General features: G+C 48.4%; 1 protein-coding gene across 1 annotated transcript; it reads right to left on the reverse strand.

Moving 5' to 3' along the window:
• Nucleotides 1–8,887: 8,887 nt before the first annotated feature.
• Nucleotides 8,888–25,242, reverse strand: LOC121274974 (putative uncharacterized protein DDB_G0271982; the record flags this gene model as incomplete). Its single annotated transcript, XM_041182353.1, has 4 exons — nucleotides 8,888–8,982; nucleotides 10,026–10,169; nucleotides 22,212–22,256; nucleotides 25,192–25,242. Coding segments are annotated over 4 exons (335 nt in total), but the record flags the coding sequence as incomplete, so codon positions are not given.
• Between the last annotated feature and the right edge of the window lie 40,472 nt (nucleotides 25,243–65,714).

The raw sequence follows: 65,714 nt of genomic DNA on the forward strand, positions 1-65,714 counted from the left end.
CTCGCTTTCTCCCACTCTCTCGCTTCCTGTCTCTCTCTATCTCTGCCTCTCCCATTCTATTGCTCTCCCTTTCTCTGCCTCTCCCTTTCTCTATCTCTCTCTCGCTTTCTGTGTCTCTCGCGCTTTTTCTGTCTCTCGTTTTCTCTCTCTCTCCCTTTATCTGTTTCTCTCGCTTTCTCTCTCGCCCTTTCTCTTACTCTCCTCTTCTCTTCCGCTCCCTTGCTCTGCCTCTCGATTTCTCTGCCTCTCTTGCTTTCGCTGCCTCTCACGCTTTCTCTGTCACTCTCGCATTCTCCTCTCTCTCGCTTTCTCTGCCTCTCTTACGCATTCTCTGTCTCTCTCGCTTTCTCTCTCCCTTTTGCTTTTTACTCTCTCACTTTCTCTGTCTCTCTCGCTTTCTCTGTACTCTCGCTTTCTCTGTCTCTCTCGCTTTCTCTGTCTCTCTCGCTTTCTCTGCCTCTCTCGCTTTCTCTGTCTCTCACTATTCCTGTCTCTCGCGCTTTCTCTGTCTCCCTCACTTTCTCTGTCTCTCACTTTTCCTGTCTCTCTCGCTTTCTCTGTGTCTCGCTTTCTCTGCCTCTCGCTTTCTCTGTCTCTCCCGCTTTCTCTGTCTCTCTCGCTTTCTCTGTCTCTCTCGCTTTCTCTGTCTCTCGCTTTTCCTTTCTCTCTCACTTTGTTTCTCTCGCTTTCTCTGTCTCTCACTTTCTCTTTCTTGCGCTTTTCAATCTCTCTCGCTTTCTCTGTCTCTCTCACTTTCTCTGTCTCTCTCACTTTCTCTGCCTCTCTAGCTTTCTCTATTTCTTGCTTTATCTATCTCTCTCGCTCTCTCTGTCTCTCTCGCTTTTGTTGTCTCTCCCACTTTCTCTGTCTCTCCCGATTCCTCTGTCTCTCTCGCTTTCTCTGTCTCTCGCTTTTCCTGTCTCTCTCGCTTTCTCTGTCTCTCTCGCTTTCTTTGTCTCTCCCGCTTTCTTTGTCTCTCTCGCTTTCTCTGTCTCTCGCTTTTCCTGTCTCTCTCGCTTTCTCTGTCTCTCTCGCTTTCTTTGTCTCTCCCGCTTTCTCTGTCTCTCTCGCTTTCTCTGTCTCTCGCTTTTCCTGTCTCTCTCGCTTTCTCTGTCTCTCTCGCTTTCTTTGTCTCTCCCGCTTTCTTTGTCTCTCTCCCTTTCTCTGCCTCTCTTTCTTTCTCTGCCTCTCTTGCATTCTCTGCCTCTCTCACATTCTTTGCCTCTCTCGCATTCTCTGCCTCCCTCGCTTTCTCTGCCTCTCTCTTTATCTGCCTCTCGCTATATCTGCCTCTCGCTTTATCTGCCTCTCGTTTTCTCTCTCTCTCGCTTTCTGTGCCTCTCTCGCTTTCTCTGCCTCTTTTGCTTTCTCTGTCACTCTCGCTTTTTCTGTCTCTCTCGCTCACTCTGTCTCTCTCGCTTTCTCCGTCTCTCTCGCTTTCACTGTCTCTCCCGCTTCCTCTGTCTCTCTCGCTTTCTGTGTCTCTCTCGCTTTCTCTGCCTCTCTCGATTTCTTGTTTCTCTCACTTTCTCCCACTCTCTCGCTTCCTGTCTCTCTCTATCCCTGCCTCTCCCATTCTATTGCTCTCCCTTTCTCTGCCTCTCCCTTTCTCTATCTCTCTCTCGCTTTCTGTGTCTCTCTCGCTTTCTCTGTCTCTCGCTTTCTCTTTCTCTCGCTTTCTATCTCTCTCGCTTTCTCTCTCTCTCTTTTTCTCTCTCTCCCTTTATCTGTTTCTCTCGCTTTCTCTCTCTCCCTTTCTCTTACTCTCCTCTTCTCTTCCGCTCCCTTGCTCTGCCTCTCGATTTCTCTGCCTCTCTTGCTTTCGCTGCCTCTCACGCTTTCTCTGTCACTCTCGCTTTCTCCTCTCTCTCGCTTTCTCTGCCTCTCTTACGCATTCTCTGTCTCTCTCGCTTTCTCTCTCCCTTTTGCTTTTTTCTCTCTCACTTTCTCTGTCTCTCTCGCTTTCTCTGTACTCTTGCTTTCTCTGTCTCTCTCACTTTCTCTGTCTCTCTCGCTTTCTCTGTCTCTCTCACTTTCTCTGCCTCTCTCGCTTTCTCTGTCTCTCACCATTCCTGTCTCTCGCGCTTTCTCTGTCTCTCTCACTTTCTCTGTCTCTCACTTTTCCTGTCTCTCTCGCTTTCTTTGTGTCTCGCTTTCTCTGCCTCTCGCTTTCTCTGTCTCTCCCGCTTTCTCTGTCTCTCTCGCTTTCTCTGTCTCTCTCGCTTTCTCTGTCTCTCGCTTTTCCTTTCTCTCTCACTTTGTTTCTCTCGCTTTCTCTGTCTCTCACTTTCTCTTTCTCTCGCTTTTCAATCTCTCTCGCATTCTCTGCCCCTCTCGCTTTCTCTGTCTCTCTTGCTTTTTCTGTTTCTCTCGCTTTCACTGCATCTCGCTTTCTCTATCTCTCGCATTCTCTCTCTCTCGCTTTCTTTGTCTCTCACTTGTCCTGTCTCTCTCGCTTTCTCTGTGTCTCTCGCTGTCTCTGTCTCTCACATTTCCTGTCTCTCTTGCTTTCTCTTTCTCTCTCGCTTTCTCTCTCTCTCGCTTTCTCTGTCTCTCCCGCTTTCTCTGTCTCTCACTTTTCCTGTCTCTCTCGCTTTCTCTGTCTCTCTCACTTTCTCTCTCTCTCGCTTTCTTTGTCTCTCCTGCTTTCTCTGACTCTCTCGCTTTCTCTGTCTCTCGCTTGTCCCGTCTCTCTCAATTTTTCTATCTCTCTCGCATTCTCTGTCTCTCACTTTTTCTGTCTCTCTCGCTCTCTGTTTCTCTCGCTTTCTCTCCCTCTCCTGCTTCCTCTCTCTATCTCGCTTTCTCTGTCTCTCTCACTTTCTCTGCCTCTCTCTCTTCCTCTGTCTATCTGGCTTTCTCTGTCTCTCTCAATATCTCTACCTCTCTCGCTTTCTCTGTTTATTTTGCTTTCTCTCTCTCTCTCGCTTTCTGTCTCTCTCTAACTCTGCCTCTCCCATTCTATTGCTCTCCCTGTCTCTGCCTCTCCCTTTCTCTATCTCTCTCTCGCTTTCTGTGTCTCTCGCGCTTTCTCTGTTTCTCGCTTTCTCTGTCTCTCGCTTTCTCTCTCTCCCTTTATCTTATTCTCCCGGTCTCTTCTGCTCCCTTGCTCTGCCTCCTGCTTTTTCTGTCTCTCTCGCTGTCTCTGTCTCTCTCGCTTTCTCGCCTCTCTCGCTTTCTCTGTCTCTCTCGCTTTCTCTGCCTCTCTCGCTTTCTCTGTCTGTCTCGCTTTCTCTGTCTCACTCGCTTTCTCTGCCTCTCTCGCTTTCTCTGTTTCCATCGCTTTCTCTCTCTCTCTCGCTTCCTGTCTCTCTCTATCTCTGTCTCTCCAGTTCTATTGCTCTCCCTTTCTTTGCCTCTCCCTTTCTCTATCTCTCTCACGCTTTCTGTGTCTCTCGCACTTTCTCTGTCTCTCACTTTCTCCGTTTCTCGCTTTCTCTCTCGTTTTCTCTCTCTCTTGTTTTATCTGTTTCTCTCGCTTTCTCTCTCTCCCTTTCTCTTACTCTCCCTTTCCCTTCTGCTCCCTTGCTCTACCTCTCGCTTTCTCTGCCTCTCTCGCTTTCTCTGTCTCTCTCATTTTTTCTGCCTCTCTCACTTTCTATGCCTCTCGCTTTTTCTCTGGCTCGCTTTCCCTCCTTGCATTTCTTTCTCTAGCTTCCTCTGCCTCTCTCGCTTTCTCTGCCTCTCTTTCACATTCTCTGTCTCTCTCGCTTTCTCTCTCTCTTTTGCTTTTTTCTCTCTCACTTTCTCTGTCTATCTCGCTTTCTCTGTACTCTCGCTTTCTCTGTCTCTCGCTATTCCTGTCTCTCTCACTTTCTCTGTCTCTCTCGCTTTCTCTGCCTCTCTCGCTTTCTCTGTCTCTCGCTATTCCTGTCTCTCTCACTTTCTCTGTCTCTCGCTTTTCCTGTCTCTCTCGCTTTCTCTGTCTCTCTCGCTTTCTTTGTCTCTCCCGCTTTCTTTGTCTCTCTCGCTTTCTCTGTCTCTCGCTTTTCCTGTCTCTCTCGCTTTCTCTGATTCTCTCGCTATCTTTGTCTCTCCCGCTTTCTCTGTCTCTCTCGCTTTCTCTGTCTCTCGCTTTTCCTGTCTCTCTCGCTTTCTCTGTCTCTCTCGATTTCTTTGTCTCTCCCGCTTTCTTTGTCTCTCTCGCTTTCTCTGTCTCTCGCTATTCCTGTCTCTCGCGCTTTCTCTGTCTCTCTCGCTTTCTCTGTCTTTCGATTGTCCTCTCTCTCTCGCTTTCTCTGCCTCTTGCTTTCTCTGTCTCTCCCGCTTTCTTTGTCTCTCTCGCTTTCTCTGTCTCTCGCTTGTCCTCTCTCTCTCGCTTTCTCTGTCTCTCTTGCTTTCTGTGTCTCTCTCGCTTTCTCTGCCTCTCTTTCTTTCTCTGCCTCTCTTGCATTCTCTGCCTCTCTCAAATTCTTTGCCTCTCTCGCATTCTCTGCCTCCCTCGCTTTCTCTGCCTCTCGCTTTATCTGCCTCTCGCTATATCTGCCTCTCGCTTTATCTGCCTCTCGTTTTCTCTCTCTCTTGCTTTCTGTGCCTCTCTCGCTTTCTCTGCCTCTCTTGCTTTCTCTGTCTCTATCGCTTTCTCTCCCTCTCTTGCATTCTCTATCTCACGCTTTTTCTATCTCTCTCACATTCTCTGTCACTCTAGCTTTTTCTGTCTCTCTCGCTCACTCTGTCTCTCTCGCTTTCTCTGTCTCTCTCGCTTTCACTGTCTCTCCCGCTTCCTCTGTCTCTCTCGCTTTCTGTGTCTCTCTCGCTTTCTCTGCCTCTCTCGATTTCTTGTTTCTCTCGCTTTCTCCCACTCTCTCGCTTCCTGTCTCTCTCTATCTCTGCCTCTCCCATTCTATTGCTCTCCCTTTCTCTGCCTCTCCCTTTCTCTATCTCTCTCTCGCTTTCTGTGTCTCTCGCGCTTTCTCTGTCTCTCGTTTTCTCTCTCTCTCCCTTTATCTGTTTCTCTCGCTTTCTCTCTCGCCCTTTCTCTTACTCTCCTCTTCTCTTCCGCTCCCTTGCTCTGCCTCTCGATTTCTCTGCCTCTCTTGCTTTCGCTGCCTCTCACGCTTTCTCTGTCACTCTCGCTTTCTCCTCTCTCTCGTTTTCTCTGCCTCTCTTACGCATTCTCTGTCTCTCTCGCTTTCTCTCTCACTTTTGCTTTTTTCTCTCTCACTTTCTCTGTCTCTCTCGCTTTCTCTGTACTCTCGCTTTCTCTGTCTCTCTCGCTTTCTCTGTCTCTCTCACTTTTTCTGTCTCTCTCGCTTTCTCTGTCTCTCTCGCTTTCTCTGCCTCTCTCGCTTTCTCTGTCTCTCACTATTCCTGTCTCTCGCGCTTTCTCTGTCTCTCTCACTTTCTCTGTCTCTCACTTTTCCTGTCTCTCTCGCTTTCTTTGTGTCTCGCTTTCTCTGCCTCTCGCTTTCTCTGTCTCTCTCGCTTTCTCTGTCTCTCGCTTTTCCTTTCTCTCTCACTTTGTTTCTCTCGCTTTCTCTGTCTCTCATTTTCTCTTTCTCTCGCTTTTCAATCTCTCTCGCATTCTCTGCCCCTCTCGCTTTCTCTGTCTCTCTTGCTTTTTCTGTTTCTCTCGCTTTCTCTGCATCTCGCTTTCTCTATCTCTCGCATTCTCTCTCTCACGCGTTCTTTGTCTCTCACTTTTCCTGTCTCTCTCGCTTTCTCTGTGTCTCTCGCTGTCTCTGTCTCTCACTTTTCCTGTCTCTCTTGCTTTCTCTGTCTCTCTCGCTTTCTCTCTCTCTCGCTTTCTCTGTCTCTCCCGCTTTCTCTGTCTCTCACTTTTCCTGTCTCTCTCGCTTTCTCTCCCTCTCCCGCTACCTCTCTCTATCTCGCTTTCTCTGTCTCTCTCGCTTTCTCTGCCTCTCTCACTTTCTCTCTCTCTCGCTTTCTTTGTCTCTCCCGCTTTCTCTGTCTCTCTCGCTTGCTCTGTCTCTCAATTGTCCCGTCTCTCTCAATTTTTCTATCTCTCTCGCATTCGCTGTCTCTCCCACTTTCTCTGTCTCTCTCGCTTTCTCTGTCTCTCTCGCTTTCTCTCCCTCTCCCGCTTCCTCTCTCTATCTCGCTTTCTCTGTCTCTCTCGCTTTCTCTGCCTCTCTCGCTTTCTCTGTATCTCTCGCTTTCTCTCTCTCTCTCGCTTTCTGTCTCTCTCTAAAACTGCCTCTCCCGTTCTATTGCTCCCCCTTTCTCTGCCTCTCCCTTTCTCTGTCTCTCTCGCTTTCTCTGTCTTTCTCGCTTTCTCTGACTCTCTCGCTTTCTCTGCCACTCTCGCTCTCTCTATCTCGCTTTCTCTGCCTCTCTCGCTTTCTCTGTCTCTCTCATTTTCTCCGTCTCTCTCACTTTCTCTGCCTCTCTCGCTTTCTCGATTTCTTGCTTTGCTATCTCTCTCGCTCTCTCTCGCTTTTGATGTCTCACCCGCTTTCTCTGTCTCTGTGGCTATATCTGTCTACATAGCTTTCTCTGTCTCTCTCGCTTTCTCTCCCTCTCTCGCTTTCACTGTCTCTCCCGCTTCCTCTGTCTCTCTCGCTTTCTGTGTCTCTCTCGCTTTCTCTGCCTCTCTCGATTTCTTGTTTCTCTCGCTTTCTCCCACTCTCTCGCTTCCTGTCTCTCTCTATCTCTGCCTCTCCCATTCTATTGCTCTCCCTTTCTCTGCCTCTCCCTTTCTCTATCTCTCTCTCGCTTTCTGTGTCTCTCGCGCTTTCTCTGTCTCTCGTTTTCTCTCTCTCTCCCTTTATCTGTTTCTCTCGCTTTCTCTCTCGCCCTTTCTCTTACTCTCCTCTTCTCTTCTGCTCCCTTGCTCTGCCTCTCGATTTCTCTGCCTCTCTTGCTTTCGCTGCCTCTCACGCTTTCTCTGTCACTCTCGCTTTCTCCTCTCTCTCGTTTTCTCTGCCTCTCTTACGCATTCTCTGTCTCTCTCGCTTTCTCTCTCACTTTTGCTTTTTTCTCTCTCACTTTCTCTGTCTCTCTCGCTTTCTCTGTACTCTCGCTTTCTCTGTCTCTCTCGCTTTCTCTGTCTCTCTCACTTTTTCTGTCTCTCTCGCTTTCTCTGTCTCTCTCGCTTTCTCTGCCTCTCTCGCTTTCTCTGTCTCTCACTATTCCTGTCTCTCGCGCTTTCTCTGTCTCTCTCACTTTCTCTGTCTCTCACTTTTCCTGTCTCTCTCGCTTTCTTTGTGTCTCGCTTTCTCTGCCTCTCGCTTTCTCTGTCTCTCCCGCTTTCTCTGTCTCTCTCGCTTTCTCTGTCTCTCTCGCTTTCTCTGTCTCTCGCTTTTCCTTTCTCTCTCACTTTGTTTCTCTCGCTTTCTCTGTCTCTCATTTTCTCTTTCTCTCGCTTTTCAATCTCTCTCGCATTCTCTGCCCCTCTCGCTTTCTCTGTCTCTCTTGCTTTTTCTGTTTCTCTCGCTTTCTCTGCATCTCGCTTTCTCTATCTCTCGCATTCTCTCTCTCACGCGTTCTTTGTCTCTCACTTTTCCTGTCTCTCTCGCTTTCTCTGTGTCTCTCGCTGTCTCTGTCTCTCACTTTTCCTGTCTCTCTTGCTTTCTCTGTCTCTCTCGCTTTCTCTCTCTCTCGCTTTCTCTGTCTCTCCCGCTTTCTCTGTCTCTCACTTTTCCTGTCTCTCTCGCTTTCTCTCCCTCTCCCGCTACCTCTCTCTATCTCGCTTTCTCTGTCTCTCTCGCTTTCTCTGCCTCTCTCACTTTCTCTCTCTCTCGCTTTCTTTGTCTCTCCCGCTTTCTCTGTCTCTCTCGCTTGCTCTGTCTCTCAATTGTCCCGTCTCTCTCAATTTTTCTATCTCTCTCGCATTCGCTGTCTCTCCCACTTTCTCTGTCTCTCTCGCTTTCTCTGTCTCTCTCGCTTTCTCTCCCTCTCCCGCTTCCTCTCTCTATCTCGCTTTCTCTGTCTCTCTCGCTTTCTCTGCCTCTCTCGCTTTCTCTGTATCTCTCGCTTTCTCTCTCTCTCTCGCTTTCTGTCTCTCTCTAAAACTGCCTCTCCCGTTCTATTGCTCCCCCTTTCTCTGCCTCTCCCTTTCTCTGTCTCTCTCGCTTTCTCTGTCTTTCTCGCTTTCTCTGACTCTCTCGCTTTCTCTGCCACTCTCGCTCTCTCTATCTCGCTTTCTCTGCCTCTCTCGCTTTCTCTGTCTCTCTCATTTTCTCCGTCTCTCTCACTTTCTCTGCCTCTCTCGCTTTCTCGATTTCTTGCTTTGCTATCTCTCTCGCTCTCTCTCGCTTTTGATGTCTCACCCGCTTTCTCTGTCTCTGTGGCTAGATCTGTCTACATAGCTTTCTCTGTCTCTCTCGCTTTCTCTCCCTCTCTCGCTTTCTCCGTCTCACTCGCATTCTCTGTCACTCTCGCTTTATCCATTTCTCTCGATTTCTTTCTCTCTCTCGCTTTCTCTCTCTAGCTATCTCTGCCTATCCCGTTCTCTTGCTCTCCCTTTCTCTGCCTCTCTCTTTCTCTGTCTCTCTCGCTTTCTCTGCATCTCTTGCTTTCTTTCTCTCTCACTTTATCTGTTTCTCTCGCTTTCTCTCTCTCCCTTTTTCTTTCTCTCCCGTTCTCTTCCTCTCCCTTCCTCTGCCTCTCGCTTTCTCTGTCTCTCTCGCTTTCTCTGTCTCTCTCTCTTTCTCTACATCTCCGTTTCACTGTCTGTCTCTTTCGCTCCCTCTCGCTTTCTCTGTTTCTTTTTGTCTGCCTCTCGCTTTCTGTCACTCTCGCTTTGTCTCACTCTCGCTTTCTCTGCCTCTCTCGCTTTCTCGGCCTCTCTCGCTTTCTCTCTCCCTCTCGCTTTCTCACTCTCCTTCATTTTTTCTGCCTCTCGTTTTCTCTGCCTCCTTCTTTTTCTCTGGCTCGCTTTCCCTCTCTTGCTTTCTCTCTCTCTAGTTTTCTCTGCCTCTCTCGCTTTCTCTGCCTCTCGCGTTCTCTGCCTCTTGCCTTCTCTGTCTCTAGCTTTGTCTGTCTCTCACTTTGTCTGTCTCTAGCTTTGTCTGTCTCTCGCTTTAGCTCTCTCTCTCTTTTTCTCACTCTCACGCTTTCTCTGCCTCTCTTTTGCTTTCTCTGCCTCTCTCGCTTTCTCTGCCTCTCTTATGCTTTTTCTGTCTCTCTCGCTCTCTCTCTCTCTCTCTCACTTTTTCTGTCTCTCTCGCAATTTTCTGCCACTAGCTTTCTCTGTCTCTTGCTTTGTCTGTCTCTCGCTTTCTCTCTCTATCACTTTCATGCCTCTTGCTTCTTCTGTCTCTCACTTTTTTAGTCTCCTTCGCTTTATCTGTCTCTCTTGCTTTCTCTGTCTCTCTCGATTTCTCTGTCTCGCCCACTTTCTCTGTATCTCTCGCTTTCTCTGTCTCTCTCGCTTTCTCTGTCTCTCTCGCATTTTCTGTCTCTCACTTTCTCTGTCTCTCTCACTTTCTCTCTCTCTCTCGCTTTCTCTGTCTCTCTCGCTTTCTCTGCCTCTCGCTTTCTCTTTCTCTCTCGCTTTATCTGTCTATCTCGCTTTCTCTGTCTCTGTCGTTTCTTTGTCTCTCTCGCATTCTCTATCCCTCTCGCTTTCTCTGTTTCTCTCACTTTTTCTGCCTCTCTCACTTTCTCTGCCTTTCATTTTCTCTTTCTCGCTTTCTCTGTCTCTTGCGTTCTCTGCCTCTCACGCTTTCTCTGCATCTCTCGCTTTCTCTACCTCTCTCGCTTCTCTGCCTCTCCCGCTCCCTCTCTCTCTTTATCTGCCTCTCGCTTTCTCTGTCTGTCTCGCTTTCTCTGTCTCTCGCTTTCTCTCGCTTTCTCTGCCTCTCTCACTTTCTCTGCCTCTATCGCTTTCTCTGTCTCTCTCGCTTTCTCTCTCTCTCTCGCTTTATCTGCCTCTCTCGCTTTCTCTCCCTCTTCCTTTCTCTGCCTCTCTCTCTTTCTCTCTCTCTCTCTTGCTTTCTCTCTCTCGCTTTCTCTGCCTCTCTCGCTTTCTATCCCTCTCATTGCCTCTATCGCTTTCTCTGTCTCACTGGCATTCTCTCTCTCTCGCTTTCTCTGTCTCTATTGCCTTCTCTCTCACTCGCTTTTTCTGGCTCCCTCGATTTCTCTGGCTCTCTCGCTTTCTCTGCCTCTCTCGCCTTCTCTTTCTCACTTGCTTTCTCTGTCTCTCTCGCTCTCTCTGTCTCTCTCGCTTTCTGCCTCTCTCTCGCTTTCTCTGTCTCTCTCGCTTTCTCTGTCTCTCTCGCTTTCTCTGCCTCTCTTGCCTTCTCTCTCTGACTTGCTTTCTCTGCCACTCTTGCTTTCTCTGTCTCTCTCGTTTCTCTCCCTCTCATTGTCTCTATCGCTTTCTCTGTCTCACTGGCATTCTCTCTCTCTCGCTTTCTCTGTCTCTCTTGCCTTCTCTCTCTCTCGCTTTTTCTAGCTACCTCGATTTCTCTGGCTCTCTCGCTTTCTCTGACTCTCTCGCTTTCTCTGTCTCTCTCGATTTATCTGACTCTCTCGCTTTCTCTCCCTCTCGCTTTCTCTGCCTCTCTTGCCTTCTCTCTCGGACTTGCTTTCTCTGTTTCTCTCGCTTTCTCTGTCTCTCTCACTATCTCTGTCTCACTCGCTTTCTCTGCCTCTCTCGCCTTCTCTCTCGGACTTGCTTTCTCTGTTTCTCTCGCTTTCTCTGTCTCTCTCACTATCTCTGTCTCACTCGCTTTCTCTGACTCTCTCGCCTTCTCTGCCTCTCGCTTTCTCTCTCTCTCACTTTATCTGTTTCTCTCGTTTTCTCTCTCTCCCTTTCTCTTTCTCTCCTATTCTCTTCCTCTCCCTTGCTCTGCCTCTCGCTTTCTCTGTCTCTCTCGCTTTCTCTGTCTCTCTCTCTTTCTCTACATCTCCGTTTCACTGTCTCTCCCTTTCACTCCCTCACCCTTTCTCTGTCTCTTATTTGTCTGTCTCTCGCTTTCTCTGTCACTCTCGCTTTCTCTGTCACTCTCGCTTTCTCTGCCTCTCTCGCTTTCTCGGCCTCTCTCGCTTTCTCTCACCCTCTCGCTTTCTCGCTCTCTCTCGTTTTTTCCTCCTCTCGATTTCTCTGCCTCTCTCTTTTTCTCTGGCTCGCTTTCCTTCTCTTACTTTCTCTCTCTCTAGCTTTCTCTGCCACTCGCCTTCTCTGTCTCTAGCTTTGTCTGTGTCTCGCTTTGTCTGTCTCTGGCTTTGTCTCTCTCTCACTTTCATGCCTCTTGCTTTTTCTTTCTTTCGCTTTTTTAGTCTCCTTCGCTTTATCTGTCTCTCTCGCTTTCTCTGTCTCTCTCACTTTCTCTGTCTCTCCCGCTTTCTCTGTCTCTCGCTTTCTCTGTATCTCTCGTTCCTCTGTCTCTCTCGCATTCTCTATCCCTCTGGCTTTCTCTGTTTCTCTCACTTTCTCTGTCTCTCTCACTTTCTCTGCCTTTCGCTTTTTCTGTCTCTCGCTTTCTCTGTCCCACACTTTCTCTCTCTCTCTCGCTTTCTCTGCCTCTCTCCCTTTCTTTGCCTCTCTCGGTCTCTCTGTCCCTCTCGCTTTCTCTCTCTCTCTTGCTTTGTCTGTCTCTCGCTTTCTGTGCCTCTCTTACTTTCTCTGCCTCTCTTGCTTTCTCTGCCTCTCTCTAGCTTTCACTGCCTCTCCCTTTCTCTGCCTCTCCCTATCTCTGCCTCTCCCCTTCTCTGCCTCTCCCATTCACTGCATCTTACATTCTCTGCCTCTCTCCTTCTCTCTCTCTCTCGCTTTCTCTGTCTCTCTCGCTTTCTCTGCCTCTCGCTTTCTCTCTCTCTCGCTTTCTCTCTCTATCCCGTGCTCTGCCTCTCGCTTTCTCTGTCTCTCTCGCTTTCTCTGTCTATCTCTCTTTCTCTACATCTCCGTTTCACTGTCTCTCCCTTTCACTCCCTCACCCTTTCTCTGTCTCTTATTTGTCTGTCTCTTGCTTTCTCTGTCACTCTCGCTTTCTCTGTCACTCTCGCTTTCTCTGCCTCTCTCGCTTTCTCGGCCTCTCTCGCTTTCTCTCACCCTCTCGCTTTCTCGCTCTCTCTCGTTTTTTCCTCCTCTCGATTTCTCTGCCTCTCTCTTTTTCTCTGGCTCGCTTTCCTTCTCTTACTTTCTCTCTCTCTAGCTTTCTCTGCCTCTCGCCTTCTCTGTCTCTAGCTTTGTCTGTGTCTCGCTTTGTCTGTCTCTGGCTTTGTCTCTCTCTCACTTTCATGCCTCTTGCTTTTTCTTTCTTTCGCTTTTTTAGTCTCCTTCGCTTTATCTGTCTCTCTCGCTTTCTCTGTCTCTCTCACTTTCTCTGTCTCTCCCGCTTTCTCTGTCTCTCGCTTTCTCTGTATCTCTCGTTCCTCTGTCTCTCTCGCATTCTCTATCCCTCTGGCTTTCTCTGTTTCTCTCACTTTCTCTGTCTCTCTCACTTTCTCTGCCTTTCGCTTTTTCTGTCTCTCGCTTTCTCTGTCCCACAATTTCTCTCTCTCTCTCGCTTTCTCTGCCTCTCTCCCTTTCTTTGCCTCTCTCGGTCTCTCTGTCCCTCTCGCTTTCTCTCTCTCTCTTGCTTTGTCTGTCTCTCGCTTTCTGTGCCTCTCTCTAGCTTTCACTGCCTCTCCCTTTCTCTGCCTCTCCCTATCTCTGCCTCTCCCCTTCTCTGCCTCTCCCATTCTCTGCATCTTACATTCTCTGCCTCTCTCCTTCTCTCTCTCTCTCGCTTTCTCTGCCTCTCTCGCTTTCTCTACCTCTTGCTTTCTCTCTCTCTCGCTTTCTCTCTCTATCCCGTGCCCTGCCTCTCGCTTTCTCTGTCTCTCTCGCTTTCTCTGTCTATCGCTCTTTCTCTACATCTCCGTTTCACTGTCTCTCCCTTTCGCACCCTTTCTCTGTCTCTCATTTGTCTGTCCCTCGCTTTCTCTCTCTCTCTCGCTTTCTCTGCATCTCTCGGTCTCTCTGTCCCTCTTGCTTTCTCTCTCTCTCTTGCTTTGTCTGTCTCTTGCTTTCTGTGCCTCTCTTACTTTCTCTGCCTCTCTCGCTTTCTCTGCCTCTCTCTAGCTTTCTCTGCCTCTCCCTTTCTCTGCCTCTCCCATTGCTGCCTCTCCCATTCTCTCTCTCTCTTTCTCTGTCTCTCTCGCTTTCTCTGCCTCTTGCTTTCTCTCTCTCTTGCTTTCTCTCTCTCTCGCTTTCTCTGCCTCTCGCTTTCTCAGTCTCTTGCTTTCTCTGTCCCTCGCTTTCTCTCTCTCTCTCGCTTTCTCTGCCTCTCTCGCTTTCTCTTCCTCTCACATTTTCTGTCTCTCACTTTCTCTGACCCTTGCTTTCTCTGTCTCTCCCGCTTTTCCCTCTCTCTCGCATTTCCGTCTATCTCGCTTTCTCTGCCTCTCTCACTTTCTCTGCCTCTCGATTTCTCTGTCTCTCGCTTTCTCTGTCCCTCGCTTTCTAACTCTCTCTCGCCATCTCTGCCTCTCACTTTCTCTGCCTCTCGCTTTATCTGCCTCTCGCTTTATCTCTCTCTCGCTTTCTCTCTCTCTCGCTTTTTCTGCCTCTCTCGCGTTCTCTGCATCTTTCACTTTATCTGACACTCTCACCTTTTCTCTCTCTCTCTCGCTTTCCCTATCTCTCTCCCTTTCTCTGCCTCTCTTACTCTGTCTCTCGCTTTTTCTGTCTTTCCCGCTTTCTCTGCCTCTTTCGCTTTTTCTGTCTCTCTCGCTTTCTCTGTCTCTCTCACTTTTTCTGTCTCTCCCGCTTTCTCTGTCTCTCTCCCTTTCTCTGTCTCCTGCTTTTCTTCTCTCTCTCGCTTTCTCTGCCTTTCTCGCTTGCTCTGCCTCTCTCGCTTTTTCTGTCCTTCTTGCTTTCTCTGCCTCTCTCGCTTTCTCTGCCCCTGTCGCTTTCTCTTCTCTCTCACTTTTTTTCTCTCTCTCGCTTTCTCTACATCTTTCACTTTATCTGTCCCTGTCGCTTTTTCACTGTCAAGCTTTTTCTCTCTCTCACTTTCTCTCTCGCTTTCTCTGTCTCTCTCGCTTTCTCTGCCTCTCTCACTTTTTCTGTCTCTCTCGCTTTCTCTGTCTCTCTCACTTTTTCTGTCTCTCCCGCTTTCTCTGTCTCTCTCACTTTCTCTGTCTCTCGCTTTTCTTCTCTCTCTCGCTTTCTCTGCCTTTCTCGCTTGCTCTGCTTCTCTCGCTTTTTCTGTCTCTCTTGCTTTCTCTGCCTCTCTCACTTTCTCTGCCCCTGTCGCTTTCTATTCTCTCGCTTTTTTTCTCTCTCTCGCTTTCACTGCATCTTTCACTTTATCTGTCCCTGTCGCTTTTTCACTGTGTCACGCTTTTTCTCTCTCTCTCACTTTCTCTCTCGCTTTCTCTGTCTCTCTGTCTCTTTCTCTGCCTCTCTCGCTTTCTCTGTCTCTCTCGCTTTCTCTGCCTCTCTCACTTTCTCTGCCTCTCTCAGAGTCTCTCTCTCTCTCGATTTCTCTGCTTCTTTCACTTTCCCTGTCTCTCTCTCTTTCTCTACCTCTCCCTTTCACTGTTTCTCCCTTCCTCTGCCTCTCCATTTCTCTGCCTCTGCCATTCTCCTCCTCTCGCTTTCTCTGTCTCTCTCGCTTTCTCTGTCTCTTGCGTTTTCTGCCTCTCACGATTTCTCTGCATCTCTAGATTTCTCTACCTCTCTCGCTTCTCTGCCTCTCTCGCTTTCTCTTTCTCTCTCGCTTTCTCTGTCTCTCTCACGCTTTCTCTGCCTCTCACTTTCTCTGCCTCTCGCTTTATCTGCCTCTCGCTTTCTCTGTCTCTCTCACTTTCTCTGTCTCTCGCTTTCTCTCACTTTCTCTGCCTCTCTCGCTTTCTCTGCCTCTCTCGCTTTCTCTGTCTCTCTCGATTTCTCTCTCTCTCGCTTTATCTGCCTCTCTCGCTTTCTCTCCCTCTCGCTTTCTCTGCCTCTCTCGCTTTCTCTCTCTCTCTCTTGCTTTCTCTCTCTCGCTTTCTCTGCCTCTCTCGCTTTCTCGGTCTCTCTCGCTTTCTCTCCCTCTCATTGCCTCTATCGCTTTCTCTGTCTCAGTGGCATTCTCTCTCTCACTTTCTCTGTCTCTGTTGCCTTCTCTCTCTCGCGCTTTTTCTGGCTCCCTCGATTTCTCTGGCTCTCTCGCTTTCTCTGCCTCTCTCGCCTTCTCTTTCTCACTTGCTTTCTCGGTCTCTCTCGTTTTCTCCCTCTATCGCCATCTCTGCCTCTCTCGCTTTCTCTGTCCCTCTCGATTTCTCTCTCTCACTTTATCTGCCTCTCTCGCTTTCTCTCCCTCTCACTTTCTCTGCCTCTCTCACTTTCTCTCTCTCTCTCTTGCTTTCTCTCTCTCGCTTTCTCTGCCTCTCTCGCTTTCTCGGTCTCTCTCGCTTTCTCTCCCTTTCATTGCCTCTATCGCTTTCTCTGTCTCACTGGCATTCTCTCTCTCGCTCTCTCTGTCTCTGTTGCCTTCTCTCTCTCTCGCTTTTTCTGGCTCACTTGATTTCTCTGGCTCTCTCGCTTTCTCTGCCTCTCTCACCTTCTCTTTCTCACTTGCTTTCTCTGCCTCTCTCGCTTTCTCTGTCTCTCTCGCTTTCTCCCTCCCTCTTGCTTTCTCTGACTCTCTCGCTTTCTCTGTCTGTCTCGATTTATCTGACTCTCTCGCTTTTTCTCCTTCTCGCTTTCTCTGCCTCTCTTGCCTTCTCTCTCTGACTTGCTTTCTCTGTCTCTCTCGCTTTCTCTGTCTCTCTCGCTTTCTCTGTCTCTCTTGCTTTCTCTGTCTCATTCGCTTTCTCTGCCTCTCTCACTTTCTCTGCCTCTCGCTTTCTCTCTCTCTCACTTTATCTGTTTCTCTCGCTTTCTCTCTCTCCCTTTCTCTTTCTCTCCCATTCTCTTCCTCTCCCTTGCTCTGCCTCTCGCTTTCTCTGTCTCTCTCGCTTTCTCTGTCACTCTCGCTTTCTCTGTCACTCTCACTTTCTCTGCCTCTCTCGCTTTCTCGGCCTCTCTCACTTTCTCTCTCCCTCTCGCTTTCTCACTCGCTCTCATTTTTTCTGCCTCGCGCTTTCTCTGCCTCTCTCTTTTACTCTGGCTCGGTTTCCATCTCTTGCTTTCTCTCCCTCTAGCTTTCTGTGCCTCTCTCGCTTTCTCTGTCTCTCGGTTTCTCTGCCTCTTGCCTTCTCCATCTCTAGCTTTGTCTGTTTCTTGCTTTATCTGTCTCTAGATTTGTCTCTCTCTCACTTTCATGCCTCTTGCTTTTTCTTTCTATCGCTTTTTTAGTCTCCTTCGCTTTTCGCTTTTTCTGCCTCTCTCGTTTTCTCTGTCTATCTCGCTTTCTCTGTCTCTCTCGCTTTCTCTGCCTCTCTCGCTTTCTCTGTCTCTCTCATTTTTTCTGCCTCTCTCACTTTCTATGCCTCTCCCTTTTTTCTGGCTCGCTTTCCCTCCTTGCATTTCTTTCACCAGCTTCCTCTGCCTCTCTCGCTTTCTCTGTCTCTCTTTCACATTCTCTTTCTCTCTCGCTTTCTCTCTTTCTTTTGCAGTTTTGCTCTCTCACTTTCTCTGTCTCTCTCGCTTTCTCTGTGGTCTCGGCTTCTCTGTCTCCCTTACTTTCTCTGTCTCTCGCGCTTTCTCTGTTTCTCTCACTTTCTCTGTCTCTCGCTATTCCTTTCTCTCATGCTTTCTCTGTCTCTCTCGCTTTCTCTGTCTCTCTCGCTTTCTCTGTCCCTCGCTTTCTCTATAATTTCGCTGTCTCTGTCTCTCTCGCTTTCTCTGTCTCTCTCGCTTTCTCTCTTTCTCTCGCTTTCTCTGCCTCTCTCGCTTTCTCTGTCTCTCGCTATTCCTGTCTCTCGCGCTTTCTCTGTCTCTCTCGCTTTCTCTGTCTCTCTCGCTTTCTCTGTCTCTCGCTTTCTCTGCCTCTCGCTTTCTCTGTCTCTTCCGCTTTCTATGTCTCTCTCGTTTTCTCGTTCTCTCATTTTCTCTGTCTCTCTCGCTTTCTCAATCTCTCTCTCGCTTTCTCTGTCTCTCTCGCTTTCTCTGTCTCGCGCTTTTCCTGCCTCTCTCACTTTGTTTCTCTCGCTTTCTCTGTCTATCTCGCTTTCTCTGCCTCTCTCACTTTCTCCGCCTCTCTCGCTTTCTCTGTCTCTCTCGCTTTCTCTGTCTCTCTCGCTTTCTCTGTCTAACTCGCTTTCTCTGTTTCTCTCGCTTTCTCTCTCTCTCTCGCTTCCTGTCTCTCTCTATCTCTGCCTCTCCCGTTCTAAAGCTCTCCCTTTCTATGCCTCTCCCTTTCTCTATCTCTCTCTCTCTTTCTGTGTCTCTCGCGCTTTCTCTGTCTCTCGCTTTCTCTGTCTCACTCACTTTCTCTGTCTCTCTCACTTTCTCTGCCTCTCTCGCTTTCTCTGTCTCTCTCGCTTTCTCTGCCTCTCTCGCTTTCTCTGCCTCTCTCGCTTTCTCTGCCTCTCTCGCTTTCTCTGCCTCTCTCGCTTTCTCTGCCTCTCTCGCTTTCTCTGCCTCTCTCGCTTTCTCTGTCTCTCTCATTTTTTCTGCCTCTCTCACTTTCTATGCCTCTCGCTTTCCCTCGTTGCATTTCTTTCTCTAGCTTCCTCTGCCTTTCTCGCTTTCTCTGCCTCTCTTTGACATTCACTGTCTCTCTCGCTTTCTCTTTCTCTTTTGCTTTTTAGCTCTCTTACTTTCTCTGTCTCTCTCGCTTTATCTGTACTCTCGCTTTCTCTGTCTTTCTCAGTTTCTCTGTCTCTGTCGCTTTCTCTGTCTCTCTCGCTTTCTCTGCATCTCTCGGTTTCTCTGTCTCTTGCTATTCCTGTCTCTCGCGCTTTCTCTGTCTCTCTCGCCTTCTCTGTCTCTCTCGCTTTCTCTGCCTCTCTCGCTTTCGCTGTTTCTCTCGCTTTCTCTGTCTCTCTCGCTTTCTCTGTCTCTCACTTTTCCTGTCTCTCTCACTTTTTCTATCTCTCTCGCATTCTCTGTCCCTATCGCTTTCTCTGTCTCTCTCGCTTTCTCTGCCTCTCTCTCTTCATCTGTCTATCTGGCTTTCTCTGTCTCTCTCGATATCTCTCCCTCTCTCGCTTTCTCTGATTCTTTTGCTTTCTCTCTCTCTCTCTCGCTTTCTGTCTCTCTCTATCTCTGCCTCTCCCATTCTATTGCTCTCCCTGTCTCTGCCTCTCCCTTTCTCTATCTCTCTCTCGCTTTCTGTGTCTCTCGCGCTTTCTCTGTATCTCGCTTTCCCTGTCTCTCGCTTTCTCTCTCTCCCTTTATCTTATTCTCCCGGTCTCTTCTTCTCCCTTGCTCTGCCTCCTGCTTTTTCTGTCTCTCTCGCTGTCTCTGTTTCTCTCGCTTTTTCTGCCTCTCTAGCTTTCTCTGTCTATCTCGCTTTCTCTGTCTCTCTCGTTTTTTCTGCATCTCTCGCTTTCTATGCCTCTCGCTTGTTCACTGGCTCGCTTTCCCTCCTTGCATTTTCTTTCGCCAGCTTCCTCTGCCTCTCTCGCTTTCTCTGCTGCTCTTTCGCAATCTCTGTCTCTCTCGATTTCTGTCTTTTGCTTTTTTTCTCTCTCACTTTCTCTGTCTCTCTCGCTTTCTCTGTACTCTCACTTTCTCTGTCTCTCTCTCTTTCTCTGCCTCTCTCGCTTTCTCTGCCTCTCTCGTTTTCTCTGTCTCTCGCTATTCCTGTCTCTCTCGCTTTCTCTGTCTCTCTCGATTTCTCTTTGTCTCGCTTTTCAAGTCTCACTCGCTTTCTCTGCCTCTCTCGCTTTCTCTGCCTCTCTCGCTTTCTCTGTCTCTCCCGCATTCTCTGTCTCTCTCGTTTTCTCTGTCTGTCGCTTGTCATGTCTCTCCCACTTTCTCTGTCTCTCTCGCTTTCTCTGTCTCTCTCGCATTCTCTGCCCCTCTTGCTTTCTCTGTCTCTCTTGCTTTTTCCGTTTCTCTCGCTTTCTCTGTTCCTCGTTTCTCTGCCTCTCGCGTTCTCTCTCTCTCGATTACTCTGTCTCTCACTTTTCCTCTCTCTCTCGCTTTCTCTGTCTCTCTTGCTTTCTCTGTCTCTCACTTTTTCTGTCTCTCTCGCTTTCTCTGTCTCTCTTGCTTTCTCTCTCTCGCGTTTTCTCTGTCTCTCCCGCATTCTCTGTCTCTCTCGTTTTCTCTGTCTCTCGCTTGTCATGTCTCCCTCACTTTCTCTGTCTCTCTCGCTTTCTCTGTCTTTCTCGCTTTCTCTGCCTCACTCGCTATCTCTGCCTCTCGCTTTATCTGCCTCTCGTTATATCTGCCTCTCGCTTTATCTGCTTATCGCTTTCTCTCTCTCTCGATTTCTCTTTCTTTCTCGCTTTCTCTGTCTTTCTCGCTTTCTCTGTATCTCTCACTTTCTGTGCCTCTCTCGCTTTCTCTGCCTCTCGCTTTCTCTGTCTCTCTCGTTTTCTCTCCCTCTCTCGCATTCTCTATCTCTCACTTTTTCTTTCTCTCTTGCATTCTCTGTCCCGCGCTTTTTCTGTCTCTCTCGCTTCCTGTCTCTCTCTATCTCTGACTCTCCCATTCTATTGCTCTCCCTTTCTCTGCCTCTCCCTTTCCCTATCTCTCTCTCGCTTTCTGTGTCTCTCGCGCTTTCTCTGTCTCTCGCTTTCTCTGTCTCTCGCTTTCTCTGTCTCTCTCACTTTCTCTGTCTCTCTCGCTTTCTCGCCTCTCTCGCTTTCTCTGTTTCTCTCGCTTTCTCTGCCTCTCTCGCTTTCTCTGTCTATCTCGCTTTCTCTGTCTCTCTCGCTTTCTCTGCCTCTCTCGCTTTCTCTGTTTCCATCGCTTTCTCTCTCTCTCTCGCTTCCTGTCTCTCTCTATCTCTGCCTCTCCAGTTCTATTGCTCTCCCTTTCTTTGCCTCTCCCTTTCTCTATATCTCTCTCGCTTTCTGTGTCTCTCGCACTTTCTCTGTCTCTCACTTTCTCTGTCTCTCGCTTTCTCTCTCGTTTTCTCTCTCTCTTGCTTTATCTGTTTCTCTCGCTTTCTCTCTCTCCCTTTCTCTTACTCTCCCGTTCTCTTCTGCTCCCTTGCTCTGCCTCTCGCTTTCTCTGCCTCTCTCGCTTTCTCTGTCTTTCTCATTTTTTCTGCCTCTTTCACTTTCTATACCTCTCGCTTTTTCTCTGGCTCGCTTTCCCTCCTTGCATTTCTTTCTCTAGCTTCCTCTGCCTCTCTCGCTTTCTCTGCCTCTCTTTCACATTCTCTGTCTCTCTCGCTTTCTCTCTCTCTCTTGCTTTTTTTTCTCTCTCACTTTCTCTGTCTATCTCGCTTTCTCTGTACTCTCGCTTTCTCTGTCTCTCGCACTTTCTCTGTCTCTCTCGCTTTCTCTGTCTCTCTCGCTTTCTCTGCCTCTCTCGCTTTCTCTGTCTCTTGCTATTCCTGTCTCTCTCGCTTTCTCTGTCTCTCGCTTTTCCTGTCTCTCTCGCTTTCTCTGTCTCTCTCGCTTTCTTTGTCTCTCCCGCTTTCTCTGTCTCTCTCGCTTTCTCTGTCTCTCGCTTTTCCTGTCTCTCTCGCTTTCTCTGCCTCTCTTTCTTTCTCTGCCTCTCTTGCATTCTCTGCCTCTCTCACATTCTTTGCCTCTCTCGCATTCTCTGCCTCCCTCGCTTTCTCTGCCTCTCGCTTTATCTGCCTCTCGCTATATCTGCCTCTCGCTTTATCTGCCTCTCGTTTTCTCTCTCGCTCGCTTTCTGTGCCTCTCTCGCTTTCTCTGCCTCTCTTGCTTTCTCTGTCTCTATCGCTTTCTCTCCCTCTCTTGCATTCTCTATCTCATGCTTTTTCTATCTGTCTCGCATTCTCTGTCACTCTCGCTTTTTCTGTCTCTCTCGCTCACTCTGTCTCGCTTTCTCTGTCTTTCTCGCTTTCACTGCCTCTCCCGCTTCCTCTGTCTCTCTCGCTTTCTGTGTCTCTCTCGCTTTCTCTGCCTCTCTCGATTTCTTGTTTCTCTCGCTTTCTCTCACTCTCTCGCTTCCTGTCTCTCTCTATCTCTGCCTCTCCCATTCTATTGCTCTCCCTTTCCCTGCCTCTCCCTTTCTCTATCTCTCTCTCGCTTTCTGTGTCTCTCGCGCTTTCTCTGTCTCTCGCTTTCTCTTTCTCTCGCTTTCTCTCTCTCTCGTTTTCTCTCTCTCTTGCTTTATCTGTTTCTCTCGCTTTCTCTCTCTCCATTTCTCTTACTCTCCTTTTCTCTTCCGCTCCCTTGCTCTGCCTCTCGCTTTTTCTGCCTCTTTTGCTTTCTCTGTCTCTCTCGCTTTCTCTGTCTCTCACTTTTCCTGTCTCTCTCACTTTGTTTCTCTCGCTTTCTCTGTCTCTCTCACTTTCTCTTTCTCTCGCTTTTCAATCTCTCTCGCTTTCTCTGCCTCTCTCGCTTTCCCAGTCTCTCTCGCTTGCTCTGTCTCTCTCGCTTTCTCTGACTCTCACTTTTCCTGTCTCTCTCACTTTTTCTATCTCTCTCGCATTCTCTGTCCCTATCGCTTTTTCGGTCACTCTCGCTCTCTCTGTCTCTCCCGCTTTCTCTGTCTCTCTCGCTTTCTCTGCCTCTCTCTTTTCCTCTGTCTATCTGGCTTTCTCTGTCTCTCTCGATATCTCTACCTCTCTCGCTTTCTCTGTTTCCATCGCTTTCTCTCTCTCTCTCGCTTCCTGTCTCTCTCTATCTCTGCCTCTCCAGTTCTATTGCTCTCCCTTTCTTTGCCTCTCCCTTTCTCTATCTCTCTCTCGCTTTCTGTGTCTCTCGCACTTTCTCTGTCTCTCACTTTCTCTGTCTCTCGCTTTCTCTCTCGTTTTCTCTCTCTCTTGCTTTATCTGTTTCTCTCGCTTTCTCTCTCTCCCTTTCTCTTAATCTCCCGTTCTCTTCTGCTCCCTTGCTCTGCCTCTCGCTTTTTCTGCCTCTCTCGCTTTCTCTGTCTTTCTCGCTTTTTCTGTCTCTCTCGCTTTCTTTGCCTCTCTCGCTTTCTCTGTCTCTCTCATTTTTTCTGCCTCTTTCACTTTCTATGGCTCTCGCTTTTTATCTGGCTCGCTTTCCCTCCTTGCATTTCTTTCTCTAGCTTCCTCTGCCTCTCTCGCTTTCTCTGCCTCTCTTTCACATTCTCTGTCTCTCTCGCTTTCTCCCTCACTTTTGCTTTTTTCTCTCTCACTTTCTCTGTCTATCTCGCTTTCTCTGTACTCTCGCTTTCTCTGTCTCTCGCACTTTCTCTGTCTCTCTCGCTTTCTTGTCTCTCTCGCTTTCTCTGCCTCTCTCGCTTTCTCTGTCTCTCGCTATTCCTGTCTCTCGCGCTTTCTCTGTCTCTCTCGCTTTCTCTGTCTCTCGCTGTTCCTGTCTCTCTCGCTTTCTCTGTCTCTCTCGCTTTCTTTGTCTCTCCCGCTTTCTTTGTCTCTCTCGCTTTCTCTGTCTCTCGCTTTTCCTGTCTCTCTCGCTTTCTCTATCTCTCTCGCTTTCTTTGTCTCTCCCGCTTTCTCTGTCTCTCTCGCTTTCTCTGTCTCTCGCTTTTCCTGTCTCTCTCGCTTTCTCTGTCTCTCCCGCTTTCTTTGTCTCTCTCGCTTTCTCTGTCTCTCGCTTGTCCTCTCTCTCTCACTTTCTCTGTCTCTCGCTATTCCTGTCTCTCGCGCTTTCTCTGTCTCTCTCGCTTTCTCTGTCTTTCGCTTGTCCTCTCTCTCTCGCTTTCTCTGCCTCTCGCTTTCTCTGTCTCTCCTGCTTTCTTTGTCTCTCTCGCTTTCTCTGTCTCTCGCTTGTCCTCTCTCTCTCGCTTTCTCTGTCTCTCTCGCTTTCTTTGTCTCTCTCGCTTTCTCTGTCTCTCGTATTTCCTGTCTCTCTCGCTTTCTCTGCCTCTCTTTCTTTCTCTGCCTCTCTTGCATTCTCTGCCTCTCTCACATTCTCTGCCTCTCTCGCATTCTCTGCCTCCCTCGCTTTCTCTGCCACTCGCTTTATCTGCCTCTCGCTATATCTGCCTCTCGCTTTATCTGCCTCTCGCTTTCTCTCTCTCTCACTTTCTGTGCCTCTATCTCTTTCTCTCCCTTCTTGCATTCTCTATCTCACGCTTTTTCTATCTCTCTCGCATTCTCTGTCACTCTCGCTTTTTCTGTCTCTCTCGCTCACTCTGTCTCGCTTTCTCTGTCTCTCTCGCTTTCACTGCCTCTCCCGCTTCCTCTGTCTCTCTCGCTTTCTGTGTCTCTCTTGCTTTCTCTGCCTCTCTCGATTTCTTGTTTCTCTCGCTTTCTCTCACTCTCTCGCTTCCTGTCTCTCTCTATCTCTGCCTCTCCCATTCTATTGCTCTCCTTTTCCCTGCCTCTCCCTTTCTCTATCTCTCTCTCGCTTTCTGTGTCTCTCGCACTTTCTCTGTCTCTCACTTTCTCTGTCTCTCTCTTTCTCTCTCGTTTTCTCTCTCTCTTGCTTTATCTGTTTCTCTCGCTTTCTCTCTCTCCCTTTCTCTTAATCTCCCGTTCTCTTCTGCTCCCTTGCTCTGCCTCTCGCTTTTTCTGCCTCTCTCGCTTTCTCTGTCTTTCTCGCTTTTTCTGTCTCTCTCGCTTTCTTTGCCTCTCTCGCTTTCTCTGTCTCTCTCATTTCTTCTGCCTCTTTCACTTTCTATGGCTCTCGCTTTTTATCTGGCTCGCTTTCCCTCCTTGCATTTCTTTCTCTAGCTTCCTCTGCCTCTCTCGCTTTCTCTGCCTCTCTTTCACATTCTCTGTCTCTCTCGCTTTCTCTTTCTCTTTTGCTTTTTTCTCTCTCACTTTCTCTGTCTATCTCGCTTTCTCTGTACTCTCGCTTTCTCTGTCTCTCGCACTTTCTCTGTCTCTCTCGCTTTCTTGTCTCTCTCGCTTTCTCTGCCTCTCTCGCTTTCTCTGTCTCTCGCTATTCCTGTCTCTCTCGCTTTCTCTGTCTCTCGCTGTTCCTGTCTCTCTCGCTTTCTCTGTCTCTCTCGCTTTCTTTGTCTCTCCCGCTTTCTTTGTCTCTCTCGCTTTCTCTGTCTCTCGCTTTTCCTGTCTCTCTCGCTTTCTCTGTCTCTCTCGCTTTCTTTGTCTCTCCCGCTTTCTCTGTCTCTCTCGCTTTCTCTGTCTCTCGCTTTTCCTGTCTCTCTCGCTTTCTCTGTCTCTCTCGCTTTCTTTGTCTCTCTCGCTTTCTCTGTCTCTCGCTATTCCTGTCTCTCGCGCTTTCTCTGTCTCTCTCGCTTTCTCTGTCTTTCGCTTGTCCTCTCTCTCTCGCTTTCTCTGCCTCTCGCTTTCTCTGTCTCTCCCGCTTTCTTTGTCTCTCTCGCTTTCTCTGTCTCTCGCTTGTCCTCTCTCTCTCGCTTTCTCTGTCTCTCGCTATTCCTGTCTCTCGCGCTTTCTCTGTCTCTCTCGCTTTCTCTGTCTTTCGCTTGTCCTCTCTCTCTCGCTTTCTCTGCCTCTCGCTTTCTCTGTCTCTCCTGCTTTCTTTGTCTCTCTCGCTTTCTCTGTCTCTCGCTTGTCCTCTCTCTCTCGCTTTCTCTGTCTCTCTCGCTTTCTTTGTCTCTCTCGCTTTCTCTGTCTCTCGTATTTCCTGTCTCTCTCGCTTTCTCTGCCTCTCTTCCTTTCTCTGCCTCTCTTGCATTCTCTGCCTCTCTCACATTCTCTGCCTCTCTCGCATTCTCTGCCTCCCTCGCTTTCTCTGCCACTCGCTTTATCTGCCTCTCGCTATATCTGCCTCTCGCTTTATCTGCCTCTCGCTTTCTCTCTCTCTCTCACTTTCTGTGCCTCTATCTCTTTCTCTCCCTTCTTGCATTGTCTATCTCACGCTTTTTCTATCTCTCTCGCATTCTCTGTCACTCTCGCTTTTTCTGTCTCTCTCGCTCACTCTGTCTCGCTTTCTCTGTCTCTCTCGCTTTCACTGCCTCTCCCGCTTCCTCTGTCTCTCTCGCTTTCTGTGTCTCTCTCGCTTTCTCTGCCTCTCTCGATTTCTTGTTTCTCTCGCTTTCTCTCTCTCTCTCGCTTCCTGTCTCTCTCTATCTCTGCCTCTCCCATTCTATTGCTCTCCCTTTCCCTGCCTCTCCCTTTCTCTATCTCTCTCTCGCTTTCTGTGTCTCTCGCGCTTTCTCTGTCTCTCGCTTTCTCTTTCTCTCGCTTTCTCTCTCTCTCGTTTTCTCTCTCTCTTGCTTTATCTGTTTCTCTCGCTTTCTCTCTCTCCATTTCTCTTACTCTCCTTTTCTCTTCCGCTCCCTTGCTCTGCCTCTCGCTTTTTCTGCCTCTTTTGCTTTCTCTGTCTCTCTCGCTTTCTCTGTCTCTCACTTTTCCTGTCTCTCTCACGTTGTTTCTCTCGCTTTCTCTGTCTCTCTCACTTTCTCTTTCTCTCGCTTTTCAATCTCTCTCGCTTTCTCTGCCTCTCTCGCTTTCCCAGTCTCTCTCGCTTGCTCTGTCTCTCTCGCTTTCTCTGACTCTCACTTTTCCTGTCTCTCTCACTTTTTCTATCTCTCTCGCATTCTCTGTCCCTATCGCTTTTTCGGTCTCTCTCGCTCTCTCTGTCTCTCCCGCTTTCTCTGTCTCTCTCGCTTTCTCTGCCTCTCTCTTTTCCTCTGTCTATCTCGCTTTCTCTGTCTCTCTCGATATCTCTACCTCTCTCGCTTTCTCTGTTTCTTTTGCTTTCTCTCTCTCTCTCGCTTTCTGTCTCTCTCTATCTCTGCCTCTCCCATTCTATTGCTCTCCCTGTCTCTGCCTCTCCCTTTCTCTATCTTTCTCTCGCTTTCTGTGTCTCTCACGGTTTCTCTGTATCTCGCTTTCTCTGTCTCTCGCTTTCTCTATCTCCCTTTATCTTATTCTCCCGGTCTCTTCTGCTCCCTTGCTCTGCCTCATTCTTTTTCTGTCTCTCTCGCTTTCTCTGTTTCTCTTGCTTTTTCTGCCTCTCTAGCTTTCTATGTCTATCTCGCTTTCTCTGTCTCTCCCGCTTTCTCTGTCTCTCTCGCTTTCTCTGTCTCTCGCTTTTCCTGTCTCTCTCACTTTCTTTGTCTCTCCCGCTTTCTTTGTCTCTCTCGCTTTCTCTGTCTCTCGCTTTTCCTGTCTCTCTCGCTTTCTCTGTCTCTCTCGCTTTCTTTGTCTCTCCCGCTTTCTCTGTCTCTCTCGCTTTCTCTGTCTCTCGCTTTTCCTGTCTCTCTCGCTTTCTCTGTCTCTCTCGCTTTCTTTATCTCTCTCGCTTTCTCTGTCTCTCGCTATTCCTGTCTCTCGCGCTTTCTCTGTCTCTCTCGCTTTCTCTGTCTTTCGCTTGTCCTCTCTCTCTCGCTTTCTCTGCCTCTCGCTTTCTCTGTCTCTCCCGCTTTCTTTGTCTCTCTCGCTTCTCTGTCTCTCGCTTGTCCTCTCTCTCTCGCTTTCTCTGTCTCTCGCTATTCCTGTCTCTCGCGCTTTCTCTGTCTCTCTCGCTTTCTCTGTCTTTCGCTTGTCCACTCTCTCTCGCTTTCTCTGCCTCTCGCTTTCTCTGTCTCTCCTGCTTTCTTTGTCTCTCTCGCTTTCTCTGTCTCTCGCTTGTCCTCTCTCTCTCGCTTTCTCTGTCTCTCTCGCTTGCTCTGTCTCTCTCGCTTTCTCTGTCTCTCACTTTTCCTGTCTCTCTCACTTTTTCTGTCTCTCTCGCATTCTCTGTCCCTATCGCTTTTTCGGTCTCTCTCGCTCTCTCTGTCTCTCCCGCTTTCTCTGTCTCTCTCGCTTTCTCTGCCTCTCTCTCTTCCTCTGTCTATCTGGCTTTCTCTGTCTCTCTCGATATCTCTACCTCTCTCGCTTTCTCTGTTTCTTTTGCTTTCTCTCTCTCTCTCGCTTTCTGTCTCTCCCTGTCTCTGCCTCTCCCTTTCTCTATCTCTCTCTCGCTTTCTGTGTCTCTCGCGCTTTCTCTGTATCTCGCTTTCTCTGTCTCTCGCTTTCTCTATCTCCCTTTATCTTATTCTCCCGGTCTCTTCTGCTCCCTTGCTCTGCCTCCTGCTTTTTCTGTCTCTCTCGCTTTCTCTGTTTCTCTTGCTTTTTCTGCCTCTCTAGCTTTCTCTGTCTATCTCGCTTTCTCTGTCTCTCTCGTTTTTTCTGCATCTCTTGCTTTCTATGCCTCTCGCTTGTTCACTGGCTTGCTTTCCCTCCTTGCACTTTCTTTCGCCAGCTTCCTCTGCCTCTCTCGCTTTCTCTGCCGCTCTTTCGCAATCTCTGTCTCTCTCGATTTCTGTCTTTTGCTTTTTTTCTCTCTCACTTTCTCTGTCTCTCTCTCGCTTTCTCTGTACTCTCGCTTTCTCTGTCTCTCTCTCTATCTCTGCCTCTCTCGCTTTCTCTGCCTCTCTCGCTATTCCTGTCTCTCTCGCTTTCTCTGTCTCTCTCGATTTCTCTTTGTCTCGCTTTTCAAGTCTCACTCGCTTTCTCTGCCTCTCTCGCTTTCTCTGCCTCTCTCGCTTTCTCTGTCTCTCCCGCATTCTCTGTCTCTCTCGTTTTCTCTGTCTCTCGCTTGTCATGTCTCTCTCACTTTCTCTGTCTCTCTCTCTTTCTCTGACTCTCTCACATTCTCTGCCCCTCTCGCTTTCTCTGTCTCTTGCTTTTTCCGTTTCTCTCGCTTTCTCTGTTCCTCGCTTTCTCTGCCTCTCGCGTTCTCTCTCTCTCTCGCTTACTCTGTCTCTTACTTTTCCTGTCTCTCTCGCTTTCTCTGTCTCTCTTGCTTTCTCTGTCTCTCACTTTTTCTGTCTCTCTCGCTTTCTCTGTCTCTCTCGCTTTCTCTCTCTCTCACTTTCTCTGTCTCTCCCGCATTCTCTGTCTCTTTCGTTTTCTCTGTCTCTCGCTTATCATGTCTCTCTCACTTTCTCTGTCTCTCTCGCTTTCTCTGTCTTTCTTGCTTTCTCTGCCTCACTCGCTATCTCTGCCTCTCGCTTTATCTGCCTCTCGTTATATCTGCCTCTCGCTTTATCTGCTTATCGTTTTCTCTCTCTCTCGCTTTCTCTGTCTTTCTCGCTTTCTCTGTATCTCTCACTTTCTGTGCCTCTCTCGCTTTCTCTGCCTCGCTCGCTTTCTCTGCCTCTCTCGCTTTCTCTGTCTATCTCGCTTTCTCTGTCTCTCTCGCTTTCTCTGCCTCTCTCGCTTTCTCTGTTTCCATCGCTTTCTCTCTCTCTCTCGCTTCCTGTCTCTCTCTATCTCTGCCTCTCCAGTTCTATTGCTCTCCCTTTCTTTGCCTCTCCCTTTCTCTATCTCTCTCTCGCTTTCTGTGTCTCTCGCACTTTCTCTGTCTCTCACTTTCTCTGTCTCTCGCTTTCTCTCTCGTTTTCTCTCTCTCTTGCTTTATCTGTTTCTCTCGCTTTCTCTGTCTCTCTCGCTTTCTCTGTCTCTCTCGCTTTCTTTGTCTCTCCCGCTTTCTCTGTCTCTCTCGCTTTCTCTGTCTCTCTCGCTTTCTTTGTCTCTCTCGAATTCTTTGTCTCTCTCGCTTTCTCTGTCTCTCGCTTTTTCCGCCTCTCTCGCTTTCTCTGTCTCTTTCTTTCTCTCTGTCTCTCCCGCTTTCTCTGTCTCTCTCGCTTTCTCTGTCTCTCGCTTTTCCTGTCTCTCTCGCTTTCTCTGTCTCTCTCGCTTTCTTTGTCTCTCTCGCTTTCTCTGTCTCTCGCTATTCCTGTCTCTCGCTCTTTCTCTGTTTCTCGCGCTTTCTCTGTCTCTCTCACTTTCTCTGTCTCTCGCTTTCTCTCTCATTTTCTCTCTCTCTTGCTTCATGTGTTTCTCGCGCTTTCTCTCTCTCCCTTTCTCTTACTCTCCCGTTCTCTTCTGCTCCCTTGCTCTGCCTCTCGCTTTTTCTGCCTCTCTCGCTTTCTCTGTCTTTCTCGCTTTATCTGTCTCTCTCGCTTTCTCTGCCTCTCTCGCTTTCTCTGTCTCTCTCATTTTTTCTGCCTCTCTCACTTTCTATGCCTCTCGCTTTTTCTCTGGCTCGCTTTCCCTCCTTGCATTTCTTTCTCCTGCTTCCTCTGCCTCTCTCGCTTTCTCTGCCTCTCTTTCACATTCTCTGTCTCTCTCGCTTTCTCTCTCTCTTTTGCTTTTTTTCTCTCTCACTTTCTCTGTCTCTCTCACTTTCTCTGACTCTCTCGCTTTCTCTGTCTCTCTCGCTTTCTCTGCCTGTCTCGCTTTCTCTGTCTCTCGCTTTTCCTGTCTCTCTCGCTTTCTCTGTCTCTCTCGCTTTCTTTGTCTCTCCCGCTTTCTCTGTCTCTCTCGCTTTCTCTGTCTCTCGCTTTTCCTGTCTCTCTCGCTTTCTCTGTCTCTCTCGCTTTCTTTGTCTCTCCCGCTTTCTTTGTCTCTCTCGCTTTCTTTGTCTCTCACTATTCCTGTCTCTTGCGCTTTCTCTGTCTCTCTCGCTTTCTCTGTCTTTCGCTTGTCCTCTCTCTATCGCTTTCTCTGCCTCTCGCTTTCTCTGTCTCTCCCGCTTTCTTTGTCTCTCTCGCTTTCTCTGTCTCTCGCTTGTCCTCTCTCTCTCGCTTTCTTTTCTCTCTCGCTTTCTTTGTCTCTCTCGCTTTCTCTGTCTCTCTTATTTCCTGTCTCTCTCGCTTTCTCTGCCTCTCTTTCTTTCTCTGCCTCTCTTACATTCTCTGCCTCTCTCACATTCTTTGCCTCTCTCGCATTCTCTGCCTCCCTCGCTTTCTCTGCCTCTCGCTTTATCTGCCTCTCGCTATATCTGCCTCTCGCTTTATCTGCCTCTCATTTTCTCTCTCTCTCGCTTTCTGTGCCTCTCTCGCTTTCTCTGCCTCTCTTGCTTTCTCTGTCTCTATCGCTTTCTCTCCCTCTCTTGCATTCTCTATCTCACGCTTTTTCTATCTCTCTCGCATTCTCTGTCACTCTCGCTTTTTCTGTCTCTCTCGCTCACTCTGTCTCGCTTTCTGTGTCTCTCTCGCTTTCTCTGCCTCTCTCGATTTCTTGTTTCTCTCTTGCTTTCGCTGCCTCTCAGGCTTTCTCTCTCACTTTCGCTTTCTCGCGCACTCTCGTTTTTTACTGCCTCTCTCGCTTTCTATGCCTCTCGCTTTTTCTCTGGCTCGCTTTCCCTCCTTGCTTTTTCTCTCTCTAGCTTCCTCTGCCTCTCTCGCTTTCTCTGCCTCTCTTTTGCATTCTCTGTCTCTCTTGCTTTCTCTCTCTCTTTTGCTTTTTGTCTCTCTCACTTTCTCTGTCTCTCTCGCTTTCTCTGTCTTTCTTGCTTTCTCTGCCTCACTCGCTATCTCTGCCTCTCACTTTATCTGCCTCTCGCTTTATCTGCTTATCGTTTTCTCTCTCTCTCGCTTTGTCTGTCTTTCTCGCTTTCTCTGTATCTCTCACTTTCTGTGCCTCTCTCGCTTTCTCTGCCTCACTCGCTATCTCTGCCTCTCGCTTTATCTGCCTCTCGTTATATCTGCCTCTCGCTTTATCTGTTTATCGTTTTCTCTCTCTCTCGCTTTCTCTGTCTTTCTCGCTTTCTCTGTATCTCTCACTTTCTGTGCCTCTCTCGCTTTCTCTGCCTCGCTCGCTTTCTCTGCCTCTCTCGCTTTCTCTGTCTATCTCGCTTTCTCTGTCTCTCTCGCTTTCTCTGCCTCTCTCGCTTTCTCTGTTTCCATCGCTTTCTCTCTCTCTCTCGCTTCCTGTCTCTCTCTATCTCTGCCTCTCCAGTTCTATTGCTCTCCCTTTCTTTGCCTCTCCCTTTCTCTATCTCTCTCTCGCTTTCTGTGTCTCTCGCACTTTCTCTGTCTCTCAATTTCTCTGTCTCTCGCTTTCTCTCTCGTTTTCTCTCTCTCTTGCTCTATCTGTTTCTCTCGCTTTCTCTGTCTCTCTCGCTTTCTCTGTCTCTCTCGCTTTCTCTGTCTCTCTCGCTTTCTCTGCCTCTCTCGCTTTCTCTGTCTCTCGCTATTGCTGTCTCTCGCGTTTTCTCTGTCTCTCTCGATTTCTCTGTCTCTCGCTTTTTCTGTCTCTCTCGCTTTCTCTGTCTCTCTCGCTTTCTTTGTCTCTCGCGCTTTCTCTGTTTCTCTCGCTTTCTCTGTCTCTCGCTATTCCTGTCTCTCGCGCTTTCTCTGTCTCTCTCACTTTCTCTGTCTCTCGCTTTCTCTCTCATTTTCTCTCTCTCTTGCTTCATGTGTTTCTCGCGCTTTCTCTCTCTCCCTTTCTCTTACTCTCCCGTTCTCTTCTGCTCCCTTGCTCTGCCTCTCGCTTTTTCTGCCTCTCTCGCTTTCTCTGTCTTTCTCGCTTTTTCTGTCTCTCTCGCTTTCTCTGCCTCTCTCGCTTTCTCTGTCTCTCTCATTTTTTCTGCCTCTCTCACTTTCTATGCCTCTCACTTTTTCTCTGGCTCGCTTTACCTCCTTGCATTTCTTTCTCCTGCTTCCTCTGCCTCTCTCGCTTTCTCTGCCTCTCTTTCACATTCTCTGTCTCTCTCGCTTTCTCTCTCTCTTTTGCTTTTTTCTCTCTCACTTTCTCTGTCTCTCTCACTTTCTCTGTCTCTCTCGCTTTCTCTGTCTCTCTCGCTTTCTCTGCCTGTCTCGCTTTCTCTGTCTCTCGCTTTTCCTGTCTCTCTCGCTTTCTCTGTCTCTCTCGCTTTCTTTGTCTCTCCCGCTTTCTTTGTCTCTCTCGCTTTCTCTGTCTCTCGCTTGTCCTCTCTCTCTCGCTTTCTCTGTCTCTCTCGCTTTCTTTGTCTCTCTCGCTTTCTCTGTCTCTCGTATTTCCTGTCTCTCTCGCTTTCTCTGCCTCTCTTTCTTTCTCTGCCTCTCTTGCATTCTCTGCCTCTCTCACATTCTTTGCCTCTCTCGCATTCTCTGCCTCCCTCGCTTTCTCTGCCTCTCGCTTTATCTGCCTCTCGCTATATCTGCCTCTTGCTTTATCTGCCTCTCGTTTTCTCTCTCTCTCGCTTTCTGTGCCTCTCTCGTTTTCTCTCTCTCTCACTTTCTGTGCCTCTATCTCTTTCTCTCCCTTCTTGCATTCTCTATCTCACGCTTTTTCTATCTCTCTCGCATTCACTGTCACTCTCGCTTTTTCTGTCTCTCTCGCTCACTCTGTCTCGCTTTCTCTGTCTCTCTCGCTTTCACTGCCTCTCCCGCTTTCTCTGTCTCTCTCGCTTTCACTGTCTCTCCCGCTTCCTCTGTCTCTCTCGCTTTCTGTGTCTCTCTTGCTTTCTCTGCCTCTCTCGATTTCTTGTTTCTCTCGCTTTCTCTCTCTCTCTCGCTTCCTGTCTCTCTCTATCTCTGCCTCTCCCATTCTATTGCTCTCCCTTTCCCTGCCTCTCCCTTTCTCTATCTCTCTCTCGCTTTCTGTGTCTCTCGCGCTTTCTCTGTCTCTCGCTTTCTCTTTCTCTCGCTTTCTCTCTCTCTCGTTTTCTCTCTCTCTTGCTTTATCTGTTTCTCTCGCTTTCTCTCTCTCCATTTCTCTTAGTCTCCTTTTCTCTTCCGCTCCCTTGCTCTGCCTCTCGCTTTTTCTGCCTCTTTTGCTTTCTCTGTCTCTCTCGCTTTCTCTGTCTCTCACTTTTCCTGTCTCTCTCACGTTGTTTCTCTCGCTTGCTCTGTCTCTCTCGCTTTCTCTGACTCTCACTTTTCCTGTCTCTCTCACTTTTTCTATCTCTCTCGCATTCTCTGTCCCTATCGCTTTTTCGGTCACTCTCGCTCTCTCTGTCTCTCCCGCTTTCTCTGTCTCTCTCGCTTTCCCTGTATCTCTCTTTTCCTCTGTCTATCTGGCTTTCTCTGTCTCTCTCGATATCTCTACCTCTCTTGCTTTCTCTGTTTCCATCGCTTTCTCTCTCTCTCTCGCTTCCTGTCTCTCTCTATCTCTGCCTCTCCAGTTCTATTGCTCTCCCTTTCTTTGCCTCTCCCTTTCTCTATCTCTCTCTCACTTTCTGTGTCTCTCGCACTTTCTCTGTCTCTCACTTTCTCTGTCTCTCGCTTTCTCTCTCGTTTTCTCTCTCTCTTGCTTTATCTGTTTTTCTCGCTTTCTCTCTCTCCCTGTCTCTTAATCTCCCGTTCTCTTCTGCTCCCTTGCTCTGCCTCTCGCTTTTTCTGCCTGTCTCGCTTTCTCTGTCTTTCTCGCTTTTTCTGTCTCTCTCGCTTTCTCTGCCTCTCTCGCTTTCTCTGTCTCTCTCATTTTTTCTGCCTCTTTCACTTTCTATGCCTCTCGCTTTTTATCTGGCTCGCTTTCCCACCTTGCATTTCTTTCTCCTGCTTCCTCTGCCTCCCTCGCTTTCTCTGCCTCTCTTTCACATTCTCTGTCTCTCTCACTTTCTCTCTCTCTTTTGCTTTTTTTCTCTCTCACTTTCTCTGTCTATCTCGCTTTCTCTGTACTCTCGCTTTCTCTGTCTCTCGCACTTTCTCTGTCTCTCACTTTCTCTCTCGTTTTCTCTCTCTCTTGCTTTATCTGTTTTTCTCGCTTTCTCTCTCTCCCTTTCTCTTAATCTCCCGTTCTCTTCTGCTCCCTTACTCTGCCTCTCGCTTTTTCTGCCTGTCTCGCTTTCTCTGTCTTTCTCGCTTTTTCTGTCTCTCTCGCTTTCTCTGCCTCTCTCGCTTTCTCTGTCTCTCTCATTTTTTCTGCCTCTTTCACTTTCTATGCCTCTCGCTTTTTATCTGGCTCGCTTTCCCTCCTTGCATTTCTTTCTCTAGCTTCCTCTGCCTCCCTCGCTTTCTCTGCCTCTCTTTCACATTCTCTGTCACTCTCGCTTTCTCTCTCTCTTTTGCTTTTTTTCTCTCTCACTTTCTCTGTCTATCTCGCTTTCTCTGTACTCTCGCTTTCTCTGTCTCTCGCACTTTGTCTCTCTCGCTTTCTTGTCTCTCTCGCTTTCTCTGCCTCTCTCGCTTTCTCTGTCTCTCGCTATTCCTGTCTCTCGCGCTTTCTCTGTCTCTCTCGCTTTCTCTGTCTCTCTCGCTTTCTTTGTCTCTCCCGCTTTCTTTGTCTCTCTCGCTTTCTCTGTCTCTCGCTTTTCCTGTCTCTCTCGCTTTCTCTGTCTCTCTCGCTTTCTCTGTCTTTCGCTTGTCCTCTCTCTATCGCTTTCTCTGCCTCTCGCTTTCTCTGTCTCTCCCGCTTCCTTTGTCTCTCTCGCTTTTTCTGTCTCTCGCTTTTCCTGTCTCTCTCGCTTTCTCTGTCTCTCTCGCTTTCTTTGTCTCTCCCGCTTTCTTTGTCTCTCTCGCTTTCTCTGTCTCTCGCTTTTCCTGTCTCTCTCGCTTTCTCTGTCTCTCTCGCTTTCTTTGTCTCTCCCGCTTTCTCTGTCTCTCTCGCTTTCTCTGTCTCTCGCTTTTCCTGTCTCTCTCGCTTTCTCTGCCTCTCTTTCTTTCTCTGCCTCTCTTGCATTCTCTGCCTCCCTCGCTTTCTCTGCCTCTCGCTTTCTCTGCCTCTCGCTATATCTGCCTCTCGCTTTATCTGCCTCTCGTTTTCTCTCTCTCTCGCTTTCTGTGCCTCTCTCGCTTTCTCTGCCTCTCTTGCTTTCTCTGTCTCTATCGCTTTCTCTCCCTCTCTTGCATTCTCTATCTCACGCTTTTTCTATCTGTCTCGCATTCTCTGTCACTCTCGCTTTTTCTGTCTCTCTCGCTCACTCTGTCTCGCTTTCTCTGTCTTTCTCGCTTTCACTGCCTCTCCCGCTTCCTCTGTCTCTCTCGCTTTCTGTGTCTCTCTCGCTTTCTCTGCCTCTCTCGATTTCTTGTTTCTCTCGCTTTCTCTCACTCTCTCGCTTCCTGTCTCTCTCTATCTCTGCCTCTCCCATTCTATTGCTCTCCCTTTCCCTGCCTCTCCCTTTCTCTATCTCTCTCTCGCTTTCTGTGTCTCTCGCGCTTTCTCTGTCTCTCGCTTTCTCTTTCTCTCGCTTTCTCTCTCTCTCGTTTTCTCTCTCTCTTGCTTTATCTGTTTCTCTCGCTTTCTCTCTCTCCATTTCTCTTACTCTCCTTTTCTCTTCCGCTCCCTTGCTCTGCCTCTCGCTTTTTCTGCCTCTTTTGCTTTCTCTGTCTCTCTCGCTTTCTCTGTCTCTCACTTTTCCTGTCTCTCTCACTTTGTTTCTCTCGCTTTCTCTGTCTCTCTCACTTTCTCTTTCTCTCGCTTTTCAATCTCTCTCGCTTTCTCTGCCTCTCTCGCTTTCCCAGTCTCTCTCGCTTGCTCTGTCTCTCTCGCTTTCTCTGTCTCTCACTTTTCCTGTCTCTCTCACTTTTTCTATCTCTCTCGCATTCTCTGTCCCTATCGCTTTTTCGGTCACTCTCGCTCTCTCTGTCTCTCCCGCTTTCTCTGTCTCTCTCGCTTTCTCTGCCTCTCTCTTTTCCTCTGTCTATCTGGCTTTCTCTGTCTCTCTCGATATCTCTACCTCTCTCGCTTTCTCTGTTTCCATCGCTTTCTCTCTCTCTCTCGCTTCCTGTCTCTCTCTATCTCTGCCTCTCCAGTTCTATTGCTCTCCCTTTCTTTGCCTCTCCCTTTCTCTATCTCTCTCTCGCTTTCTGTGTCTCTCGCACTTTCTCTGTCTCTCACTTTCTCTGTCTCTCGCTTTCTCTCTCGTTTTCTCTCTCTCTTGCTTTATCTGTTTTTCTCGCTTTCTCTCTCTCCCTTTCTTTTAATCTCCCGTTCTCTTCTGCTCCCTTGCTCTGCCTCTCGCTTTTTCTGCCTCTCTCGCTTTCTCTGTCTTTCTCGCTTTTTCTGTCTCTCTCGCTTTCTCTGCCTCTCTCGCTTTCTCTGTCTCTTTCATTTTTTCTGCCTCTTTCACTTTCTATGCCTCTCGCTTTTTATCTGGCTCGCTTTCCCTCCTTGCATTTCTTTCTCTAGCTTCCTCTGCCTCTCTCGCTTTCTCTGCCTCTCTTTCACATTCTCTGTCTCTCTCGCTTTCTCTCTCTCTTTTGCTTTTTTTCTCTCTCACTTTCTCTGTCTATCTCGCTTTCTTGTCTCTCTCGCTTTCTCTGCCTCTCTCGCTTTCTCTGTCTCTCGCTATTCCTGTCTCTCGCGCTTTCTCTGTCTCTCTCGCTTTCTCTGTCTCTCGCTTTTCCTGTCTCTCTCGCTTTCTATGTCTCTCTCGCTTTCTTTGTCTCTCCCGCTTTCTTTGTCTCTCTCGCTTTCTCTGTCTCTCGCTTTTCCTGTCTCTCTCGCTTTCTCTGTCTCTCTCGCTTTCTTTGTCTCTCCCGATTTCTCTGTCTCTCTCATTTTCTCTGTCTCTCGCTTTTCCTGTCTCTCTCACTTTCTCTGTCTCTCTCGCTTTCTTTGTCTCTCTCGTTTTCTCTGTCTCTCGCTATTCCTGTCTCTCGCGCTTTCTCTGTCTCTCTCGCTTTCTCTGTCTTTCGCTTGTCCTCTCTCTCTCGCTTTCTCTGCCTCTCGCTTTCTCTGTCTCTCCCGCTTTCTTTGTCTCTCTCGCTTTGTCTCTCGCTTGTCCTCTCTCTCTCGCTTTCTCTGTCTCTCGCTATTCCTGTCTCTCGCGCTTTCTCTGTCTCTCTCGCTTTCTCTGTCTTTCGCTTGTCCTCTCTCTCTCGCTTTCTCTGCCTCTCGCTTTCTCTGTCTCTCCTGCTTTCTTTGTCTCTCTCGCTTTCTCTGTCTCTCGCTTGTCCTCTCTCTCTCGCTTTCTCTGTCTCTCTCGCTTTCTTTGTCTCTCTCGCTCTCTCTGTCTCTCGTATTTCCTGTCTCTCTCGCTTTCTCTGCCTCTCTTTCTTTCTCTGCCTCTCTTGCATTCTCTGCCTCTCTCACATTCTCTGCCTCTCTCGCATTCTCTGCCTCCCTCGCTTTCTCTGCCACTCGCTTTATCTGCCTCTCGCTATATCTGCCTCTCGCTTTATCTGCCTCTCGTTTTCTCTCTCTCTCGCTTTCTGTGCCTCTATCTCTTTCTCTCCCTCTCTTGCATTCTCTATCTCACGCTTTTTCTATCTCTCTCGCATTCTCTGTCACTCTCGCTTTTTCTGTCTCTCTCGCTCACTCTGTCTCGCTTTTTCTGTCTCTCTCGCTTTCACTGTCTCTCCCGCTTCCTCTGTCTCTCTCGCTTTCTGTGTCTCTCTTGCTTTCTCTGCCTCTCTCGATTTCTTGTTTCTCTCGCTTTCTCTCACTCTCTCGCTTCCTGTCTCTCTCTATCTCTGCCTCTCCCATTCTATTGCTCTCCTTTTCCCTGCCTCTCCCTTTCTCTATCTCTCTCTTGCTTTCTGTGTCTCTCGCGCTTTCTCTGTCTCTCGCTTTCTCTTTCTCTCGCTTTCTCTCTCTCTCGTTTTCTCTCTCTCTTGCTTTATCTGTTTCTCTTGCTTTCTCTCTCTCCATTTCTCTAAATCTCCTGTTCTCTTCCGCTCCCTTGCTCTGCCTCTCGCTTTTTCTGCCTCTTTTGCTTTCTCTGTCTCTCTCGCTTTCTCTGTCTCTCACTTTTCCTGTCTCTCTCACTTTGTTTCTCTCACTTTCTCTGTCTCTCTCACTTTCTCTTTCTCTCGCTTTTCAATCTCTCTCGCTTTCTCTGCCTCTCTTGCTTTCCCAGTCTCTCTCGCTTGCTCTGTCTCTCTCGCTTTCTCTGTTTCTTTTGCTTTCTCTCTCTCTCTCGCTTTCTGTCTCTCTCTATCTCTGCCTCTCCCATTCTATTGCTCTCCCTGTTTCTGCCTCTCCCTTTCTCTATCTCTCTCTCGCTTTCTGTGTCTCTCACGCTTTCTCTGTATCTCGCTTTCTCTGTCTCTCGCTTTCTCTATCTCCCTTTATCTTATTCTCCCGGTCTCTTCTGCTCCCTTGCTCTGCCTCCTGCTTTTTCTGTCTCTCTCGCTTTCTCTGTTTCTCTTGCTTTTTCTGCCTCTCTAGCTTTCTATGTCTATCTCGCTTTCTCTGTCTCTCCCGCTTTCTCTGTCTCTCTCGCTTTCTCTGTCTCTCGCTTTTCCTGTCTCTCTCGCTGTCTCTGTCTCTCTCGCTTTCTATGTCTCTCCCGCTTTCTATTTCTCTCTCACTTTCTCTGTCTCTCGCTATTCCTGTCTCTCGCGCTTTCTCTGTCTCTCTCACTTTCTCTGTCTCTCGCTTTCTCTCTCATTTTCTCTCTCTCTTACTTCATGTGTTTCTCGCGCTTTCTCTCTCTCCCTTTCTCTTACTCTCCCGTTCTCTTCTGCTCCCTTGCTCTGCCTCTCGCTTTTTCTGCCTCTCTCGCTTTCTCTGTCTTTCTCGCTTTCACTGCCTCTCCCGCTTCCTCTGTCTCTCTCGCTTTCTGTGTCTCTCTCGCTTTCTCTGCCTCTCTCGATTTCTTGTTTCTCTCGCTTTCTCTCACTCTCTCGCTTCCTGTCTCTCTCTATCTCTGCCTCTCCCATTCTATTGCTCTCCCTTTCCCTGCCTCTCCCTTTCTCTATCTCTCTCTCGCTTTCTGTGTCTCTCGCGCTTTCTCTGTCTCTCGCTTTCTCTTTCTCTCGCTTTCTCTCTCTCTCGTTTTCTCTCTCTCTTGCTTTATCTGTTTCTCTCGCTTTCTCTCTCTCCATTTCTCTTACTCTCCTTTTCTCTTCCGCTCCCTTGCTCTGCCTCTCGCTTTTTCTGCCTCTTTTGCTTTCTCTGTCTCTCTCGCTTTCTCTGTCTCTCACTTTTCCTGTCTCTCTCACTTTGTTTCTCTCGCTTTCTCTGTCTCTCTCACTTTCTCTTTCTCTCGCTTTTCAATCTCTCTCGCTTTCTCTGCCTCTCTCGCTTTCCCAGTCTCTCTCGCTTGCTCTGTCTCTCTCGCTTTCTCTGTCTCTCACTTTTCCTGTCTCTCTCACTTTTTCTATCTCTCTCGCATTCTCTGTCCCTATCGCTTTTTCGGTCACTCTCGCTCTCTCTGTCTCTCCCGCTTTCTCTGTCTCTCTCGCTTTCTCTGCCTCTCTCTTTTCCTCTGTCTATCTGGCTTTCTCTGTCTCTCTCGATATCTCTACCTCTCTCGCTTTCTCTGTTTCCATCGCTTTCTCTCTCTCTCTCGCTTCCTGTCTCTCTCTATCTCTGCCTCTCCAGTTCTATTGCTCTCCCTTTCTTTGCCTCTCCCTTTCTCTATCTCTCTCTCGCTTTCTGTGTCTCTCGCACTTTCTCTGTCTCTCACTTTCTCTGTCTCTCGCTTTCTCTCTCGTTTTCTCTCTCTCTTGCTTTATCTGTTTTTCTCGCTTTCTCTCTCTCCCTTTCTTTTAATCTCCCGTTCTCTTCTGCTCCCTTGCTCTGCCTCTCGCTTTTTCTGCCTCTCTCGCTTTCTCTGTCTTTCTCGCTTTTTCTGTCTCTCTCGCTTTCTCTGCCTCTCTCGCTTTCTCTGTCTCTTTCATTTTTTCTGCCTCTTTCACTTTCTATGCCTCTCGCTTTTTATCTGGCTCGCTTTCCCTCCTTGCATTTCTTTCTCTAGCTTCCTCTGCCTCTCTCGCTTTCTCTGCCTCTCTTTCACATTCTCTGTCTCTCTCGCTTTCTCTCTCTCTTTTGCTTTTTTTCTCTCTCACTTTCTCTGTCTATCTCGCTTTCTTGTCTCTCTCGCTTTCTCTGCCTCTCTCGCTTTCTCTGTCTCTCGCTATTCCTGTCTCTCGCGCTTTCTCTGTCTCTCTCGCTTTCTCTGTCTCTCGCTTTTCCTGTCTCTCTCGCTTTCTATGTCTCTCTCGCTTTCTTTGTCTCTCCCGCTTTCTTTGTCTCTCTCGCTTTCTCTGTCTCTCGCTTTTCCTGTCTCTCTCGCTTTCTCTGTCTCTCTCGCTTTCTTTGTCTCTCCCGATTTCTCTGTCTCTCTCATTTTCTCTGTCTCTCGCTTTTCCTGTCTCTCTCACTTTCTCTGTCTCTCTCGCTTTCTTTGTCTCTCTCGTTTTCTCTGTCTCTCGCTATTCCTGTCTCTCGCGCTTTCTCTGTCTCTCTCGCTTTCTCTGTCTTTCGCTTGTCCTCTCTCTCTCGCTTTCTCTGCCTCTCGCTTTCTCTGTCTCTCCCGCTTTCTTTGTCTCTCTCGCTTTGTCTCTCGCTTGTCCTCTCTCTCTCGCTTTCTCTGTCTCTCGCTATTCCTGTCTCTCGCGCTTTCTCTGTCTCTCTCGCTTTCTCTGTCTTTCGCTTGTCCTCTCTCTCTCGCTTTCTCTGCCTCTCGCTTTCTCTGTCTCTCCTGCTTTCTTTGTCTCTCTCGCTTTCTCTGTCTCTCGCTTGTCCTCTCTCTCTCGCTTTCTCTGTCTCTCTCGCTTTCTTTGTCTCTCTCGCTCTCTCTGTCTCTCGTATTTCCTGTCTCTCTCGCTTTCTCTGCCTCTCTTTCTTTCTCTGCCTCTCTTGCATTCTCTGCCTCTCTCACATTCTCTGCCTCTCTCGCATTCTCTGCCTCCCTCGCTTTCTCTGCCACTCGCTTTATCTGCCTCTCGCTATATCTGCCTCTCGCTTTATCTGCCTCTCGTTTTCTCTCTCTCTCGCTTTCTGTGCCTCTATCTCTTTCTCTCCCTCTCTTGCATTCTCTATCTCACGCTTTTTCTATCTCTCTCGCATTCTCTGTCACTCTCGCTTTTTCTGTCTCTCTCGCTCACTCTGTCTCGCTTTTTCTGTCTCTCTCGCTTTCACTGTCTCTCCCGCTTCCTCTGTCTCTCTCGCTTTCTGTGTCTCTCTTGCTTTCTCTGCCTCTCTCGATTTCTTGTTTCTCTCGCTTTCTCTCACTCTCTCGCTTCCTGTCTCTCTCTATCTCTGCCTCTCCCATTCTATTGCTCTCCTTTTCCCTGCCTCTCCCTTTCTCTATCTCTCTCTTGCTTTCTGTGTCTCTCGCGCTTTCTCTGTCTCTCGCTTTCTCTTTCTCTCGCTTTCTCTCTCTCTCGTTTTCTCTCTCTCTTGCTTTATCTGTTTCTCTTGCTTTCTCTCTCTCCATTTCTCTAAATCTCCTGTTCTCTTCCGCTCCCTTGCTCTGCCTCTCGCTTTTTCTGCCTCTTTTGCTTTCTCTGTCTCTCTCGCTTTCTCTGTCTCTCACTTTTCCTGTCTCTCTCACTTTGTTTCTCTCACTTTCTCTGTCTCTCTCACTTTCTCTTTCTCTCGCTTTTCAATCTCTCTCGCTTTCTCTGCCTCTCTTGCTTTCCCAGTCTCTCTCGCTTGCTCTGTCTCTCTCGCTTTCTCTGTTTCTTTTGCTTTCTCTCTCTCTCTCGCTTTCTGTCTCTCTCTATCTCTGCCTCTCCCATTCTATTGCTCTCCCTGTTTCTGCCTCTCCCTTTCTCTATCTCTCTCTCGCTTTCTGTGTCTCTCACGCTTTCTCTGTATCTCGCTTTCTCTGTCTCTCGCTTTCTCTATCTCCCTTTATCTTATTCTCCCGGTCTCTTCTGCTCCCTTGCTCTGCCTCCTGCTTTTTCTGTCTCTCTCGCTTTCTCTGTTTCTCTTGCTTTTTCTGCCTCTCTAGCTTTCTATGTCTATCTCGCTTTCTCTGTCTCTCCCGCTTTCTCTGTCTCTCTCGCTTTCTCTGTCTCTCGCTTTTCCTGTCTCTCTCGCTTTCTCTGTCTCTCTCGCTTTCTTTGTCTCTCCCGCTTTCTTTGTTTCTCTCGCTTTCTCTGTCTCTCGCTATTCCTGTCTCTCGCGCTTTCTCTGTCTCTCTCACTTTCTCTGTCTCTCGCTTTCTCTCTCATTTTCTCTCTCTCTTACTTCATGTGTTTCTCGCGCTTTCTCTCTCTCCCTTTCTCTTACTCTCCCGTTCTCTTCTGCTCCCTTGCTCTGCCTCTCGCTTTTTCTGCCTCTCTCGCTTTCTCTGTCTTTCTCGCTTTTTCTGTCTCTCTCGCTTTCTCTTTCTCTGTCATTTTTTCTGCCTCTCTCACTTTCTATGCCTCTCACTTTTTCTCTGGCTCGCTTTCCCTCCTTGCATTTCTTTCTCCTGCTTCCTCTGCCTCTCTCGCTTTCTCTGCCACTCTTTCACATTATCTGTCTCTCTCGCTTTCTCTCTCTCTTTTGCTTTTTATCTCTCTCACTTTGTCTATCTCGCTTTCTCTGTACTCTCGCTTTCTCTGTCTCTCTCACTTTCTCTGTCTCTCTCGCTTTCTCTATCTCTCTCGCTTTCTCTGCCTGTCTCGCTTTCTCTGTCTCTTGCTTTTCCTGTCTCTCTCGCTTTCTCTGTCTCCCTCGCTTTCTTTGTCTCTCCCGTTTTCTTTGTCTCTCTCGCTTTCTCTGTCTCTCGCTTTTCCTGTCTCTCTCGCTTTCTCTGTCTCTCTCGCTTTCTTTGTCTCTCCCGCTTTCTCTGTCTCTCGCTTTCTCTGTCTCTCGCTTTTCCTGTCTCTCTCGGTTTCTCTGTCTCTCTTGCTTTCTTTGTCTCTCCCGCTTTCTTTGTCTCTCTCGCTTTCTCTGTCTCTCGTTATTCCTGTCTCTCGCGCTTTCTCTGTCTCTCTCACTTTCTCTGTCTCTCGCTTTCTCTCTCATTTTCTCTCTCTCTTACTTCATGTGTTTCTCGCGCTTTCTCTCTCTCCCTTTCTCTTACTCTCCCGTTCTCTTCTGCTCCCTTGTTCTGCCTCTCGCTTTTTCTGCCTCTCTCGCTTTCTCTGTCTTTCTCACTTTTTCTGTCTCTCTCGCTTTCTCTGTCTCTCGCTTGTCCTCTCTCTCTCGCTTTCTCTGTCTCTCTCGCTTGCTCTGTCTCTCTCGCTTTCTCTGTCTCTCACTTTTCCTGTCTCTCTCACTTTTTCTGTCTCTCTCGCATTCTCTGTCCCTATCGCTTTTTCGGTCTCTCTCGCTCTCTCTGTCTCTCCCGCTTTCTCTGTCTCTCTCGCTTTCTCTGCCTCTCTCTCTTCCTCTGTCTATCTGGCTTTCTCTGTCTCTCTCGATATCTCTACCTCTCTCGCTTTCTCTGTTTCTTTTGCTTTCTCTCTCTCTCTCGCTTTCTGTCTCTCCCTGTCTCTGCCTCTCCCTTTCTCTATCTCTCTCTCGCTTTCTGTGTCTCTCGCGCTTTCTCTGTATCTCGCTTTCTCTGTCTCTCGCTTTCTCTATCTCCCTTTATCTTATTCTCCCGGTCTCTTCTGCTCCCTTGCTCTGCCTCCTGCTTTTTCTGTCTCTCTCGCTTTCTCTGTTTCTCTTGCTTTTTCTGCCTCTCTAGCTTTCTCTGTCTATCTCGCTTTCTCTGTCTCTCTCGTTTTTTCTGCATCTCTCGCTTTCTATGCCTCTCGCTTGTTCACTGGCTTGCTTTCCCTCCTTGCACTTTCTTTCGCCAGCTTCCTCTGCCTCTCTCGCTTTCTCTGCCGCTCTTTCGCAATCTCTGTCTCTCTCGATTTCTGTCTTTTGCTTTTTTTCTCTCTCACTTTCTCTGTCTCTCTCTCGCTTTCTCTGTACTCTCGCTTTCTCTGTCTCTCTCTCTTTCTCTGCCTCTCTCGCTTTCTCTGCCTCTCTCGCTATTCCTGTCTCTCTCGCTTTCTCTGTCTCTCTCGATTTCTCTTTGTCTCGCTTTTCAAGTCTCACTCGCTTTCTCTGCCTCTCTCGCTTTCTCTGCCTCTCTCGCTTTCTCTGTCTCTCCCGCATTCTCTGTCTCTCTCGTTTTCTCTGTCTCTCGCTTGTCATGTCTCTCTCACTTTCTCTGTCTCTCTCTCTTTCTCTGACTCTCTCACATTCTCTGCCCCTCTCGCTTTCTCTGTCTCTTGCTTTTTCCGTTTCTCTCGCTTTCTCTGTTCCTCGCTTTCTCTGCCTCTCGCGTTCTCTCTCTCTCTCGCTTACTCTGTCTCTTACTTTTCCTGTCTCTCTCGCTTTCTCTGTCTCTCTTGCTTTCTCTGTCTCTCACTTTTTCTGTCTCTCTCGCTTTCTCTGTCTCTCTCGCTTTCTCTCTCTCTCACTTTCTCTGTCTCTCCCGCATTCTCTGTCTCTTTCGTTTTCTCTGTCTCTCGCTTATCATGTCTCTCTCACTTTCTCTGTCTCTCTCGCTTTCTCTGTCTTTCTTGCTTTATCTGCCTCACTCGCTATCTCTGCCTCTCGCTTTATCTGCCTCTCGCTTTATCTGCTTATCGTTTTCTCTCTCTCTCGCTTTGTCTGTCTTTCTCGCTTTCTCTGTATCTCTCACTTTCTGTGCCTCTCTCGCTTTCTCTGCCTCGCTCGCTTTCTCTGCCTCTCTCGCTTTCTCTGTCTATCTCGCTTTCTCTGTCTCTCTCGCTTTCTCTGCCTCTCTCGCTTTCTCTGTTTCCATCGCTTTCTCTCTCTCTCTCGCTTCCTGTCTCTCTCTATCTCTGCCTCTCCAGTTCTATTGCTCTCCCTTTCTTTACCTCTCCCTTTCTCTATCTCTCTCTCGCTTTCTGTGTCTCTCGCACTTTCTCTGTCTCTCACTTTCTCTGTCTCTCGCTTTCTCTCTCGTTTTCTCTCTCTCTTGCTTTATCTGTTTCTCTCGCTTTCTCTGTCTCTCTCGCTTTCTCTGTCTCTCGCTATTGCTGTCTCTCGCGTTTTCTCTGTCTCTCTCGCTTTCTCTGTCTCTCTCGCTTTCTTTGTCTCTCCCGCTTTCTCTGTCTCTCTCGCTTTCTCTGTCTCTCTCGCTTTCTTTGTCTCTCCCGCTTTCTTTGTCTCTCTCGCTTTCTCTGTCTCTCGCTTTTCCTGTCTCTCTCGCTTTCTCTGTCTCTCTCGCTTTCTTTGTCTCTCCCGCTTTCTCTGTCTCTCTCGCTTTCTCTGTCTCTCGCTTTTCCTGTCTCTCTCGCTTTCTCTGTCTCTCTCGCTTTCTTTGTCTCTCTCGCTTTCTCTGTCTCTCGCTATTCCTGTCTCTCGCTCTTTCTCTGTTTCTCTCGCTTTCTCTGTCTCTCGCTATTCCTGTCTCTCGCGCTTTCTCTGTCTCTCTCACTTTCTCTGTCTCTCGCTTTCTCTCTCATTTTCTCTCTCTCTTGCTTCATGTGTTTCTCGCGCTTTCTCTCTCTCCCTTTCTCTTACTCTCCCGTTCTCTTCTGCTCCCTTGCTCTGCCTCTCGCTTTTTCTGCCTCTCTCGCTTTCTCTGTCTTTCTCGCTTTATCTGTCTCTCTCGCTTTCTCTGCCTCTCTCGCTTTCTCTGTCTCTCTCATTTTTTCTGCCTCTCTCACTTTCTATGCCTCTCGCTTTTTCTCTGGCTCGCTTTCCCTCCTTGCATTTCTTTCTCCTGCTTCCTCTGCCTCTCTCGCTTTCTCTGCCTCTCTTTCACATTCTCTGTCTCTCTCGCTTTCTCTCTCTCTTTTGCTTTTTTCTCTCTCACTTTCTCTGTCTCTCTCACTTTCTCTGTCTCTCTCGCTTTCTCTGTCTCTCTCGCTTTCTCTGCCTGTCTCGCTTTCTCTGTCTCTCGCTTTTCCTGTCTCTCTCGCTTTCTCTGTCTCTCTCGCTTTCTTTGTCTCTCCCGTTTTCTTTGTCTCTCTCGCTTTCTCTGTCTCTCGCTTTTCCTGTCTCTCTCGCTTTCTCTGTCTCTCTCGCTTTCTTTGTCTCTCCCGCTTTCTTTGTCTCTCTCGCTTTCTCTGTCTCTCGCTTTTCCTGTCTCTCTCGCTTTCTCTGTCTCTCTCGCTTTCTTTGTCTCTCCCGCTTTCTCTGTCTCTCTCGCTTTCTCTGTCTCTCGCTTTTCCTGTCTCTCTCGCTTTCTCTGTCTCTCTCGCTTTCTTTGTCTCTCCCGCTTTCTTTGTCTCTCTCGCTTTCTCTGTCTCTCACTATTCCTGTCTCTCGCGCTTTCTCTGTCTCTCTCGCTTTCTCTGTCTTTCGCTTGTCCTCTCTCTATCGCTTTCTCTGCCTCTCGCTTTCTCTGTCTCTCCCGCTTTCTTTGTCTCTCTCGCTTTCTCTGTCTCTCGCTTGTCCTCTCTCTCTCGCTTTCTTTTCTCTCTCGCTTTCTTTGTCTCTCTCGCTTTCTCTGTCTCTCTTATTTCCTGTCTCTCTCGCTTTCTCTGCCTCTCTTTCTTTCTCTGCCTCTCTTACATTCTCTGCCTCTCTCACATTCTTTGCCTCTCTCGCATTCTCTGCCTCCCTCGCTTTCTCTGCCTCTCGCTTTATCTGCCTCTCGCTATATCTGCCTCTCGCTTTATCTGCCTCTCATTTTCTCTCTCTCTCGCTTTCTGTGCCTCTCTCGCTTTCTCTGCCTCTCTTGCTTTCTCTGTCTCTATCGCTTTCTCTCCCTCTCTTGCATTCTCTATCTCACGCTTTTTCTATCTCTCTCGCATTCTCTGTCACTCTCGCTTTTTCTGTCTCTCTCGCTCACTCTGTCTCGCTTTCTGTGTCTCTCTCGCTTTCTCTGCCTCTCTCGATTTCTTGTTTCTCTCTTGCTTTCGCTGCCTCTCAGGCTTTCTCTCTCACTTTCGCTTTCTCGCGCACTCTCGTTTTTTACTGCCTCTCTCGCTTTCTATGCCTCTCGCTTTTTCTCTGGCTCGCTTTCCCTCCTTGCTTTTTCTCTCTCTAGCTTCCTCTGCCTCTCTCGCTTTCTCTGCCTCTCTTTTGCATTCTCTGTCTCTCTTGCTTTCTCTCTCTCTTTTGCTTTTTGTCTCTCTCACTTTCTCTGTCTGTCTCGCTTTCTCTGTCTTTCTTGCTTTCTCCGCCTCACTCGCTATCTCTGCCTCCCACTTTATCTGCCTCTCGCTTTATCTGCTTATCGTTTTCTCTCTCTCTCGCTTTGTCTGTCTTTCTCGCTTTCTCTGTATCTCTCACTTTCTGTGCCTCTCTCACTTTCTCTGCCTCACTCGCTATCTCTGCCTCTCGCTTTATCTGCCTCTCGTTATATCTGCCTCTCGCTTTATCTGTTTATCGTTTTCTCTCTCTCTCGCTTTCTCTGTCTTTCTCGCTTTCTCTGTATCTCTCACTTTCTGTGCCTCTCTCGCTTTCTCTGCCTCGCTCGCTTTCTCTGCCTCTCTCGCTTTCTCTGTCTATCTCGCTTTCTCTGTCTCTCTCGCTTTCTCTGCCTCTCTCGCTTTCTCTGTTTCCATCGCTTTCTCTCTCTCTCTCGCTTCCTGTCTCTCTCTATCTCTGCCTCTCCAGTTCTATTGCTCTCCCTTTCTTTGCCTCTCCCTTTCTCTATCTCTCTCTCGCTTTCTGTGTCTCTCGCACTTTCTCTGTCTCTCACTTTCTCTGTCTCTCGCTTTCTCTCTCGTTTTCTCTCTCTCTTGCTCTATCTGTTTCTCTCGCTTTCTCTGTCTCTCTCGCTTTCTCTGTCTCTCTCGCTTTCTCTGTCTCTCTCGCTTTCTCTGCCTCTCTCGCTTTCTCTGTCTCTCGCTATTGCTGTCTCTCGCGTTTTCTCTGTCTCTCTCGATTTCTCTGTCTCTCGCTTTTTCTGTCTCTCTCGCTTTCTCTGTCTCTCTCGCTTTCTTTGTCTCTCGCGCTTTCTCTGTTTCTCTCGCTTTCTCTGTCTCTCGCTATTCCTGTCTCTCGCGCTTTCTCTGTCTCTCTCACTTTCTCTGTCTCTCGCTTTCTCTCTCATTTTCTCTCTCTCTTGCTTCATGTGTTTCTCGCGCTTTCTCTCTCTCCCTTTCTCTTACTCTCCCGTTCTCTTCTGCTCCCTTGCTCTGCCTCTCGCTTTTTCTGCCTCTCTCGCTTTCTCTGTCTTTCTCGCTTTTTCTGTCTCTCTCGCTTTCTCTGCCTCTCTCGCTTTCTCTGTCTCTCTCATTTTTTCTGCCTCTCTCACTTTCTATGCCTCTCACTTTTTCTCTGGCTCGCTTTACCTCCTTGCATTTCTTTCTCCTGCATCCTCTGCCTCTCTCGCTTTCTCTGCCTCTCTTTCACATTCTCTGTCTCTCTCGCTTTCTCTCTCTCTTTTGCTTTTTTCTCTCTCACTTTCTCTGTCTCTCTCACTTTCTCTGTCTCTCTCGCTTTCTCTGTCTCTCTCGCTTTCTCTGCCTGTCTCGCTTTCTCTGTCTCTCGCTTTTCCTGTCTCTCTCGCTTTCTCTGTCTCTCTCGCTTTCTTTGTCTCTCCCGCTTTCTTTGTCTCTCTCGCTTTCTCTGTCTCTCGCTTGTCCTCTCTCTCTCGCTTTCTCTGTCTCTCTCGCTTTCTTTGTCTCTCTCGCTTTCTCTGTCTCTCGTATTTCCTGTCTCTCTCGCTTTCTCTGCCTCTCTTTCTTTCTCTGCCTCTCTTGCATTCTCTGCCTCTCTCACATTCTTTGCCTCTCTCGCATTCTCTGCCTCCCTCGCTTTCTCTGCCTCTCGCTTTATCTGCCTCTCGCTATATCTGCCTCTTGCTTTATCTGCCTCTCGTTTTCTCTCTCTCTCGCTTTCTGTGCCTCTCTCGTTTTCTCTCTCTCTCACTTTCTGTGCCTCTATCTCTTTCTCTCCCTTCTTGCATTCTCTATCTCACGCTTTTTCTATCTCTCTCGCATTCTCTGTCACTCTCGCTTTTTCTGTCTCTCTCGCTCACTCTGTCTCGCTTTCTCTGTCTCTCTCGCTTTCACTGCCTCTCCCGCTTCCTCTGTCTCTCTCGCTTTCTGTGTCTCTCTTGCTTTCTCTGCCTCTCTCGATTTCTTGTTTCTCTCGCTTTCTCTCTCTCTCTCGCTTCCTGTCTCTCTCTATCTCTGCCTCTCCCATTCTATTGCTCTCCCTTTCCCTGCCTCTCCCTTTCTCTATCTCTCTCTCGCTTTCTGTGTCTCTCGCGCTTTCTCTGTCTCTCGCTTTCTCTTTCTCTCGCTTTCTCTCTCTCTCGTTTTCTCTCTCTCTTGCTTTATCTGTTTCTCTCGCTTTCTCTCTCTCCATTTCTCTTAGTCTCCTTTTCTCTTCTGCTCCCTTGCTCTGCCTCTCGCTTTTTCTGCCTCTTTTGCTTTCTCTGTCTCTCTCGCTTTCTCTGTCTCTCACTTTTCCTGTCTCTCTCACGTTGTTTCTCTCGCTTGCTCTGTCTCTCTCGCTTTCTCTGACTCCCACTTTTCCTGTCTCTCTCACTTTTTCTATCTCTCTCGCATTCTCTGTCCCTATCGCTTTTTCGGTCACTCTCGCTCTCTCTGTCTCTCCCGCTTTCTCTGTCTCTCTCGCTTTCCCTGTATCTCTCTTTTCCTCTGTCTATCTGGCTTTCTCTGTCTCTCTCGATATCTCTACCTCTCTTGCTTTCTCTGTTTCCATCGCTTTCTCTCTCTCTCTCGCTTCCTGTCTCTCTCTATCTCTGCCTCTCCAGTTCTATTGCTCTCCCTTTCTTTGCCTCTCCCTTTCTCTATCTCTCTCTCACTTTCTGTGTCTCTCGCACTTTCTCTGTCTCTCACTTTCTCTGTCTCTCGCTTTCTCTCTCGTTTTCTCTCTCTCTTGCTTTATCTGTTTTTCTCGCTTTCTCTCTCTCCCTGTCTCTTAATCTCCCGTTCTCTTCTGCTCCCTTGCTCTGCCTCTCGCTTTTTCTGCCTGTCTCGCTTTCTCTGTCTTTCTCGCTTTTTCTGTCTCTCTCGCTTTCTCTGCCTCTCTCGCTTTCTCTGTCTCTCTCATTTTTTCTGCCTCTTTCACTTTCTATGCCTCTCGCTTTTTATCTGGCTCGCTTTCCCACCTTGCATTTCTTTCTCCTGCTTCCTCTGCCTCCCTCGCTTTCTCTGCCTCTCTTTCACATTCTCTGTCTCTCTCGCTTTCTCTCTCTCTTTTGCTTTTTTTCTCTCTCACTTTCTCTGTCTATCTCGCTTTCTCTGTACTCTCGCTTTCTCTGTCTCTCGCACTTTCTCTGTCTCTCACTTTCTCTCTCGTTTTCTCTCTCTCTTGCTTTATCTGTTTTTCTCACTTTCTCTCTCTCCCTTTCTCTTAATCTCCCGTTCTCTTCTGCTCCCTTACTCTGCCTCTCGCTTTTTCTGCCTGTCTCGCTTTCTCTGTCTTTCTCGCTTTTTCTGTCTCTCTCGCTTTCTCTGCCTCTCTCGCTTTCTCTGTCTCTCTCATTTTTTCTGCCTCTTTCACTTTCTATGCCTCTCGCTTTTTATCTGGCTCGCTTTCCCTCCTTGCATTTCTTTCTCTAGCTTCCTCTGCCTCCCTCGCTTTCTCTGCCTCTCTTTCACATTCTCTGTCACTCTCGCTTTCTCTCTCTCTTTTGCTTTTTTTCTCTCTCACTTTCTCTGTCTATCTCGCTTTCTCTGTACTCTCGCTTTCTCTGTCTCTCGCACTTTGTCTCTCTCGCTTTCTTGTCTCTCTCGCTTTCTCTGCCTCTCTCGCTTTCTCTGTCTCTCGCTATTCCTGTCTCTTGCGCTTTCTCTGTCTCTCTCGCTTTTTCTGTCTCTCGCTTTTCCTGTCTCTCTCGCTTTCTCTGTCTCTCTCGCTTTCTTTGTCTCTCCCGCTTTCTTTGTCTCTCTCGCTTTCTCTGTCTCTCGCTTTTCCTGTCTCTCTCGCTTTCTCTGTCTCTCTCGCTTTCTCTGTCTTTCGCTTGTCCTCTCTCTATCGCTTTCTCTGCCTCTCGCTTTCTCTGTCTCTCCCGCTTTCTTTGTCTCTCTCGCTTTTTCTGTCTCTCTCGCTTTCTCTGTCTCTCGCTTTTCCTGTCTCTCTCGCTTTCTCTGTCTCTCTCGCTTTCTCTGTCTTTCGCTTGTCCTCTCTCTATCGCTTTCTCTGCCTCTCGCTTTCTCTGTCTCTCCCGCTTTCTTTGTCTCTCTCGCTTTTTCTGTCTCTCGCTTTTCCTGTCTCTCTCGCTTTCTCTGTCTCTCTCGCTTTCTTTGTCTCTCCCGCTTTCTTTGTCTCTCTCGCTTTCTCTGTCTCTCGCTTTTCCTGTCTCTCTCGCTTTCTCTGTCTCTCTCGCTTTCTTTGTCTCTCCCGCTTTCTCTGTCTCTCTCGCTTTCTCTGTCTCTCGCTTTTCCTGTCTCTCTCGCTTTCTCTGCCTCTCTTTCTTTCTCTGCCTCTCTTGCATTCTCTGCCTCCCTCGCTTTCTCTGCCTCTCGCTTTCTCTGCCTCTCGCTATAACTGCCTCTCGCTTTATCTGCCTCTCGTTTTCTCTCTCTCTCGCTTTCTGTGCCTCTCTCGCTTTCTCTGCCTCTCTTGCTTTCTCTGTCTCTATCGCTTTCTCTCCCTCTCTTGCATTCTCTATCTCACGCTTTTTCTATCTGTCTCGCATTCTCTGTCACTCTCGCTTTTTCTGTCTCTCTCGCTCACTCTGTCTCGCTTTCTCTGTCTTTCTCGCTTTCACTGCCTCTCCCGCTTCCTCTGTCTCTCTCGCTTTCTGTGTCTCTCTCGCTTTCTCTGCCTCTCTCGATTTCTTGTTTCTCTCGCTTTCTCTCACTCTCTCGCTTCCTGTCTCTCTCTATCTCTGCCTCTCCCATTCTATTGCTCTCCCTTTCCCTGCCTCTCCCTTTCTCTATCTCTCTCTCGCTTTCTGTGTCTCTCGCGCTTTCTCTGTCTCTCGCTTTCTCTTTCTCTCGCTTTCTCTCTCTCTCGTTTTCTCTCTCTCTTGCTTTATCTGTTTCTCTCGCTTTCTCTCTCTCCATTTCTCTTACTCTCCTTTTCTCTTCCGCTCCCTTGCTCTGCCTCTCGCTTTTTCTGCCTCTTTTGCTTTCTCTGTCTCTCTCGCTTTCTCTGTCTCTCACTTTTCCTGTCTCTCTCACTTTGTTTCTCTCGCTTTCTCTGTCTCTCTCATTTCTCTTTCTCTCGCTTTTCAATCTCTCTCGCTTTCTCTGCCTCTCTCGCTTTCCCAGTCTCTCTCGCTTGCTCTGTCTCTCTCGCTTTCTCTGTCTCTCACTTTTCCTGTCTCTCTCACTTTTTCTATCTCTCTCGCATTCTCTGTCCCTATCGCTTTTTCGGTCACTCTCGCTCTCTCTGTCTCTCCCGCTTTCTCTGTCTCTCTCGCTTTCTCTGCCTCTCTCTTTTCCTCTGTCTATCTGGCTTTCTCTGTCTCTCTCGATATCTCTACCTCTCTCGCTTTCTCTGTTTCCATCGCTTTCTCTCTCTCTCTCGCTTCCTGTCTCTCTCTATCTCTGCCTCTCCAGTTCTATTGCTCTCCCTTTCTTTGCCTCTCCCTTTCTCTATCCCTCTCTCGCTTTCTGTGTCTCTCGCACTTTCTCTGTCTCTCACTTTCTCTGTCTCTCGCTTTCTCTCTCGTTTTCTCTCTCTCTTGCTTTATCTGTTTTTCTCGCTTTCTCTCTCTCCCTTTCTTTTAATCTCCCGTTCTCTTCTGCTCCCTTGCTCTGCCTCTCGCTTTTTCTGCCTCTCTCGCTTTCTCTGTCTTTCTCGCTTTTTCTGTCTCTCTCGCTTTCTCTGCCTCTCTCGCTTTCTCTGTCTCTTTCATTTTTTCTGCCTCTTTCACTTTCTATGCCTCTCGCTTTTTATCTGGCTCGCTTTCCCTCCTTGCATTTCTTTCTCTAGCTTCCTCTGCCTCTCTCGCTTTCTCTGCCTCTCTTTCACATTCTCTGTCTCTCTCGCTTTCTCTCTCTCTTTTGCTTTTTTTCTCTCTCACTTTCTCTGTCTATCTCGCTTTCTTGTCTCTCTCGCTTTCTCTGCCTCTCTCGCTTTCTCTGTCTCTCGCTATTCCTGTCTCTCGCGCTTTCTCTGTCTCTCTCGCTTTCTCTGTCTCTCGCTTTTCCTGTCTCTCTCGCTTTCTCTGTCTCTCTCGCTTTCTTTGTCTCTCCCGCTTTCTTTGTCTCTCTCGCTTTCTCTGTCTCTCGCTTTTCCTGTCTCTCTCGCTTTCTCTGTCTCTCTCGCTTTCTTTGTCTCTCCCGATTTCTCTGTCTCTCTCATTTTCTCTGTCTCTCGCTTTTCCTGTCTCTCTCACTTTCTCTGTCTCTCTCGCTTTCTTTGTCTCTCTCGTTTTCTCTGTCTCTCGCTATTCCTGTCTCTCGCGCTTTCTCTGTCTCTCTCGCTTTCTCTGTCTATCGCTTGTCCTCTCTCTCTCGCTTTCTCTGCCTCTCGCTTTCTCTGTCTCTCCCGCTTTCTTTGTCTCTCTCGCTTTGTCTCTCGCTTGTCCTCTCTCTCTCGCTTTCTCTGTCTCTCGCTATTCCTGTCTCTCGCGCTTTCTCTGTCTCTCTCGCTTTCTCTGTCTTTCGCTTGTCCTCTCTCTCTCGCTTTCTCTGCCTCTCGCTTTCTCTGTCTCTCCTGCTTTCTTTGTCTCTCTCGCTTTCTCTGTCTCTCGCTTGTCCTCTCTCTCTCGCTTTCTCTGTCTCTCTCGCTTTCTTTGTCTCTCTCGCTTTCTCTGTCTCTCGTATTTCCTGTCTCTCTCGCTTTCTCTGCCTCTCTTTCTTTCTCTGCCTCTCTTGCATTCTCTGCCTCTCTCACATTCTCTGCCTCTCTCGCATTCTCTGCCTCCCTCGCTTTCTCTGCCACTCGCTTTATCTGCCTCTCGCTATATCTGCCTCTCGCTTTATCTGCCTCTCGTTTTCTCTCTCTCTCTCACTTTCTGTGCCTCTATCTCTTTCTCTCCCTTCTTGCATTGTCTATCTCACGCTTTTTCTATCTCTCTCGCATTCTCTGTCACTCTCGCTTTTTCTGTCTCTCTCGCTCACTCTGTCTCGCTTTCTCTGTCTCTCTCGCTTTCACTGTCTCTCCCGCTTCCTCTGTCTCTCTCGCTTTCTGTGTCTCTCTTGCTTTCTCTGCCTCTCTCGATTTCTTGTTTCTCTCGCTTTCTCTCACTCTCTCGCTTCCTGTCTCTCTCTATCTCTGCCTCTCCCATTCTATTGCTCTCCTTTTCCCTGCCTCTCCCTTTCTCTATCTCTCTCTCGCTTTCTGTGTCTCTCGCGCTTTCTCTGTCTCTCGCTTTCTCTTTCTCTCGCTTTCTCTCTCTCTCGTTTTCTCTCTCTCTTGCTTTATCTGTTTCTCTTGCTTTCTCTCTCTCCATTTCTCTAACTCTCCTGTTCTCTTCCGCTCCCTTGCTCTGCCTCTCGCTTTTTCTGCCTCTTTTGCTTTCTCTGTCTCTCTCGCTTTCTCTGTCTCTCACTTTTCCTGTCTCTCTCACTTTGTTTCTCTCGCTTTCTCTGTCTCTCTCACTTTCTCTTTCTCTCGCTTTTCAATCTCTCTCGCTTTCTCTGCCTCTCTTGCTTTCCCAGTCTCTCTCGCTTGCTCTGTCTCTCTCGCTTTCTCTGTCTCTCACTTTTTCTGTCTCTCTCACTTTTTCTAGCTCTCTCGCATTCTCTGTCCCTATCGCTTTTTCGGTCTCTCTCGCTCTCTCTGTCTCTCCCGCTTTCTCTGTCTCTCTCACTTTCTCTGCCTCTCTCTCTTCCTCTGTCTATCTGGCTTTCTCTGTCTCTCTCGATATCTCTACCTCTCTCGCTTTCTCTGTTTCTTTTGCTTTCTCTCTCTCTCTCGCTTTCTGTCTCTCTCTATCTCTGCCTCTCCCATTCTATTGCTCTCCCTGTTTCTGCCTCTCCCTTTCTCTATCTCTCTCTCGCTTTCTGTGTCTCTCACGCTTTCTCTGTATCTCGCTTTCTCTGTCTCTCGCTTTCTCTATCTCCCTTTATCTTATTCTCCCGGTCTCTTCTGCTCCCTTGCTCTGCCTCCTGCTTTTTCTGTCTCTCTCGCTTTCTCTGTTTCTCTTGCTTTTTCTGCCTCTCTAGCTTTCTATGTCTATCTCGCTTTCTCTGTCTCTCCCGCTTTCTCTGTCTCTCTCGCTTTCTCTGTCTCTCGCTTTTCCTGTCTCTCTCGCTTTCTCTGTCTCTCTCGCTTTCTTTGTCTCTCGCGCTTTCTCTGTTTCTCTCGCTTTCTCTGTCTCTCGCTATTCCTGTCTCTCGCGCTTTCTCTGTCTCTCTCACTTTCTCTGTCTCTCGCTTTCTCTCTCATTTTCTCTCTCTCTTGCTTCATGTGTTTCTCGCGCTTTCTCTCTCTCCCTTTCTCTTACTCTCCCGTTCTCTTCTGCTCCCTTGCTCTGCCTCTCGCTTTTTCTGCCTCTCTCGCTTTCTCTGTCTTTCTCGCTTTTTCTGTCTCTCTCGCTTTCTCTGTCTCTGTCATTTTTTCTGCCTCTCTCACTTTCTATGCCTCTCACTTTTTCTCTGGCTCGCTTTCCCTCCTTGCATTTCTTTCTCCTGCTTCCTCTGCCTCTCTCGCTTTCTCTGCCACTCTTTCACATTCTCTGTCTCTCTCGCTTTCTCTCTCTCTTTTGCTTTTTATCTCTCTCACTTTGTCTATCTCGCTTTCTCTGTACTCTCGCTTTCTCTGTCTCTCTCACTTTCTCTGTCTCTCTCGCTTTCTCTATCTCTCTCGCTTTCTCTGCCTGTCTCGCTTTCTCTGTCTCTCGCTTTTCCTGTCTCTCTCGCTTTCTCTGTCTCCCTCGCTTTCTTTGTCTCTCCCGTTTTCTTTGTCTCTCTCGCTTTCTCTGTCTCTCGCTTTTCCTGTCTCTCTCGCTTTCTCTGTCTCTCTCGCTTTCTTTGTCTCTCCCGCTTTCTCTGTCTCTCGCTTTCTCTGTCTCTCGCTTTTCCTGTCTCTCTCTCGGTTTCTCTGTCTCTCTTGCTTTCTTTGTCTCTCCCGCTTTCTTTGTCTCTCTCGCTTTCTCTGTCTCTCGTTATTCCTGTCTCTCGCGCTTTCTCTGTCTCTCTCACTTTCTCTGTCTCTCGCTTTCTCTCTCATTTTCTCTCTCTCTTACTTCATGTGTTTCTCGCGCTTTCTCTCTCTCCCTTTCTCTTACTCTCCCGTTCTCTTCTGCTCCCTTGCTCTGCCTCTCGCTTTTTCTGCCTCTCTCGCTTTCTCTGTCTTTCTCACTTTTTCTGTCTCTCTCGCTTTCTCTCCCTCTCTCACTTTCTCTGTCTCTCTCATTTTTTCTGCCTCTCTCACTTTCTATGCCTCTCACTTTTTCTCTGGCTCGCTTTCCCTCCTTGCATTTCTTTCTCCTGCTTCCTCTGCCTCTCTCGCTTTCTCTGCCTCTCTTTCACATTCTCTGTCTCTCTCGCTTTCTCTCTCTCTTTTGCTTTTTTTCTCTCTCACTTTCTCTGTCTATCTCACTTTCTCTGTACTCTCGCTTTCTCTGTCTCTCTCACTTTCTCTGTCTCTCTCGCTTTCTCTGTCTCTCTTATTTCCTGTCTCTCTCGCTTTCTCTGCCTCTCTTTCTTTCTCTGCCTCTCTTACATTCTCTGCCTCCCTCACATTCTTTGCCTCTCTCGCATTCTCTGCCTCCCTCGCTTTCTCTGCCTCTCGCTTTATCTGCCTCTCGCTATATCTGCCTCTCGCTTTATCTGTCTCTCGTTTTCTCTCTCTCTCGCTTTCTGTGCCTCTCTCGCTTTCTCTGCCTCTCTTGCTTTCTCTGTCTCTATCGCTTTCTCTCCCTCTCTTGCATTCTCTATCTCACGCTTTTTCTATCTGTCTCGCATTCTCTGTCACTCTCGCTTTTTCTGTCTTTCTCGCTCACTCTGTCTCGCTTTCTGTGTCTCTCTCGCTTTCTCTGCCTCTCTCGATTTCTTGTTTCTCTCTTGCTTTCGCTGCCTCTCAGGCTTTCTCTCTCACTTTCGCTTTCTCGCGCTCTCTCGTTTTTTACTGCCTCTCTCGCTTTCTATGCCTCTCGCTTTTTCTCTGGCTTGCTTTCCCTCCTTGCTTTTTCTCTCTCTAGCTTCCTCTGCCTCTCTCGCTTTCTCTGCCTCTCTTTTGCATTCTCTGTCTCTCTTGCTTTCTCTCTCTCTTTTGCTTTTTGTCTCTCTCACTTTCTCTGTCTCTCTCGCTTTCTCTGTACTCTCGTTTTCTCTCTCTCGCTTTCTCTCTCTCTTTTGCTTTTTGTCTCTCTCACTTTCTCTCTCTCTCGCTTTCTCTGTACTCTCGTTTTCTCTCTCTCGCTTTCTCTGTCTCTCTCGCTTTCTCTGTCTCTCTCGCGTTCTCTATCTCTCTCGCTTTCGCTGTCTCTCGCTTTTCCTGTCTTGCGCGCTTTCTCTGTCTCTCTCGCTTTCTCTTTCTCTCGCTTTTCCTGTCTCTCTCGCTTTCTCTGTCTCTCTTGTTTCTCTGTCTCTCGCTTTCTCTGTCTCTTTTGCTTTTTGTCTCTCTCACTTTCTCTCTCTCTCGCTTTCTCTGTACTCTCGTTTTCTCTCTCTCGCTTTCTCTGTCTCTCTCGCTTTCTCTATCTCTCTCGCTTTCTCTGTCCCTCACTTTCTCTGTCTCTCTCGCTTTCTCTGTCTCTCTCGCTTTATCTGTCTCTCACTTTTCCTGTCTCTCTCACTTTGTTTCCTCGCTTTCTCTGTCTCTCTCGCTTTCTCTTTCTCTCGCTTTCTCTGTCTCTCTCGCATTCTCTGCCCCTCTCGCTTTCCCTTTCTCTCTCGCTTTCTCTGCCCCTCTCGCTTTCTCTCACTCTCGCTTTTCCTGACTCTCACGCTTTCTTTGTCTCTCTCGCTTTCTCTGTCTCTCGCTATTCCTGTCTCTCGCGCTTTCTCTGTCTCTCTCGCTTTCTCTGTCTTTCGCTTGTCCTCTCTCTCTCGCTTTCTCTGCCTCTCGCTTTCTCTGTCTCTCCCGCTTTCTTTGTCTCTCTCGCTTTCTCTGTCTCTCGCTTGTCCTCTCTCTCTCGCTTTCTCTGTCTCTCGCTTTTCCTGTCTCTCTCGCTTTCTCTGTCTCTCTGGCATTCTCTGCCTTTCTCGCTTACTCTGTCTCTCGCTATTCCTGTCTCACGCACTTTCTCTGTCTCTCTCGCTTTATCTGTCTCTCGCTTTTTCTGCCTCTCGCATTCTCTGTCTCTCCCGCTTTCTCTGTCTCTCTCGCTTTCTCGGTCTCTCTCGCTTTCACTGTCTCTCGCTTTTCCTTTCTCTCTCACTTTGTTTCTCTCGCTTTCTCTGTCTCTCTCGCTTTCTCTGCCTCTCTCACTTTCTCTGTCTATCTCGCTTTCTCTGTCTCACTCGCTTTCTCTGTCTCTCTCGCTTTCTCTGTTTCTCTCGCTTTCTCTCTCTCTCTTCGTGTCTCTCTCTATCTCTGCCTCTCCAGTTCTATTGCTCTCCCTTTCTATGCTTCTTCCTTTCTCTATCTCTCTCTCGCTTTCTGTGTCTCTCGCGCTTTCTCTGTCTCTCGCTATTCCTGTCTCTCGCGCTTTCTCTGTCTCTCTCACTTTCTCTGTCTCTCGCTTTCTCTCTCATTTTCTCTCTCTCTTACTTCATGTGTTTCTCGCGCTTTCTCTCTCTCCCTTTCTCTTACTCTCCCGTTCTCTTCTGCTCCCTTGCTCTGCCTCTCGCTTTTTCTGCCTCTCTCGCTTTCTCTGTCTTTCTCGCTTTTTCTGTCTCTCTCGCTTTCTCTGTCTCTGTCATTTTTTCTGCCTCTCTCACTTTCTATGCCTCTCACTTTTTCTCTGGCTCGCTTTCCCTCCTTGCATTTCTTTCTCCTGCTTCCTCTGCCTCTCTCGCTTTCTCTGCCTCTCTTTCACATTCTCTGTCTCTCTCGCTTTCTCTCTCTCTTTTGCTTTTTTTCTCTCTCACTTTCTCTGTCTATCTCGCTTTCTCTGTACTCTCGCTTTCTCTGTCTCTCTCACTTTCTCTGTCTCTCTCGCTTTCTCTGTCTCTCTCGCTTTCTCTGCCTGTCTCGCTTTCTCTGTCTCTCGCTTTTCCTGTCTCTCTCGCTTTCTCTGTCTCTCTCGCTTTCTTTGTCTCTCCCGTTTTCTTTGTCTCTCTCGATTTCTCTGTCTCTCTCGCTTTTCCTGTCTCTCTCGCTTTCTCTGTCTATCTCGCTTTCTTTGTCTCTCCCGCTTTCTCTGTCTCTCTCGCTTTCTCTGTCTCTCGCTTTTCCTGTCTCTCTCGCTTTCTCTGTCTCTCTTGCTTTCTTTGTCTCTCCCGCTTTCTTTGTCTCTCTCGCTTTCTCTGTCTCTCGTTATTCCTGTCTCTCGCGCTTTCTCTGTCTCTCTCACTTTCTCTGTCTCTCGCTTTCTCTCTCATTTTCTCTCTCTCTTACTTCATGTGTTTCTCGTGCTTTCTCTCTCTCCCTTTCTCTTACTCTCCCGTTCTCTTCTGCTCCCTTGCTCTGCCTCTCGCTTTTTCTGCCTCTCTCGCTTTCTCTGTCTTTCTCGCTATTTCTGTCTCTCTCGCTTTCTCTGCCTCTCTCGCTTTCTCTGTCTCTCTCATTTTTTCTGCCTCTCTCACTTTCTATGCCTCTCACTTTTTCTCTGGCTCGCTTTCCCTCCTTGCATTTCTTTCTCCTGCTTCCTCTGCCTCTCTCGCTTTCTCTGCCTCTCTTTCACATTCTCTGTCTCTCTCGCTTTCTCTCTCTCTTTTGCTTTTTTTCTCTCTCACTTTCTCTGTCTATCTCGCTTTCTCTGTACTCTCGCTTTCTCTGTCTCTCTCACTTTCTCTGTCTCTCTCGCTTTCTCTGTCTCTCTTATTTCCTGTCTCTCTCGCTTTCTCTGCCTCTCTTTCTTTCTCTGCCTCTCTTACATTCTCTGCCTCCCTCACATTCTTTGCCTCTCTCGCATTCTCTGCCTCCCTCGCTTTCTCTGCCTCTCGCTTTATCTGCCTCTCGCTATATCTGCCTCTCGCTTTATCTGCCTCTCGTTTTCTCTCTCTCTCGCTTTCTGTGCCTCTCTCGCTTTCTCTGCCTCTCTTGCTTTCTCTGTCTCTATCGCTTTCTCTCCCTCTCTTGCATTCTCTATCTCACGCTTTTTCTATCTGTCTCGCATTCTCTGTCACTCTCGCTTCTTCTGTCTCTCTCGCTCACTCTGTCTCGCTTTCTGTGTCTCTCTCGCTTTCTCTGCCTCTCTCGATTTCTTGTTTCTCTCTTGCTTTCGCTGCCTCTCAGGCTTTCTCTCTCACTTTCGCTTTCTCGCGCACTCTCGTTTTTTACTGCCTCTCTCGCTTTCTATGCCTCTCGCTTTTTCTCTGGCTTGCTTTCCCTCCTTGCTTTTTCTCTCTCTAGCTTCCTCTGCCTCTCTCGCTTTCTCTGCCTCTCTTTTGCATTCTCTGTCTCTCTTGCTTTCTCTCTCTCTTTTGCTTTTTGTCTCTCTCACTTTCTCTGTCTCTCTCGCTTTCTCTGTACTCTCGTTTTCTCTCTCTCGCTTTCTCTCTCTCTTTTGCTTTTTGTCTCTCTCACTTTCTCTCTCTCTCGCTTTCTCTGTACTCTCGTTTTCTCTCTCTCGCTTTCTCTGTCTCTCTCGCTTTCTCTGTCTCTCTCGCCTTCTCTATCTCTCTCGCTTTCGCTGTCTCTCGCTTTTCCTGTCTTGCGCGCTTTCTCTGTCTCTCTCGCTTTCTCTTTCTCTCGCTTTTCCTGTCTCTCTCGCTTTCTCTGTCTCTCTTGTTTCTCTGTCTCTCGCTTTCTCTGTCTCTTTTGCTTTTTGTCTCTCTCACTTTCTCTCTCTCTCGCTTTCTCTGTACTCTCGTTTTCTCTCTCTCGCTTTCTCTGTCTCTCTCGCTTTCTCTATCTCTCTCGCTTTCTCTGTCCCTCACTTTCTCTGTCTCTCTCGCTTTCTCTGTCTCTCTCGCTTTATCTGTCTCTCGCTTTTCCTGTCTCTCTCACTTTGTTTCCTCGCTTTCTCTGTCTCTCTCGCTTTCTCTTTCTCTCGCTTTCTCTGTCTCTCTCGCATTCTCTGCCCCTCTCGCTTTCCCTTTCTCTCTCGCTTTCTCTGCCCCTCTCGCTTTCTCTCACTCTCGCTTTTCCTGACTCTCACGCTTTCTTTGTCTCTCTCGCTTTCTCTGTCTCTCGCTATTCCTGTCTCTCGCGCTTTCTCTGTCTCTCTCGCTTTCTCTGTCTTTCGCTTGTCCTCTCTCTCTCGCTTTCTCTGCCTCTCGCTTTCTCTGTCTCTCCCGCTTTCTTTGTCTCTCTCGCTTTCTCTGTCTCTCGCTTGTCCTCTCTCTCTCGCTTTCTCTGTCTCTCGCTTTTCCTGTCTCTCTCGCTTTCTCTGTCTCTCTGGCATTCTCTGCCTTTCTCGCTTACTCTGGCTCTCGCTATTCCTGTCTCACGCACTTTCTCTGTCTCTCTCGCTTTATCTGTCTCTCGCTTTTTCTGCCTCTCGCATTCTCTGTCTCTCCCGCTTTCTCTGTCTCTCTCGCTTTCTCGTTCTCTCATTTTCTCTGTCTCTCTCGCTTTCTCGGTCTCTCTCGCTTTCACTGTCTCTCGCTTTTCCTTTCTCTCTCACTTTGTTTCTCTCGCTTTCTCTGTCTCTCTCGCTTTCTCAGTCTCTCGCGCTTTCTCTGTCTCTCTCTCTTTTTCTGTCTCGCTCGCTTTCTCAGCCTCTCACTTTTCCTGTCTGTCGCACTTTCTCTGTATCTCTCGCTTTCTCTGTTTCTCGCTTTCTCTGTCTCTCGCTTTATCTGCCTATCGTTTTCTCTCTCTCTCGCTTTCTCTGTCTTTCTCACTTTCTCTGTATCTCTCGCTTTCTTGCCTCTCTCGCTTTCTCTGTCTCTCTCCCGTTCTCTGTCTCTGTCGGTTTCTCTCCCTCTCTCGCATTCTCTATCTCTCACTTTTTCTATCTCTCTCGCATTCTCTGTCCTGCGCTTTTTCTGTCTCTCTTGCTCTCTCTGTCTCTCTCGCTTTTTCCGGCTCTCTCGCTTCCTCTGTCTCTCTCGCTTTCTCTGCCTCTCTCGCTTTCTCTGTCTATCTCGCTTTCTCTGTCTCACTCGCTTTCTCTGTCTCTCTCGCTTTCTCTGTCTCTCTCGCTTTCTCTGTCTCTCGCTTTCTCTGCCTCTCGCCTTTTCTGTCTCTCCCGCTCTCTCTGTCTCTCTCGCTTTCTCTGCCTCTCTCGCTTCCTCTGTCTCTCGCTTTCTCTGTCTCTCGCTTTCTCTCTCTCTCGCTTTCTCTCTCTCTCTTTTTCTCTCTCTCTCGCTTTATCTGTTTCTCTCGCTTTCTCTCTCTCCCTTTCTCTTACTCTCCCATTCTCTTCCGCTCCCTAGCTCTGCCTCTCGCTTTTTCTGCCTCTCTCGCTTTCTCTGTCTATCTCGCTTTCTCTGTCTCTCTCGCTTTCTCTGTCTCTCTCGCTTTCTCTGTCTCTCTCGTTTTTTCTGCCTGTCTCACTTTCTATGCCTCTCGCTTTTTCTCTGGCTCGCTTTCCCTCCTTGCATTTCTTTCTCCTGCTTCCTCTGCCTCTCTCGCTTTCTCTGCCTCTCTTTCACATTCTCTGTCTCTCTCGCTTTCTCTCTCCCTTTTGCTGTTTTGCTCTCTCACTTTTTCTGTCTCTCTCGCTTTCTCTGTAAACTCGCCTTCTCCGTCTCCCTCACTTTCTCTGTTTCTCTCGCTTTCTCTGTCTCTCTCGCTATTCCTTTCTCTCTCGCTTTCTCTGTCTCTCTCGCTTTCTCTGCCTCTCGCTTTCTCTGCCTCCTGCTTTCTCTGTCTCTCTCGTTTTCTCGTTCTCTCGTTTTCTCTGTCTCTCTCGATTTCTCTGTCTCTCTCGCTTTCTCTGTCTGTCGCTTTTCCTGCCTCTCTCACTTTGTTTCTCTCGCTTTCTCTTTCTCTCGGTTTTCAAGTCTTTCTCGCTTTCTCTTCCTCTCTCGATTACGCTGTCTTTCTCGCTTTCTCTGCCTCTCGCGTTCTCTCTCTCTCGCTTTCTCTGCCTCTCTCGCTTTCTCTGTTTCTCTCGCTTTCTCACTCTCTCGCTTCCTGTCTCTCTCTATCTCTGCCTCTCCCGTTCTATTGCTCTCACTTTCTCTGCCTCTCCCTTTCTCTATCCTCTCTCGCTTTCTGTGTCTCTCGCGCTTTCTCTGTCTCTCGCTTTATCTATCTCTCGCTTTTCTGTCTCTCTCGCTGTCTCTGCCTCTCTCACTTTCTCTATCTCTCTCGCTTTCTCTCCCTCTCTCGCATTCTCTTTCTCTCGCTTTTTCTATCTTTCTCGCATTCTCTGTCCCTATCGCTTTTTCTGTCTCTCTCGCTCTCTCTGTCTCTCTCGCTTTCTCTGTCTCTCTCGTTTTCTCTGTCTCTCGCTTTTCCTGTCTCTCTCGCTTTCTCTGTCTCTCTCGCTTTCTCTGTCTCTCGCTTTCTCTGCCTCTCGCCTTTTCTGTCTCTCTCGCTCTCTCTGTCTCTCTCGCTTTCTCTGCCTCTCTCGCTTCCTCTGTCTCTCGCTTTCTCTGTCTCTCGCTTTCTCTCTCTCTCGCTTTCTCTCTCTCTCTTTTTCTCTCTCTCTCGCTTTATCTGTTTCTTTCGCTTTCTCTCTCTCCCTTTCTCTTACTCTCCTGTTCTCTTCCGCTCCCTTGCTCTGCCTCTTTTGCTTTCGCTGCCTCTCACGCTTTCTCTGTCAAACTCGCTTTCTCGCTCTCTCTCGTTTTTACTGCCTCTCTCGCTTTCTATGTCTCTCGATTTTTCTCTGGCTCGCTTTCCCTCCTTGCTTTTTCTCTCTCTAGCTTCCTCTGGCTCTCTCGCTTTCTCTGCCACTCTTTCGCATTCTCTGTCTCTCTCGCTTTCTCTCTCTCTTTTGCTTTTTTCTCTCTCACTTTGTCTCTCTCGCTTTCTCTGTCTCTCTCGCTTTCTCTGCCTCTCTCGCTTTCTCTGTCTCTCGCTATTTCTGTCTCTCGTGCTTTCTCTCTCTCTCTCTCGCTTTCTCTGTCTCTCCCGCTTTCTCTGTCTCTCTCGTCTTCTCTGTCTCTCACTTTTCCTGTCTCTCTCGCTTTCTCTGTACTCTCGCTTTCTCTGACTCTCTCGCTTTCTCTGCCTCTCTCTCGCTTTCTCTGCCTCCCTCGCTTTCTCTGTCTCTCTTGCTTTCTCTGCCTCTCTCGCTTTATCTGTCTATCTCGCTTTGCCTGCCTCTCTCGCTTTCTCTGCCTCTCTCGCTTTCTCTGTCTCTCTTGCTTTCTCTGTCTCTCTTGCTTTCTCTGTCTCTCTCGCTTGATCTGTATCTCTGGGTTTCACTCTCTCTCGATTTCTCTGTCTCTCTGGCTTTCTCTGTCTCTCTCGCTCTCTTGCACGCCCTTTCTATGCCTCTCCCTTTCTCTGCCTCTCTCTCTTTATCTGTTTTTCTCGCTTTCTCTCTCTCTCTCGCTTTCTCTGTCTCGCTCGCTCTCTTGCACACCCTTTCTATGCCTCTCCCTTTCTCTGCCTCTCTCTCTTTATCTGTTTTTCTCGCTTTCTCTCTCTCTCTCGCTTTCTCTGTCTCGCTCACTCTCTTGCACACCCTTTCTATGCCTCTCCCTTTCTCTGTCACTCTCTCGCTTTCTGTGTCTCTCCCGTTTACTTCATCCCCCTTGCTCTGCCACTCGCTTTCTCTTAATCACTCGCTTCCTCTGACTCTTTCTCTTGCTCTGTCTCTCTCGCTTTCTCTGCCTCTCTCGCTTCCTCTATCTCTCTTTCTCTGTCTCTCTCGATATCTCTGCCTCTCTCGCTTTCTCTGTTTCTTTTGCTTTCTCTCTCTCTCTCGCTTCCAGTCTCTCTCTATCTCTGCCTCTCCCATTCTATTGTTCTCCCTGCCTCAGCCTCTCCCTTTCTCTATCTCTTTCTCGCTTTCTGTGTCTCTTGCGCTTTCTCTGTCTCTCGCTTTCTCTGTCTCTCGCTTTCTCTCTCTCCCGTTTTCTCTCTCTCTTGCTTTATCTGTTTCTCTCGCCTTTTCTCTCTCCCTTTCTCTTACTCTCCCAGTCCCTTCCGCTCCCTTTCCCTGCCTCTCGATTTTTCTGCCTCTCTCGCTTTCTCTGTCTATCTCTCTTTCTCTGTCTCTCTCGATATCTCTGCCTCTCTCGCTTTCTCTGTTTCTTTTGCTTTCTCTCTCTCTCTCGCTTCCAGTCTCTCTCTATCTCTGCCTCTCCCATTCTATTGTTCTCCCTGCCTCAGCCTCTCCCTTTCTCTATCTCTCTCTCGCTTTCTGTGTCTCTTGCGCTTTCTCTGTCTCTCGCTTTCTCTGTCTCTCGCTTTCTCTCTCTCCCGTTTTCTCTCTCTCTTGCTTTATCTGTTTCTCTCGCCTTTTCTCTCTCCCTTTCTCTTACTCTCCCAGTCCCTTCCGCTCCCTTTCCCTGCCTCTCGATTTTTCTGCCTCTCTCGCTTTCTCTGTCTATCTCGCTTTCTCTGTCTCTCTCGTTTTTTCTGCATCTCTCGTTTTTTCTGATTCTCTCTCTTTCTATGCTTCTCGCATTTTCTCTGGCTCGCTTTCCCTGCTTGCTTTTTCTTTCTCCAGCTTCCTCTGCCTCTCTCGCTTTCTCTGCCTCTCTTTCGCATTCTCTGTCTCTCTCGATTTCTCTCTTTTGCTTTTTTTCTCTCTCACTTTCTCTGTCTCTCTCGCTTTCTCTGTACTCTCGCTTTCTCTTTCTCTCTCGCTTTCTCTGTCTCTCTCGCTTTCTCTGCCTCTCTCGCTTTCTCTGTCTCTCACTATTTATGACTCTCGCGCTTTATCTGTCTCTCTCGCTTTCTCTGTCTCTCGCTTTTCCTGTCTCTCTCGCTTTCTCTGTCTCTCTCGCTTTCTCTGTCTCTCGCTTTATCTGCCTCTCGCTTTTTCTGTCTCTCCCGCTTTCTCTGTCTCTCTCACTTTCTCGTTCTCTCACTTTCTCTGTCTCTCTCACTTTCTCTGTCTTTCTCGCTTTCTCTGCCTCACTTGCTATCTCTGCCTCTCGCTTTATCAGCCTCTCACTATATCTACATCTCGCTTTATCTGCCTATCGTTTTCTCTCTCTCTCACTTTCTCTGTCTTTCTCGCTTTCTCTGTATCTCTCGCTTTCTGTGCCTCTCTCGCTTTCTCTGCCTCTCTCGCTTCCTCTGTCTATGTCGGTTTCTATCCCACTCTCGCATTCTCTATCTCTCACTTTTTGTATCTCTCTCGCATTCTCTGTCCCGCGCGTTTTCTGTCTCTCTCGCTCTCTCTGTCTCTCTCGCTTTCTCTGTCTCTCTCTCTTTCTCTGCCTCTCTCACTTTCTCTGTCTCTCTCTCTTTCTCTTTCTTTCTCGCTTTCTCTGCCTCTCTCGCTTCCTCTGTCTCTCTCGCTTCCTCTGCCTCTCTCACTTTCTCTGTCTATCTCGCTTTCTCTGTTTCCCTCGCTTTCTCTCTCACTCTCGCTTCCTGTCTCTCTCTATCTCTGCCTCTCCCGTTCTAAAGCTCACCCTTTCTATGCCTCTCCCTTTCTCTATCTCTCTCTCACTTTCTCAGTCTCTCTCGCTTTCTCTGTCACTCTCTCTTTTTCTGTCTCGCTCGCTTTCTCTGCCATTCACTTTTCCTCTCTGTCTCGCTTTCTCTGTCTCTCTCGCGTTCTCTGTCTCTGTCGGTTTCTCTCCCTCTCTCGCATTCTCTATCCCTCACTTTTTCTATCTCTCTCGCATTCTCTGTCCTGCGCTTTTTCTGTCTCTCTCGCACTCTCTGTCTCTCTTGCTTTCTCTGCCTCTCTCGCTTTCTCTGTCTATCTCGCTTTCTCTGTCTCACTCGCTTTCTCTGCCTCTCTCGCTTTCCCTGTTTCTCTCGCTTTCTCTCTCTCTCTTCGTGTCTCTCTCTATCTCTGCCTCT

Source organism: Carcharodon carcharias, assembly GCF_017639515.1.
Source record: "Carcharodon carcharias isolate sCarCar2 chromosome 39 unlocalized genomic scaffold, sCarCar2.pri SUPER_39_unloc_4, whole genome shotgun sequence".
Taxonomy (NCBI): domain Eukaryota; kingdom Metazoa; phylum Chordata; class Chondrichthyes; order Lamniformes; family Lamnidae; genus Carcharodon; species Carcharodon carcharias.